At 44.1% G+C, this 71,181-nt stretch overlaps 6 protein-coding genes across 6 annotated transcripts; 4 read left to right on the top strand and 2 right to left on the bottom strand.

The window, feature by feature from the left end:
- The first annotated feature begins 18,802 nt into the window (after positions 1-18,802).
- Positions 18,803-20,241, top strand: LOC125524821 (uncharacterized). Its single transcript, XM_087531953.1, has 3 exons — positions 18,803-18,908; positions 19,008-19,302; positions 19,917-20,241. The coding sequence occupies exons 1-3, from the start codon at positions 18,803-18,805 to the stop codon at positions 20,239-20,241; spliced, it is 726 nt and encodes a 241-aa protein (XP_087388079.1).
- Positions 20,242-29,240: 8,999 nt separating this feature from the next.
- LOC125519953 (3'-N-debenzoyl-2'-deoxytaxol N-benzoyltransferase-like) lies at positions 29,241-30,972 on the top strand. The gene has a single exon (XM_048684734.2). It carries the CDS (start codon positions 29,424-29,426, stop codon positions 30,834-30,836), a length of 1,413 nt encoding a protein of 470 aa, XP_048540691.2. The 5' UTR covers positions 29,241-29,423; the 3' UTR covers positions 30,837-30,972.
- Positions 30,973-42,421: 11,449 nt separating this feature from the next.
- On the top strand, positions 42,422-45,479 carry LOC125519954 (uncharacterized). The gene is made up of 4 exons (XM_087537313.1): positions 42,422-43,276; positions 43,363-43,558; positions 43,979-44,915; positions 45,003-45,479. The coding sequence occupies exons 1-4, from the start codon at positions 42,422-42,424 to the stop codon at positions 45,241-45,243; spliced, it is 2,229 nt and encodes a 742-aa protein (XP_087393439.1). The 3' UTR covers positions 45,244-45,479.
- A 1,265-nt stretch (positions 45,480-46,744) lies between these two features.
- LOC147958096 (uncharacterized) lies at positions 46,745-48,278 on the top strand. The gene has a single exon (XM_087536572.1). The coding sequence runs from the start codon at positions 46,827-46,829 to the stop codon at positions 48,078-48,080; it is 1,254 nt and encodes a 417-aa protein (XP_087392698.1). The 5' UTR covers positions 46,745-46,826; the 3' UTR covers positions 48,081-48,278.
- A 5,669-nt stretch (positions 48,279-53,947) lies between these two features.
- LOC125520541 (uncharacterized) lies at positions 53,948-58,660 on the bottom strand. Its single transcript, XM_048685493.2, has 6 exons — positions 58,413-58,660; positions 58,133-58,325; positions 55,225-55,489; positions 54,923-55,122; positions 54,643-54,830; positions 53,948-54,534 (listed from the first exon to the last, which is right to left on the bottom strand). The coding sequence occupies exons 2-6, from the start codon at positions 58,243-58,245 to the stop codon at positions 54,242-54,244; spliced, it is 1,059 nt and encodes a 352-aa protein (XP_048541450.1). The 5' UTR covers positions 58,246-58,325; positions 58,413-58,660; the 3' UTR covers positions 53,948-54,241.
- A 1,727-nt stretch (positions 58,661-60,387) lies between these two features.
- On the bottom strand, positions 60,388-64,234 carry LOC125521367 (protein CHAPERONE-LIKE PROTEIN OF POR1, chloroplastic). Its single transcript, XM_048686428.2, has 5 exons — positions 64,057-64,234; positions 63,819-63,955; positions 61,509-61,891; positions 60,988-61,064; positions 60,388-60,893 (listed from the first exon to the last, which is right to left on the bottom strand). Exons 1-5 carry the CDS (start codon positions 64,131-64,133, stop codon positions 60,743-60,745), a joined length of 825 nt encoding a protein of 274 aa, XP_048542385.2. The 5' UTR covers positions 64,134-64,234; the 3' UTR covers positions 60,388-60,742.
- Between the last annotated feature and the right edge of the window lie 6,947 nt (positions 64,235-71,181).

The following is a 71,181-nucleotide window of genomic DNA, read 5'->3' as shown; positions in this document are numbered from 1 at the left end:
TGAACTCCATTATCGGCGCCCAATCGGATTCGATTGGCAGGGGCGCGGGAGGTTCGGAGTCCGGGGAGGAGTCCGGATCCTCGGAGTCACGGGTCGTGCAGAGTGCGGGGCTAGCGTTCGGCTCGATCGCTTTTGGGATCGCAGCCCCCGAGGTGACGTCCAACCGCTCATCCTCGATTGGCGCAATAGGCTCCGAGTTAGGGGTCGGAACCGAAGCGTGTGCGGCCTCCAGGACACTGTCCGGGGGCAGAGCTAGATCATGCCCCTCGAGATAGTGCGGCGCGCTTGGCCGTGGCTCGAATCCGTCAAAGATCAAGTCTCCGCGGATGTCAGCCGTGTAGTTTAGGCTTCCAAACCTGACCTGATGGCCAGGGGCGTAGCTTCCGATCTGCTCAAGGTGGCCAAGCGAATTGGCCCGCAGTGCGAAGCCGCCGAAGACGAAGATCTGTCCGGGGAGGAAAGTCTCACCCCGGATCGCATCATTGTTGAAGATCGAACGAGCCATCGGGCCTAAAGGCGACGACACAGAGGAACTCTCAATTAAAGCACCAATGTCGGTGTCAAAACCGGCGGATCTCGGGTAGGGGGTCCTGAACTGTGCGTCTAGGCCGGATGGTAACGGGAGACTGGGGACACTTTGTTTTACCCAGGTTCGGGCCCTCTCGATGGAGGTAAAACCCTACTCCTGCTTGATTAATATTGAAGACATGGGTAGTACAAGAGTAGATCTACCACGAGATCATGGAGGCTAAACCCTAGAAGCTAGCCTATGGTATGATTGTGTATGGAGTTGATCCTCTACGGGCTACAACCCTCCGGTTTATATAGACACCGGATAGGGTTAGGGTTACACAGAATCGGTTACAATGGTAGGAGATCTTGAATATCGCATCACCAAGCTTGCCTTCCACGCCAAGCAAAGTCCCATCCGGACACGGGACGAAGTATTTAATCTTATATCTTCATAGTCCAGGAGTCCGGCTGAAGGTATAGTCCGGCTATCCGAACACCCCCTAATCCAGGACTCCCTCAGTGGTGGATTTGTTTTAAAGAAACTATTGATCTCCCATGCTTCACTTAAATTATTTTGAGAGTCTCTTAATAGCATGGTAATTTTCTTAATAATAATATGCTTGGTATTCAAGATTTCTGAAACTTTCTTTTGAGTGTGTTGAATACTAAGAAAAGATTGAAACATGATAATTGTTTTGAGATATGGAGGTGCTAATATTAAAGTCATGCTAGTTGAGTAGTTGTGAATTTAAAGAATACTTGTGTTAAAGTTTGTGATTCCCGTAGCATGCACATATGGTGAACCGTTATGTGATGAAGTCGGAGCATGATTTATTTACTGATTATCTTCCTTATGAGTGGCGGTCGGGGACGAGCGATGGTCTTTTCCTACCAATCTATCCCCCTAGGAGCATGTGCGTAATACTTTGCTTTGATAACTTCTAGATTTTTGCAATAAGTATATGAGTTCTTTATGACTAATGTTGAGTCCATGGATTATACGCACTCTCACCCTTCCACCTCTGCTAGCCTCTCTAATACCATGCAATTTTCGCCGGTATCATACACCTACCATATACCTTCCTCAAAACAGCCACCATACCTACCTATTATGGCATTTCCATAGCCATTCTGAGATATATTGCCATGCAACTTTCCATCGTTTCGTTTATTATGACACACTCCATCATTGTCATATTGCATATCCCGGTACACCGCCGGAGGCATTTATATAGAGTCATATTTTGTTCTAAGTATCGAGTTGTAATTGTTGAGTTGTAAGAAAAATAAAAGTGTGATGATCATCATTATTAGAGCATTGTCCCAGTGAGGAAAGGATGATGGAGACTATGATTCCCCACAAGTCGGGATGAGACTCCGGACGAAAAATAAAAGAGGCCAAAGAAGCCCAAAAAAAGAGAGAGAAAAAGAGGCCATAAAAAAGAGAAAAGGCCCAAATAAAAAAATGAGAGAAAAATAGAGAAGGGACAATGTTACTATCCTTTTACCACACTTGTGCTTCAAAGTAGCACCATGATCTTCATAGTAGAGAGTCTCTCATGTTATCACTTTTACCAGACCTGATGTGTGCCTTGCTATAAGTTTATCAGGGAGGTACCAAAGTAATCCAGGAGTGAATCACTTGACAGCGGTCAAGAACGTCCTAAAATACCTGAAAAGGACTAAGGATATGTTTCTCGTTTATGGAGGTGACAAAGAGGTCATCGTAAATGGTTACGTTGATGCAAGCTTTGACACTGATCCGGATGATTCTAAATTGCAAACCGGATACATGTTTACATTGAACGGTGGAGCTGTCAGTTGGTGCAGTTCTAAACAAAGCGTCGTGGCAGGATCTACGTGTGAAGCGGAGTACATAGCTGCTTCGGAAGCAGCAAATGAAGGAGTTCATATCCGATCTAGGTGTCATACCTAGAGCATCGGGTCCAATGAAAATCTTATGTGACAATACTGGTGCAATTTCCTAGGCGAAGGAATCCAGATTTCACAAGAGAACCAAGCACATCAAGAGACGCTTCAATTCCATCCGGGATCTAGTCCAGGTAGGAGACATAGAAATTTGCAAGATAATACTAGTGGGAATTTTACATTATAGAACTTGGCTTGTATATTCCAATGATGGGCTTCCTCAAAATGCCCTGGGTCTTCGTGAGCAAGCAAGTTGGATGCACACCCACTTAGTTTCTTTTGATGAGCTTTCATATACTTATAGCTCTAGTGCATCCGTTGCATACTCACATTGATATCTATTGATGGCCATCTCCATAGCCCGTTGATACGCCTAGTTGATGTGAGACTATCTTCTCCTTTTTGTCTTCTCCACAACCACCATTCTATTCCACCTATAGTGCTATATCCATGGCTCACGCTCATGTATTGCGTGAAGATTGATTTTTTTTGAAAAAGTTAGAGTATGAAACAATTGCTTGGCTTGTCATCGGGGTTGTGCATGATTTAAATACTTTGTGTGGTGAAGATAGAGCATAGCCAGACTATATGATTTTGTAGGGATAACTTTCTTTGGCCATGTTATTTTGAGAAGACATAATTGCTTTGTTAGTATGCTTGAAGTATTATTATTTTTTATGTCAATATAAACTTTTGTCTTGAATCTTTCGAATCTGAATATTCATATCACAATTAAGAAGATTTACATTGAAATTATGCCAAGTAGCACTCCGCATCAAAAATTCTCTTTTTATCATTTACCTACTCAAGGACAAGCAGGAATTAAGCTTGGGGATGCCTGATACGTCTCCAACGTATCTATAATTTTTGATTGCTCCATGCTATATTATCTACTGTTTTGGACTATATTGGGCTTTATTTTCCACTTTTATATTATTTTTTGGGACTAACCTATTAACCGGAGGCCCAGCCCAGAATTGCTGTTTTTTTGCCTATTTTAGTGTTTCGGAGAAACATAATATCAAACGGAGTCCAAACGGAATAAAACCTTCGGGAACGTGATTTTCTCACCGAACGTGATCCAGGAGACTTGGACCCTACTCCAAGGAGTCAAAGAGGCGGTCACGAGGGTGGGACCCCCCTAGGGCGCGCCCCCTGCCTCGTGGCCCCTCGGTGCTCCACCGACGTACTCCTTCCTCCTATATATACCTACGTACCCCCAAACAAACAGGACGGAGCCAAAAACCTAATTCCACCGCCGCAACTTTCTGTATCCACGTGATCCCATCTTGGGGCCTGTTCCGGAGCTCCGCCGGAGAGGGTCGTCATCACGGAGCGCTTCTACATCATCATAGCCTCTCCGATGAAGTGTGAGTAGTTTACCTCAGACCTTCGGGTCCATAGTTAGTAGCTAGATGGCTTCTTCTCTCTTTTCGGATCTCGATACAAAGTTCTCCCCCTCTCTTGTGGAGATCTATTCGATGTAATCTTCTTCTTTTTGCGGTGTGTTTGTTTAGACCGATGAATTGTGGGTTTATGATCAAGTCTATCTATGAATAATATTTGAATCTTCTCTGAATTCTTTTATGTATGATTGGTTATCTTTGCAAGTCTCTTCGAATTATCCGTTTGGTTTGGCCAACTAGATTGGTAGTTCTTGCCATGGGAGAAGTGCTTAGCTTTGGGTTCGATCTTGCGGTGTCCTTTCCCAGTGACAGAAGGGGCAGCAAGGCACGTATTGTATCGTTGCCATCGAGGATAACAAGATGGGGTTTATTTCATATTGCATGAATTTATCTCTACATCATGTCATCTTGCTTAAGGCGTTACTCTATTTTTAACTTAATACTCTAGATGCATGCTGGATAGCGGTCGATGAGTGGAGTAATAGTAGTAGATGCAGAATCGTTTCGGTCTACTTGTCACGGACGTGATGCCTATATACATGATCATGCCTAGATATTCTCATAACTATGCTCAATTCTGTCAATTGCTCAATAGTAATTTGTTCACCCACCGTAGAATACTTATGCTCTTGAGAGAAGCCACTAGTGAAACCTATGGCCCCCAGGTCTATTCTCATCATATTAATCTCCATCACTTTAATCTTGTTTTGCTTTTTACTTTGCCTTTTACTTTTCACTTTGCATCTCTATACCAAAAATACCAAAAATATTATATCTATCAGATCTCACTCTCGTAAGTGACCGTGAAGGGATTGACAACCCCTAATCGCGTTGGTTGCGAGTAGCTATCGTTTTGTGCAGGTACGAGGGACTTGAGCGTGGCCTCCTACTGGATTGATACCTTGGTTCTAAAAAACTGAGGGAAATACTTACGCTACTCTGCTGCATCATCCCTTCCTCTTCGGGGAAATCCAACGCAAGCTCAAGAGGTAGCAAGCAGCTCCAAGAAGGCTCAAGCATTCATTGGCAAGGAAATGGATTCTGAGGCTGAATTTGAGGAAAATGAGGAAGAGGAGGAATCTGAGGAGTCAGACTCGGGTGTGGCGAGCCTAGTCCTCGCTACCACGTTCGTAAGCAAGTCCATCTTCAACTTTGAAGAAAAGGACCTCCCCAACACTATTAATGACGGCGATGAGGACTATGCTCCCACCTATTGCTTCATGGCAAAAGGCTCAAAGGTACTCAAATATCCCTCATCTGAATCTAGTGAGAATAAATCTGATGAAAACCTCAAACCCAGCTATTCTCAACTTGCTAAGATTGCTGTGAAACTGCAAAAGGCTCTTGAAAAGGTTCAAAATATGCTAGATAAAAGCGATGATATGTTAGGCGAGGAAATGGATCACACTAAAATCTTGACTAAAAATCTTCAGAGACTTCAGTCCAAGTTTGACAATCTTCAAGTTCATCATAACACTCTCCTATCTGATCATGAGAAGCTTTCTTATGAATTTCTTCAAAGAAAGCAAGATCTTGAGAAGCTAAGAGTGAGTTATGAAGATCTTCAGAAGGAGCGTGATTCATTACTTGCTCAACAGATCAGCGCTACTCAGGATGAATTTGCTCCTCCATGTTTGAAGTGCATTGAACGTGAAACTGCTAATTCTTCACCTGAATGCTCAAATACTTCCATTGCTGCAAATTCTTCAACTGCCTCTGCTATCACTAATTCCTCATCTGAGGACATTGCTAGTATCACTTATGATGCAGGGCTGAAGGAATTGTACATGACAGGCATGTACAAAAGCCTCAAAGGTCATCAGGCTCTTTGTGACATGCTTAAAAGGCAGATCCTCAACAGGAACCCTAGGAAAGAGGGTATTGCCTTTGAGAGGAAAATCAATGCTGATGGGACCTACTGGAAACCTGAGCAGTATCCCAAAACCTCATGGGTTGCTGCAAAGGGACCTTCAGTGGATCCATCTACTTGATCTGGCTTTACATGTGAATCTTCATATTCTTCTGATGAGTCCATTGACTCTAACTATAAGTTGTTCAAAAATCAGAATGGTGAAGTATTTGCTAGATATGTTGGCACTAACTACAGGAACGGTCCTCCTATGAAGAAAATCTGGGTTCCCAAAAGGTGCCTTGAAAATCTTCAGGTGAATGTCATCATGACACCACCTGTGAAGAATAGGAACCCCAGATCAAATTCTTCATGTGAACCAAATTCTTCATATGGATCCAAGTCCTCATACGGACCAAACTCCTCTCATGGATCAAATTCCTCAAAAGGATCAAAGTCCTCATATGAACATCATCGTGCTAACCCGTCAGTTTCACAGGGAAGATCTAAGGATAATGGATATGTGCATTATTCATCAAATCATTATGTCCATAAGTCCTCGAAGAATTTCTCTGCCTACTCTTATGCTTATCCTAACCCCTCTTATGTGAAACGAAGTGGATTGGGGTCTATGCCACCTTTCTATTATGGAGCTCGCAGAATGATGAACTCTTTGCCACCCCTTCAGATGTGGGTGGTGAAGAAAAAGAACTAACCTCTTATGCAGGGTCAGGTCTCTAGACGAACTTAATCTTCTGAAAGATTTGCTGGAGACCTGAATGTGCTTGAAAGGACGCAAGCTAATCATGAAGAAATGAATTTTCATTTCTCACGTCCTCATACTGCTTTACCTGTTTTATTGCTTGATGAACTTGATCTGATGAAATTCATACCATATTCTTCACTGATGAAGTATATGAGTTCGTAAGCTGCACTAATTCATCTGCAGGATGATCAACCCAAAGCCACTGAGTGGGTCCTCGATAGTGGATGTACAAATCACATGACTGGTGACAGGAGCTTATTGATGGACTATGCTTTATCTCCATCACATCTGAAGCATATCACCTACGCTAACAAAGGCAAAAGCAAGGTATTGGGTCTAGGTAAGGTTGTAATCTCAAAGGATCGACACATGGACAAAGTCATGTTTGTCGAGTCCTTAGGGTTCAACCTCATGTCTATCTCAATGCTTTGTGATCTTGATATGGTGGTTGTCTTTGGCAAGTATCGTTGTGTTGTGATCATGGAAACTGACAATTCCAAAGTCTTCAAAGGCTTTAGGAGAGGAGATTTGTATATTGTTGATTTCTCTATAGGACCACAACCTGCTACATGTCTTCTTGCAAAAGCTTCAGAAGACTGGCCATGGCATCGACGACTTGGTCATCCTGGCATGAGGAATCTGCACACGCTCGCGAAGAAGAAGCATATCATTGGCATTGAAAATGTCAAATTCCTCAAGGATCACTTATGCGGAGCCTATGAAGCTGGAAAGATGACCAAGGCCAAGCATCCAGCAAAGACTATCATGACTACTACTCGACCATCTGAATTGCTTCACATGGATCTCTTTGGCCCTACTCACTATGCCACATTTACCAATGCTGCATCTTTATATGGCTTTGTCATTGTTGATGATTACTCTCGATATACATGGGTCCATATTATCACTTACAAAACTGAAGTGCAGGAAGTCTTCAAACGATTTTCCTCGAGGGCTTCAACTAACTTTGGTGTGAAGATCAAGCACATCAGGAGTGATAATGGAACTGAGTTCAAGAACACTGGCCTTGATGACTATCTTGATGAACTTGATATTACTCATGAGTTATCTGCTCCTTATACTCCTGAGAAAAATGGCGTCGTGGAGATGGCCCGCACTATGCTTGATGAATACAAGATGCCTCCTTGCTTCTGGCCTGAGGCAATTGATACTGCGTGCCACATCATCAACAGGGTATATCTTCACAAATTCTTGAAGAAGACAGCATATGAACTTCTCACTGACAAGAAACCCAATGTGAGTTATTTCAAAGTCTTCGGTGCTAAATGTTGCATTAGAGATCCTCATCACAGTTCTAAATTTGCACCGAAAGCACATGAAGGTTCTATGCTCGGTTATGGTAAGGACTCGCACACCTATAGAGTCTTCAACACCTGTCATCACAAGGTTGTTGAAACTGTAGATGTGCAGTTCGATGAGACTAATGGCTCGCAAAGAGAGCACCTACCTCGTGTGACAGATGAAATACCTCCTGAGGAATCTATTAAGCTCAAGGCTACAGAGGATGTCATTCCTACTGAAGAATCAGCTGAAGAAGTTATTCCAGAGCATGAAGAATGTCATGCTAATGCACCTGAGGAAACGGTGCTGAAGAAAATGTTGATCAAATTCCTCAACGTCAACCCGCTCATCCTCGCATCGCAAATGAAGTGCAAATTGAGAAAATCATCAGCGACATCAACATTCCAGGTCCTCTCACACGCTTAAGAGCTTCACATTTATCTAACTTTTGTGGGCACTTTGCTTTCGTCTCTATCACAGAGCCCACTAAGGTAGATGAAGCATTTCTGGAGCCTGAGTGGATTCAAGCTATGCAAGAGGAATTACATCAATTCGAGCTCAACAACGTCTGGGAATTGGTCAAACGTCTAGATCCTCGCAAGCACAATATCATCAGCACAAAGTGGATCTACCGCAACAAGCAAGATGAAAATGGCCTTGTGGTGAGGAATAAGGCACGGCTTGTAGCTCAAGGCTACACACAGGTTGAAGGAATTGATTTCAATGAAACTTTTGCACCTGTTGCTAGACTTGAAGCTATTCGCATATTACTTGCTTATGCTAACCATCATGATATCACTTTATATCAAATGGACGTGAAAAGTGCATTCCTTAATGGTAAGCTTGAGGAAGAAGTGTATGTTGCTCAACCCCTAGGTTTTGAAGATCCAAAGCATCCTGACAAAGTCTTCAGACTCAATAAGGCCCTCTATGGCCTCAAGCAGGCCCCACGGGCGTGGTATGATACTTTGAAGGAATTCCTCATGAAGAAAGGCTTCAAAACCGGTTCACTTGATCCAACTCTTTTCACTAAATCTTATGATGGTGAATTGTTTGTGTGCCAAATATATGTTGATGATATTATCTTTGGCTATACTGACCAATGTTATACTGATGAATTTGCCTATATGATGAGTGAAGAATATCAAATGTCTATGATGGGAGAATTGAAATTCTTCTTAGGTCTTCAAATTCGTCAACAACGCAATGGCATATTCATATCTCAGGAGAAATATCTCAAGGATGTATTGAGGAAATTTGGCATGCAAGATTGCAAAGGAGTCAAAATCCCTATGCCCACAAATGGCCATCTATGCACTGATGAAAATGGTATTGACTTCGATCAAAAGGTATACCGCTCCATGATTGGTTCTTTATTGTACCTATGTGCATCTAGGCCAGATATTATGCTTAGTGTTTGCATGTGTGCCCGATTTCAACCTACACCGAAGGAATCACACCATAAAGCTGTGAAGCATATTCTTCGATATCTAGCTCACACACCAACACTAGGCTTATGGTACACCAAGGGCTCGGCTTTTGATCTCATTGGATTTTTAGACTCTGACTATGCTGGTGGTCGTGTGGATCGCAAGTCAACATCTGGCACATGCCATTTCCTCAGACGATCTTTGGTCTGTTGGTCCTCAAAGAAACAGAACTGCGTATCACTGTCTACTGCTGAAGTTGAGTACATTGCTGTTGGTTCTTGCTGTGCTCAACTGCTATGGATGAAGCAAACTCTCAAGGACTACGGTGTCAACGTGAAGAATGTGCCACTCTACTATGATAATGAGAGTGCCATCAAGATTGCTCATAACCCAGTTCAGCACTCGAAGGCAAAGCACATTCAGATTCATCATCATTTTCTTCGTGATCATGTGTTGAAGGGCGACATCTCTATTGAGCATGTGAAGACTGAAGAACAGCTAGCCGATATCTTCACTAAGCCCTTGGATGAGAAGAGATTTAGCAAGTTGCGGTGTGAGCTAAATATCCTAGAATCTTCGAATGTTCTTTGAAAAGGACACCCATCCTAAAACTTATGCAAAATTGATGACTTAGATGTGCAACACATGAAGAAACATTTTTCTTCAATCAATGAAGACTAACACTCTAAGTGTAAAGAAATTAACGAAGAATTTGATTCTCAGAACCCTACGACAATTGTACGTGGTGTCTGAAATCATCATTCTTATACGGTGGGTCATGCCACCACAAAATGTTGAAAATCTTCAATTGAGCTTTTCCTCGGTTCTTTGAAATTCCTCAGTTGTTTTTCAATTTGCATTGTCTTCTCCAGTTCCGTCGTTTTTCTTCATTGGCTATATATATATATATATATATATATATATATATATATATATATATGTATATATATATATGTCCTCTACAGCACTCACTTATTGCTATTTCTTCAAGTTGCTTGTTCCGCTAAGTGAATGTGATCGGACCCTTCCCCCTCTATGCTAAACTCAATCCAGTCTATTCACAAATTCTTCATGTGTGTTCTATTTGAAACTCGTTCAAAATCTTCACTGTGTCCTTGTCAGCTGAAGAAATTGCGAACGGAACTTTAAAACCTATCTTATCTAAATTTTCGGCTTTGCCGCTCAAACCGTTCCACATCCCACGACAACACTTATCCATTCACCCGCGATCTCACACAATCTCCACTTCTCAGTACATGGGTGACACATGTCAAGCGAATGAGAAGGGTCAGGGGCACGTTCGTCCAATTTCTTCGGGCGAACAGTTTTTTCACCGTGGCTATAAATACCCCTTCCCTTCCTCACTTCACTTTTACTCAACTCGTTCTCACTCCAGCTCGAGCTTCTCAAACCCTAGCGCCGCCACTACTTCATGGTCGTTGGTGAGGAAGAGCTTCACTGCCTCAACCTCGTCGTCGTACTCGCGCCGGCTGTGGATTTCTTCACTCCGCCGCCGCTGTAGCTGTGTTCCTCTGCCAAGTTAGGGCGTGGAAGATCTGAACTGGCGAACTTCACATCTACACCTCTCAGTTCGTCGTGTTCTTCGTCCAGGGTAATTAAAAGTTACTTTTACTGCCCTCTTTGATTCAAATGATAACTACAAAATCTTCAAAGGTGTTTATACTTCAAATTCATCACACACTGAGCACCTCACATGTCATCTGTTCTTGATTCATTTCTCTAAAGCTATATTTTTCTTCAAGATTCCTCAAATGTGTGGATTTTTGATCTATACATCTCTGGAACCTAAGACAAAGAACGCTTAGTGAAATTCTTCAAGACTCATCCGGTCAAATTCCTCAAACTTGCTCCTTTTTGAAAAACCTCTGATAACACATATGACCTCTCCATATTCCTCGCAACTATACTCTGTTCACAGGTACTCATGTCAGTTGCTGAATCACTAGGTTCTCATCAACTTAACTCATTTGCAGCGTTCCTCGAAGAAAAGTTGCATACATGAGAATTCCATTGTTCAAATTCCTCATCTGAAGAAAATGGCTGATGGAAAGAAGCCACAGAAGGGAGGAAAGAAGCCTGAGGTCAATACTGCTTTTGAGATCCCTAATGACATATACAAGGACTATTGCACTCCTGATGAGGCCACGCATGGAAAGGAAACCAAGAATGGGCGCAAAGTGCGTATTCAAAGAATAGAGAGGAGATGGGCAAGAGAGTGGAGGGAGTACAGGTATGTTACTCCCAAGTACATGAAGAAATTCGCTCTCAATCCTGCATGCCCAAGACCTCTGTTGGCACCTGGCCAAGAAGAAAATCCCACCAGCCTCAAGCGCGTTGAGGATTATCCTAATGAACGGGCCAAGCGCCAGGCCGAGTTGGCCAGACAAGCGAGAGAAGCAGTGAGGAAATTCAATGAAGACTCTGTTGCTGCTGTTGCTGCCACTGCTGAGGCCTCTGCAAGCAAGCCAAAGAAGGCCATGCCAAAGAAGCCTGCTCATAAGCCAAGTGCTTCAGCAGCAATGCCCTCATGGCCAGATTCTTCAAAGCCCTCATGGCCAACTCCTCAAGCTGCTCCCACTTCAAAATCCTCAGCTCCTCCGCCAAAGTCCTCAGTTGCTCCGACCAAATCCTCAGCACCTGCGCATCTCGCCACGTGCCAAAGGACGACGGGCATCTCTACTGCCTCAGGAGCATCTGCTAGTTCCTCAGCACCACTGCATTCTTCAACTGGTCCCACTCTGTTGAAGACCAAGGCAACTGCTGGATGAGGCTCTCGACCAAGTCCTCAAAAGAAGCAGGTTCCTTTTCAAGTGCCGTCAGATGAAGACGAAGCTGATGATGATGAACTTGCAGAAATCATCAGAGACAGACAGGTCAAGGCCGCTATAGCCAAGGGCACAAGTGTGCCTCTGCTTTTGGATCCAAAGTTGATCCTTGAGTACATTGACCTATGGCACAAGGACCCAAATACTCCTATGCCTGATTTCAAGCTGACTCCTGGCCAAAGTCATATGTTGACTCACTTCATACAAGAAGAAAAATGGAAGTTTGAGAAGGCCAGGCAGATCAAGAAAGCGCGGTACAAAAAGGAGCGCTACCTGAAGAAAAACATAGTCTCTATGACAACTGATTGACAAGATGAATTTGACGCATACCATGCTGATTGGCTGGGAGCCAAGATTCGTTTTGTGAGACTCGCTGACAAGTTCACTTCAAATGTTGCAGCCCCAATGCAACAGGAAATTCCTCAGGCTGAAGCATCTGCTCAGCCTACCAAAGAAAATGCCAGCACTACTGATGACAATCAGGCTGATGAAGAAAATGCTAATTCCAGTGCTGATGACTGCATTCCAGCCACTGAAGAAACTGCCAGGGCAACCACTAGAGTTGTGCCTGAAGAAAGTGAAGACGTCAGGGCAACTGCATCAGTTGCGCCTGAAGAAATTCAACCAAATTCCTCTGCTCCTCCTGCGCCTACACCAACTTCAATCCTTCCATCTGCATCAGATGTGAAGAAGACCAAGGCTGCAGAGCGTGCAGCAGTGAAGAAAAGGAAGGCATCAACTTCATCATATTCTTCAGCCCCGAAGAAGATGAAGTCATTGACCAGCTCATTTGCCAACCCAATTGATGCTGTTCCTATCTCAACCATGCCATCAAAGGACCTTGTTCCTTTTGATGAAGAATATGTGATTCCAGGTGAATCCGATGAAGAGAATCCCTCTGCTGCTTCATCTGAGCAGTTGGATGAAGAAATTGAAGTGGATGAAATCCCTTCAACCCCAATTATCTCATCGCCCATGCCTCAGTTCACTGTTGAAGAGGCCGGCATTGAAGAAATGGATGAGGAAGTCGATGTGGACATTTGATGCATCATGCCAGTGCTGAATGATGACTTTTGGGAAAGTCAGCACCCCAACTCTCCTCTGTTCACACCTCTTCAACAAATTCCTCAGTCCCCAGTAACTACTGAAGTCCAAATGAGATCTGAAGAACCTCGTGCAACTCCGTCCATCCATGAAGAAATTCCAGCCACTAGTGTTGATGAACATGTAAATGAAGAATTGAAGTCCCAGGCTGCCACTGAAGAAGTACCTGAAATTCCTCAGCCTGTGGAACCAGAGATTGAGATCCTTGAGGTTGTGATGCAATTGACTAACACTCCTCACCCCAAGCCAAAGGATCCCTTCTCAAAGACACAAAAATTCAAAGCTGATGACTTCTTTGGCGAGCATGTATTCTTCATTGACTACAATCCTTATGACTCTGCTCGTCTTAGGAGGAAGCGCTTCTGGACTGCCAGCCAGGCCAATTTCTATTCTTCGCTGCTTTTCAACAAGGACAAAATCTTCTACCATGAGCATATTTCTCATGTGGACATGGAATCATTGCCTTGTTTCACTCATGTACTCAGTGTGCTTCATGACGCGGGCCTCCTCAACTTTTGCTCTAACATTGTTGATTGGAATGAAGAGCTTATTCTTCAGTTCTACGCTACACTGCATATCACAGGTGATCCTGAAGATATCAACTCCTGGGTCTTGGACTGGATGACCGATAATACTCATTATAAGGCACCGGACTCTGAATTGCTTCATGCCCTGCCCATCAGTCCACCCAGTGAAGGAGCTCGCTGCCTGTACCAAGAACCTGAACTCACCGCTCATTACATGGAAGTGTTAATGAAGTCTCTGAAGCCCGGTCAAGCCCCAGGACCAAATTCCTCGTAAAGGACTTACTCTATGTGCCCAGAACAGTCTATCACATTCTGACGAGGACAATGAGTCCCATCAAAGGCCATGACTCATCTAATGAGGAAATAGTTGGCATCATGAAGAATCTACTATTCAACATCATTCATAGCATTCCAACCAATTATTATGATTTCTTCATGAGGACTCTCGCAAATGTTGCACTCTCTCCGTTTGAGTTGAAGCCTTATGCTCCTTGGATTATGAGATTCCTCAGAACAAGGTCTTCACTCAACTACAAGGCTGATTTTAAGAATCACCTCAGCTACTTGCCCCCGATTGAAGTCTTCAAGCAGACTTTTACTTCAACTGATGAAAAGGCCAAGACACCTCTTGTCATTGATGAAGGCATTCGTCCGTTGAATGGTCAGTTTCGCAAAGCTGCATCTTACTCCACCAATGATGACTCTGTCACTCATGATTCTGCTGCCAATGCACCCAAGTCTACTCCTCAAGCCACAGCTCCACGTGTGATGACTGATCGTGAGCTGCTTCTTAGTCTTCACCAGAAGGTGGATCGAAATCATAAATGGGTTAGCGTCAGTTTGGTTCTATTCTTCACAACATGACTACTACACATAATGCAGTGAAGAAAAACCATTACTATCTCCATGAAGTTTTCAGTCGCACCTGGACTGTCTTATCTCATCTGTATGGTGAAGAAGATCTGAAGAAAATGGGTCTCATGGAAGATTTTGACTGGTCTGCACCTCCTCCGAAGAAATTCAAGAAGGTCAAAGTTCCTACCTTGGTGGCCAGTTCATATTCTTCATCCCACGACACCGACGAGTATGAAGACTTGGACGACACTGCGGCAGGCCCTACAACGACAAACGACCCCAACAACGCTGGTGCTCCTCCATCAACTTGATATTCTTCAGGGGCGTTATTCCTCATTTTCAACCCTTTTGGTCATTCGATGACAAAGGGGGAGAAATTTTAGTTAGTCTTCAAGCGGCTCTACTTTTATGGGCGTTTTTTTCTAAGTTACAACTCTCGTTCTTTTGAAGACTTTGTTGGATCGAGTTGTAATCTTAATCTCTATGGTGGCCTGATACTTTTGTTGTGCTTTCCTGCATGCTTATTCCTTATTAATGTTAATGCACGCATGCTGGATTACATCAGTCACCATATTTCATCATGCATTTCAAATTCTTCATATTATATGTCAATGTGTGTATGAATTACAAGATATAGGGGGAGATCTCCATGATTCTACTCTTCAAGTGTGCTTTGCTTCAAAAGCAAATTCCTCACTATGCACATCTTCAGGGGGAGTTCTTCTATATCTTGCAATCAAATTCCTCAATTCCAGTATTTACACTTCATATGTTTATCCTCGTTGAAAACTTAACCTATATTGTCATCAATCACCAAAAAGGGGGAGATTATAAGTGCATCTAGTGCCCTTTAGTGATTTTGGTGTATTGAAGACTTATAGGTTAAGGGACTAATGTGTTTATGAGTGTACACAGGTCTATAAGTCTATGAGGAGTTTGATATTTACAGAGAAAGTCGACCCCTAAAAATGAAGTTCTTCGACTGAAGACTTTGGCTTTCTGAAGACTTTGAAAGTGAAGAAATTGGTGCAATCCTGAAGACTTGGTATTCATTCGAGGAGCATGACGCATGAAGACTTTTGTTTTTGCAGTTTCATTTTCTCTTTCTTGAGTCATAGGAAACACCGCACTGTTAAAGGGGGTCGAGGAAATACTAAGGAAAAATTTCCATGTGATGCTCAACTCAAATCCTACCTACCAATCCTTTCGAGTGAAGCCATTGGAAATCTCATACAGTTCAGTCAAATTTCTTCAATGACAGAGACCAAGTTCTTCTGGTCTCTGAGGAATTTGTTCTGACTGAGGAGTTAGGAATTCGTCAGTGCGGATTGCCTACACAGTGAGGAACATGATAGCCATGAGGAATTTGTTAGTTAAATTTCCGACTGTTGTTGTGCTACGTGCCAGCTGTCCCAAAATATCCTTCCACCTAACGGTCATATCATTGAAGGGCATTTGTGTCTTATCATGTCGGTCTGTTCTCTAGGCTATAAATAGCCGCCCCCTACAACCACTAGATGGTTGGCTGCTCCAAGAGAAACTGACACTTGTCATTTGAGAGCATCCCATCCTCCGAGGACTTTGAGTAAAAATCATCAAGTGAGGAAAACCCAAACCCAAACACCTAAAAACCCAAAGTGATTGAGCATCACTGAAGAGATTGATCCTGCGTGGATCCGACGCTTGTTACCTTTGAAGACTGTGCATCTTCCAGACGGTTAGGCGTCATGGTCTAGAGCATCCAAGAGAAAATTGTGGATCGCCGAGTGACCAAGTCTGTGAAGGTTTGGAAGTCACCTGAAGACTTACCACGAGTGATTGGGAGAGGTCTGTGTGACCTTAGCTAGAGGGGAATATGGTGAGGACTGGATGTTCTGAACTGCGTGTTCAGAACTGGGTGTCTAGGACTGTGTGTCCTCATGTTTAAATACCTAGCTGCCCTAACCAGACGTACAACTGTCACAGCAGTTGGAAGTGGTCTACCAAATCATTGTATTCACCAAGTTACCTGGTTCCATTTCCTCAACCCTTTCATTTCCTCTTTTATGTGTTGAGTGCTTGTTCATATCTGTTTGAAGACTTTGATTGAAGACTTCCTCTATTTCCTCAGTTCAATTTCTTCAGTCTGTTTGTCTTATCATGTGTTATCATGTGTTTACGCTTTCTGTACTCTGTACTTATTTTCATTTCATCATGGAGACCATGCTCATGCACTGCTATGTTTACTTCTGAGTACTTATTCCGCTGCAAGTAGTTCTTCACTCATGAATTTCCTCACCCGCAAATTCCTCAGTGAAGAATTCATAAAAATCGCCTATTCACCACCCCCCCCTCTCTAGTCGATATAACGCACTTTTAGTTATACAGGGACAACTGTAAGCATCAAGGCTCCCTATCTCAGACGGTTTCTGGGTCGTGTGGGAAGGACCCCCTATCGGTCACACTCACTTGGAGACGGTTTCATATGCCGTCGCAGAAAGGGGTTAAAACCGTTTGTTTAGGACCGACGCGCACCAGTGCTTGTGTTCAGAATAGAGATTTATGTTCTCCCTGTCTTTAGCCTCCTCGTGCCTCGAACTCCATGATCCTAGGTACGTGCAGGGATGAAGAACATGAGAGAGATAAAAGACAACTATGATACAATTTTATTTCACACATACATGATGTTAGTTCAAAGTCATTCCATCGACCCCTCAAACAAATACATCGGGTTGCAAGGTTATGCCTCAAACCAAGACCTTACCGAATTACTCACACATGGCGAATAGATAGCAAGAAGAAATCAATGACTGAACACGTCAAGATGAATGCTTTATTGATAATATGTTTTACAATGGTTGTCGGGTGCAATACACAGTTACAAGTATAACTAACTTGGAGGTGGTTTGTTGCAGTGGTGAAGATGGTGGTGGCTATGGAGATGAGATGGGAAATAGAGGCAACTAGGGTTGGAGAATGGCTTTTGTTGCAGAGATGAGTTTGTAGTCGATGCTCTGTTGCGAATTTGATGAAAGCCCTTTATGACAGTTGTCAGGCTAGATCTCCTCAAGCCGCAGGTGTATGGTACGAGCGCTTATGTGCTTGTACCAGATTTCGGCTTGCGCTCTGGTCCACCTCCCACTTGATATCTCTTATCTTGAGTTTACTCCTTTCCATCTATATGCTTGATTGCGTCCATGTTTATCCTAATTTCCCATGGAAACAAAATAAGAAAGGAATTTGGAATCATTTGCATTCATTAGTCAGTATTAGCAATATCAGAGCAAATATCTTGGCTTTTATGAAATAAATCGGTTTAATCTAGGGTGTGATCAGCATAAAAATAACAATCATCATGAACATTCTTGCATCATACACCGATGCGACCGGTCGTTCGTCAACTCAATGCATATCTAAATGCTAATGCTTTTAAATCTTGAGAAGGAAAAGATTTATGCAATTTTTGCCATTTATATATTATTTAAAATATCCTTTAAAAGAGATTAAGACATTAATGTCAATGTTTGACCTTTTACACTATCACATGGCAAGTCGAATAGTGTCTGCAATATTACGACGAATAGTGAGATATGCTTCAATTAGATAGCATTTAATGAGTCATATATGTGACGTAGGTATATATATTTTTGGTGAGGTATATATTACTAATACAATCAAAATATATGTTCATTGTGCACCAAAAGTGCATAGACATATCACTTCTAATTAAATGAATCTATGAATGATAGAATTTTTGGTGCTCTAATGAAGGCAGTAGTAATCCACTATGTGAGTAGTCCACCATAAGAATAGGGGCCACGTCTGTTGATATGCATGCACTAGGTTAAATTGAACCTACATCTATCCTGCACACCATGAATGTACAAGCTAACCACTACTCTCAAGATGGAAATTGATTTACCATGTGTTAGCAACAACCCTGTCACACTATTATACCAAGACATACTAGTTAATCATTTTCCAGAACATGTTGCTCATTACACTTATTAATTGCACAAGAGTTATGTTTTGATTGTTATTACCTGATATGAAATTGTGAGTCCCGATACGTCATAAATTGGATAGATATTTCATGTAATGGATATTGTTCACTAGCATTTATAGTCTAATTAAGCATGATTTACCATTACAAGAAGATTTGCTATATGGTGATGCTATAAGTATTATGCCCCCCCTCCCCACCCTCTTCATTCAGACACTCTTTCAGTTTGATATCTCTCATAGTTTTATCCAAATCTCAACAGTTTTTCCCTCAAATAACCTCAACTTTCAACCATGAATCCAAGAGTCAACCAGGAGTGGACCCCCTCTGAGGTAGAGGGGGCTAGATCAATCAACGATGGGCTCAACAACTACTACTACAATGATGGCACCAACCATGGTAAGAACAAGAAGCATGAGATCATGGAGAAGCTCCAAACATAGTTCCCTAGGAAGAGCATGCAACAGGTAACAAACTTGTATGTTGATCTTGGTGCAGAGATGCATATGTTGCAGTGTCTAGAGAAGGAGTGCCATGTTACCAATAGTGACCATGGTCTCAATTACACCATGGATGGCCCAATGAGTAAAAACTTTGGATTGCAAGAGGAGGCCGCAATGGAAGGAACCGGCTTTTTGTTTGGTTGTCCATTAGATATTAGGCAAACCATGGATAGTCAAGAGGAGGTGCCGACGGTGGAGCAGAACAAGGTGGTGTTGGAGAATAAGACGTGCATCCACCAACCAGTGCTTGCACCACGTGCCAAGGGGTTTTGGACCCCTGATGAACACAGGTTATTCATGTTTCACCCTAATTTTCCATGAGACTTTTAATATTTTCATTTATTTTGATTATTCATTTGGAGATGTCGGGTGTGTTTTAAAAGAAAGCATATTAACTAAGCATTATGTGGATTTTCATTCTCATGAGACGGGAGGTTTGTTTTTTATTTACACTGTACTCATAGTGCCTGTTTGACATTTACCAGAAGCAATAATACCAGGATGTATATATTTTGTTTGGGAACATCCAAGTTTATTTCATTGTAGTGCTTCCATTAATAAGTGAATACCACTGACGCCTATCCTTACAACCAAAAGTGATGAAGTTATGATTGCGAGTATTATCATGGGCTATTTATATCTATTATCAATATGACCATGGTAATTTTGAAATTCCTTATTCGTCTTTAATCATCTGATGTCACATCTTATACAATAGCACCATAAAAGATAAAAACAAACATCATTGAAATGATTAGCATGAGGGCTAATGTTTGGTTAAAGTTTTAATTCTCCAACTATTGCATTTTTAAATTTTTTTACCGATATATTAAATAATCAATGTGTCCTTGGTCAAGAATATAACCTAACTATTCATCTTAAACATGTTTCCTGTTTATTCTAGGCTCTTTCTCCATGGCTTGAGCGTATATGGCCGTGGCAAATGGAAGGACATATCAAAGCACTTTGTCACTAGTAGGACTCCGACCCAGATTTCAAGCCATGCACAGAAGTACTTCATGAGGCTAAAGAGCAAAGGGTCGGGAAGCCAACGCTACAGCATCAACGACGTGGAGCTCGATGATGCTAACCCATGGAAAATGGAGAATAGCTTTAACTTCTGGCAAGCACTTGCCTTGCAATCTACAGTCGGTGCTGATAACCAAAATTCAAGCTTCGATTTGCAAACTCCTTCGAGTCCATTTGTCACCATAAACAATATACCCTAGTTTGGAGATGTCGTTGTTGAAGAAATGGAGATTGTATTCAGTCTGGCGTGAGAATCATATGATGTTGTCATCACAGTAGGGGCAAGTGAACTTTGTTCCTACTAGTATACAAATATTACTTTAAGTTCCTTCAAAGCATTTGTATGGATACCATTTGTAAGATGTCATGATTTAAGTTATATTTGCATATGTTTTTGGAGAGTGATAAATTTTGTATTACTATTTAGAGAAAAATCTATTTTTCGACCCTCAACTGTTAAAGAAGTCTAGATTTGGTGCCTGGAATATAAAGCCGTAGCTTGAACTCTTCAAACCAAACTAGTTTGGCCCCTCAGCGGGAGTAAAGCAGTTTCTTAGATGATGTGGCATGGTTTTGACTGGGCCGTGTCCATGTGGACATATATCTGTTTTTTCCACGGCGTGGTCATTTTGTCAAACACTTGCGCGTGTTGTTTGTTGTTGCCTGCGGCACATCACCTCCGTCTTGATACAATGTTGCAGGTCATCGGCGTCGACTCACGCGAATGAAGATGTGGCAACCGCGTGAGATGGTGTTCACACACACACACCGAGGAAAAATCCTGTAAGACCCGGGTCGTACGAAAGCAATTGTGAGACCCTCTAGTGCAAGTGACGTGTGCTGATACGAATCTCAAAGCAGCAGCCCCCTCTCGTTCCCCCACTTCCTGTTTGAAATCCCGATTCAATCTAGAAGACCGGGCCTCTTTTGGTTCATAGGATAGGATTATCATAGGAATAGGAATCTTGTAGGAAATGAGATGACATGTATCTCAAATCCTATGAGTAGGAATAGGAAACAAGATGTCATTTGGTTGACATCAAAGGAATTTTTCCATTGAGTCTAGGTTCATTTTTATTTTCCTATGAAATGTGAAGGATAGGAACCAATCTTATGTAGGAATAGGAATCCATTCCTATAAACCAAAGGGCTCTAAAGGAAAAAATTCTATAAGAATCCTATTCTCTAGAATTCCTATGAAATTCCTCTAAACCAAAGGAGGCCCAAAATTCTAGCTGCCGGCGCGTGATGCGCCCCTGCATGCTGCTCGCCATATCGCCGCTGGCGTGCTCCTCTCGCCGGGTATACGGGAGCGCTGCGATCCTGCTCATCATGCCAGTCGGTTCCATGAGGCATGTGGCGGCCTGGGGTGCCGGCTCCGCCAAACCCAGAGATCTCATGCACCCCGTGGTGCACCCAAGCCTTCACGTCGTTACAGCCACCTTGTCGACATCAGCGTCCCCGTCGACCAATGTGTGCCCTATTATCCAACCTCGAGGTACCGTGCAATGTGTGTGAGCTCGGTAGCGACATGGGCGGGATGACCTCCAAGTAACTCGTCTTCAAGGGCCGCCTCACAGACGTGGCCCTCCACTACTTCCACCATTGTCGTTGCTAATGCACGTGGTTGTGTCTGACGGCGTAGTAGGCGAGCAGGCGTGCTAGATTGCGGTGGCTGAGGCTGCTGAGCAGCTTCGGCTTGCACAGAACTCGCGGGCCTGCCGTCCTGAAGAATCGCTTGGTACAAGAACCCAAAGCGCTCAAAGCACCTTTTTCTTTAATTCAATCTTGTCGCCGATGATGTTGTCCAGGGAGCAAAAACATGTTGTTGAGCTGAGGCTTTAGGACACCACTTTATCTAATCACTCATTTCTGTGTCACGATTTATTTATTTTTTAAAGGGAAGGCCTTACGGGCTTTATTAAACTTTAAGTAACGGTGGGGGGGGGGGGGGGGAGTCCAGCCACAAGGACGGTGGACACCCCTTATCTAACCACTCATTTCTATGTCATGATTTGTACACCAACATACTCCCTTCATTACATATAAAATCGGGGGGGGGGGGGGGGGGGGGGGGAGTCCAGCCACAAGGACGGTGGACACCCCTTATCTAACCACTCATTTCTATGTCATGATTTGTACACCAACATACTCCCTTCATTACATAATGTAGTGCTTCCTCTATCCCCGTGCTTCAACTTTGACCGTAAATTTAACTACCAAAACCGATTGCGGCGGGAGTAAAAATTATATGGACGAATTCGTATTCAAAAGAAGTTTTCAATTATATATTTTTTTCTCCCGCCGCAGCTGGTCTCGTTGGTTAAATTTATGGTCAAAGTTGGACCTCGGAAAGCGCGGGCGCACTATATTTTGGAATGAAGGGAGTATGAACTTCAAACTTTGCAGCACAACAAAACATTCTAACTAGAATGCGAAAAAAAAATTGAGTTTTTTTTGTTCATCATAAATAATAAAAATAACAATTTTTAATAAAAAAATCTCATTTTGTATATTTATGTCGAACCAAAAAATATAAAAGTTTTTTCTATATTGTAGTAAGAATGTTTTGTTATCTTGCAAAGCTTGAAGTTCATATGTTGTTTTTATTTGGATGAAACAAAAAAGAGAATAAGTTAGTTGTCTAGCACGATCTCAAAGCTATATTGGAGGGTAAGGCTAAGAGGAAGCCCAAGCTCAAAAATCCACATCCGTCCAGGGAGGACGGAGACCTCCAACGATATCTAACACTCAGTACACGTTGTCCAAGGCTATCGGGTTGGGTAGCCACTGAAGTGGTAGGAAGATGATCTTCGTGGCTCACAACATAGTGCACACCTCCGCTATCATCCAACGCACAAACAACGCCGCCACGAGGAACCCGCCGACGCCAGCATTGCTTCATATGGGTCAAGCACTTTCAACCGACATACTCCATGGTTTGGCAACGTTTCCTTTTGGTGAATACTCTGAGCAGCGTATCATTTCACTGATAGTTAGAAAAGGAGAGTACAAAGTGTCACCTTGCAGACGTACACGATCCAGTGTCTGCGAGGTTGCAAGAATGACCAGAAGGGGAGGATGCTCAGCCTCAGCACACAGAGTTCATATTACAGGTAAAACGGCGGCTAATCCCTTGGCGCCCGCCTTGGCCCAGAGGCGAGCACCATCCTTGATCGATAGTACAAGGTCACTGATGGAGGGGCGTAGGCCATCGAAGACGACAGCGTTGCGGTGCTTCCAGATAGCCTAGGCGGTCAGTGCGGCGATGGAGCTTAGGACCTTACGCAAGCAGCTTGGAGAGGTTTTGGCAGCCAGAGACACCAGGCAAAGAAGCTCGTTGTGCCGTCCATCGGGGGTGCGGTGAGACGGCACCATGATAGTATTTCATGTCAAGTGATCCTAGAGAACACACACTCAAATAGTAGGTGGTCGATGGACTCGGTCTCCTGAGAGCATAGAATGCAGGTCGGGTCTTAAGTAAGGCCATGGCGCACGTGGCGCTACGCCATCCATCACTTGTCGAGGGACGCAAGCCAAAGAAAGATCTTGTTGTTGAGTGGGGCCCAACTCTTCAAGAGAAGACGCCAACATGGCAGCAAGGTCGAGCCATGGAAGAGAGCCTGGTAGCACGAGTTGGCCGAGTATACATCGTTCACAGTCCGCCTCCAGGTGATGCGATCGGGCTCGGAGGTAAGACCGATTCCCTGAAGTTTGCGCCAGAGGTGGACGTACTCGATCACCTCCAGCGGCACGAAACTGCCATGTATGTCCCTGGTCCAGGCACACGCTGCGTGAGGCCCTCGCAGACTAGCGTGTGATGGCGTCGGCGACGCGGTATGAGTGAGAGTAGGGATGGGGAAAGCTCGGAGATGGATTGCCCAACAAGCCAATGGTCGGTCCAGAAACAGCAAGTTCTTCCATCTCCAAGCCGCCAGGATGTGGAGGCGTGGACAACTGGCTGGTAACATCATCTGAGGGGAGCTGCAGGTGGTGCCAAGGGCGGGAAGAGTTCGTGGTCTTGGGCCAAAGCCAGCGGCACCAAAGTGAGATGTCGGTGAGATGCAGGCCGCACACGCCGAGACCGCCAAACTCCATGGGGCGGCAGACACACAGCCAACTAACAAGGCAACTGTCCGTCTTGGCATCTTATCGGCTGTGCCAATGGAAGTCACGGATGATTCGTGTAATCTTCATAAGGATCGTTGGGGTGACGACAATGGCCACAAGGATGTGCATGGGCAAGGCTGAGAGCACATGGCGATTGGCGAACAAGTGCCACCCGCTCACTGCGAGATAGGAGCGCCACCTTTTTTTTTGAGAGAGAGAGAAAGCACCCTTCCCAGTTGAGTTTCCTCACAAGCTTGTCCACCAGCGATAGAAAGGCCGAGGAGTCTTGCGGATAGATAGAGGAAGGCCCAAGTAAACAATGGGAATGTGGTGACCCGGTTTGTCCAACGCAGTGGCGGTGCCAGGATTCAAACCTTGTGATGTCAAGCTTTACTCATAATTTTTTTACAAACAATTTAAAATGAACCAGAAAGATCATACTTTATTACAAAAGTACAAAACATATTTATGGCAGCAGCTCTCCGCAATCATGCATGCATAATAGCATCAGTACTAATAGACTGGAATACATCCGTTTCAACATAAGTAATGAGACAATGATACAAGAAATCATCGCCTATTCTATTATGCAAATCAGAATTGATATATTTCATTGCAGAAAATGCTCTCTCAACTGTTGCCGTTGCAACTGGCAAAATCAATGCTAGCTTCACCAAAAGAAACACTAGAGGAAAACTAGTATACTTCTTTGTTTCAACTAGTTTTCTACAAAGATCACTAACCCCTTTTAAATTGGAGAGTCTTGTATCATCACGAACGTTTTCAAGGAAGTTGTCAAGTTGGACACTAAGATCTTCAATCTTGCTTTCACTTTCAAAATCATCAGGATACAAACGAGCCATTGCTAATACTTTGTCCTTATCAGAGTTAGAGAACGATTCAGAAGGATCCAAACAAGCCATGCCAAGAAGCAATGTTGTGCTGCTCTCACTAAAGCGGTCATCAAGCTCTACACGTAATAGATCGATAACAGCATACATTACACTTTGGTAGTAATCCTTATTCGATATGCCATCAATCTGAGCTTTACGCTTTGATTTTGATCCTCGAGGAATATGCATATCATTCATATCTGGAAGTTCAATATCATGTTCGAGGCAAAAATGAGTAATCTTTGTAAACATACCTTCCCAACCTTGGTTTCTCATTTCTTGTAGCCTTCTTTTTGTTGTACAAAGATATGACACAACATTCACAATATCTTGATCCTTCCTTTGCAAAGCCAGATTCAAATCATTAGTAATCCCGAGTATAACCTTCATCAAGTGCATCATGAAAACAAAGTCAAATGTTTGAATAGCATCATGAACTCCTTTTGCTTTAAGCCTATCTAGAGCTTTGCTGGCATTTTGTGCATTATCATCAACAACTTCAATTACGGAGGGGAACATAACAATCATATTCAGTAGAGAATTGAAATGAGAACCCCAACGAGTATCATCGGCTCTTTTAAGTCCAAGTTCTTGATTCAAACCTCTCCCAGTTTCAAGTTCACCATTTTGTAGTGCATTATGAACTCTTTTTGCTTGCTTTTCTCTAAGCATATCCCTGTTCTTAAAAGAATTTCCCACCGTGGACAGAACAACACTCATCCACTCAAAAAGCCATACCACATCTTCATGTTTTTTGCAACTGCAACTAGTGTCAACTGAAGTTGATGAGCAAAATAGTGGATGATGTGAGCTGACCTGGAATCTTCCATTACTAATGTTTTCAAACCATTCAAGTGTCCTTGCATATTACTAGCTCCATCATATCCTTGGCCACGAATCCGAGAAGGGCTAAGGTTATGATGTTTAAGCACTGCATAAATAGCTTCCTGGAGAGCAAGAGAAGTTGTTTGAGTAACATGAGAAAGTCCAATAACACGCTCCACTGAAAACCCCCTTTTATCAACATATCTTATAGCAAGAGCCATTTGTTCCTTGTGCGATACATCACGAGATTCATCAACTAGTATAGCAAAGTATTCATCTCCAAGATCATCTATGATTGCCTTTACTGTTTCTATAGCACAAGCTTCCACAATATCTTTCTGGATAGTAGAAGAAACCAACTTTAAATTCTTAGGAGCATTCTTCAAAGCAACAGCAGCCACATCTGGACAACGTGCAACATACCACTCATAAAAAGTTAGGAAATTACCCTTCCTCAAAGAAGTCTCACTTTCATCGTGACCTCGAAATGGCAAGCCCAGAATAAGAAGCAACCTTGCAATATCTATTGATGCAATTAACCGAGTTTTGTACTCTATCTTGGATTTTTTTTTTTGTTTGCTTGCGTACATTAGCTGCAATTGATTGATTCTGGTTCATAAGGTCATCACGTCGCTTCATATTCTGATTATGAGTACTCGAAGGACCGCCAACGTGGACATCCAATCTCTTTAGGTTATTCCAATTTCTCCAGCCCTTAGATGAAAATACATCTCCACCACCTCGTCCTATACTTTCATTTTGAAACAAGTAGCAGACAAGACAAAATGCACCATCTTCCTTTATACTATATTCCAACCAAGGCTTGTATGTCTTGAACCATTCTTTGTTAAAACGACGTTGAATTCCACTGAAATCAGTTTGACGGAAAACATGTCCACCAGGTTGGCATGGGCCTCTTAGGAGGTAAGCTCTTCGCACATCATCACGAACTTTGGCAGTTTTGTATTGGGAAATTGGCTTACGGTCTGCAGGATCCGGCGGAAGATTGGATATATCAACATGTTCTTCTTCTTCTTCAGTTGAGCGTGGTCTTGCATTGCTGTTAATTAGTACCTGTTCCAAAGCAGCTCTAGCATCAATAGGTGTTTGTTCTTTTTCATTTTCCAGTGGTTGCCTTGAAGAATTTGCTACATCTGATTCAGACCGCCACTTTTTTACGAATTTATCCATTTACTGACCTGACGACCTGACAAAAAAATGATAGTGCTATGAAAAATGAGATCCAATTTTTTTTTCTGGAAGTTTTGCTTTCATCTGTTCTGGATTTAACAAGATCCATTTTTCTTAATGAAGATTGAAGAGCAATCTAGAATATCATAATTCCTACACAGCTCGTAAAAGATAATAATTACAAGAGAAAAAAAACTTACAAACTGGAGAGGTTCTTTGGATGTGATGCCAATCACAATCAGTACAGGTATAGCGTACAGCAATAACGGATGCCGACGGACGCCGGCGTCGACGGGAACGGTGTGTCACTCGCTCCTCACGGCTAAGATCGCTGAAGCCTGATGGAGAGCATGACGATTGCCGAAGCTGCGGCGGCCGGCGGGCGGCGGCTGTGCATGGACAAAGGTCATGGAGGGTGTGGAGGACCGAAGGAGGAGATGGAATCAAAGTCGAACCGTCAAAGAGAAGATCACGGGATCCAGCCCAGGCTTACACGTTCGCAACCACAGGCAGGCACTAATACAATCGGGCCGTCCAAAGCTCCCATTGATTTTTTTAGCCCAGTCAAATGTCACACAAAGCTAATACGGCTGGGCCTTTATGTAGTCATATATTACCTGGGGGTAGTTAACTTACCGATTTCCTGTGTACTCGCTTGACTACATGGCCACAACGTGGCTTCGCCTCTGGTCCAACGCTCACTAGTACAAAAAACCGGGCGTTAGAAGTGACCCTTGTGTGTGTGGCTCCCCAGCGTGAGAGTTTCTAGCAAGCGTGTAAGCCTTCCCTTCGTGAGAAATCAAAGGCACAAGGTACCAGCACAGATGTATGTCCTGTGATACAAATAAAATCTTTCTTGTGTCCCCAACAATGCTAACAAAGGTGTCAATCTATGCTGGTGTTGCTAGTTGAACAAACCGATTATTAGAAGATAATGTGTGATAAATATTTTGGTATTTTTGAAATAAAGCAAAACTGAAAATAGAACATCGTATAAAAGTTGGAAGGTGAATCTTATGGTGGAAACTGGACCGGGTTTCATAGGTTTACCAAGTGCAACTCTCCAATACATAAAATGTACAAGAAAGTATACTTTTGGTCCCTTAACTCTTAGCGGAGCCTAGATTTAGTCCATCGATTTTGAAACCGGACAACTTACACCCTCAACTATTGAAATCAGACAAGATTCATCCCTGGACTTACACGGATGATCCTAGTAGTTTTGATTCATCCTATAGTATACTTTAACCTTAAGTGGCAAGAATTTGAAATTTATTGTGCATCAAAACTACCGGCTCAAGGTCTCTCGGAGATGCTTATAGAGATAGGGTGTGTGTGCATATGCTCAAAAGGATGAGTATATATGTGTATGTGTCTGTATGTGTTTGAGAAAGAAAAACTCTATGTATGTGTCTGTATGTGTTTGAGAAAGAAAAACTCTATTCACGCAGGTCACTCCTAACCAAACGTGGCTGTGCTTCATAGCATTGGGTATTCTTTAACAAAGGGCAGTGGAATACAAAGTTTGGTCATTTATTTTGCAACGGAGAAAGTATGAATATTCTTTAAAGAAGGTTTATCCTCTTTCCGGAGAAATAAAAGAACACATTTAGGGCTTGTTTGGTTTCAATAAGTCACCTAACTTATAAGTCAGGTGACTTAAAACCAGTGACTTATAAGTCACACCTATTTGGTTGCCACCTGACTTATAAGTCACCTGAGCACATCTTCCCACCTTGTTTTTTTATGTAAAGGTGATGGGACCCATGCAAAAGGGGGTGACTTATAAGTTTTAAGTTGGGATGCAGCAGCTTATGACTTATAAGTTGGGGTGACTTATAAGTTGGGTCCGTTTGGCAAAATAAGTCATTTTTTATACTTTTCGACTTATAAGTTGGTGACTTATTTGGAACCAAACAAGACCTAACTGTGTGAGATTTGCCGACTCGTATATATAGATGTAAACGTGCGACTGTTTGGATTTATATACCAGTGTCTTTTTAAATCCTGTAGAGATACAGCTATTTCCCGGGAAGTTTCTGAAAACCATGTACTAAAACAGTGTTGCAAGCAGAAACCGCCGGACCGCGAAGTTGAAGTGGTGTCGGCGCCGCCGCACTACTGGCGCCCGGCGCTCCCACGTCGCCATTCGTCGTCCTGGAAACACCTCGCACAAGTTTGTTCCACCAACCGCGTCGCCATCGGTCTCTGCCGTGACGGGCCAGTTCTGTCTGCCGTCCCGCCACGGCCACCTACTCCGATCCACCCAATTAAACTTCCCCGGGTTTTAATAAGCGCGAGCGAGCTCCTCTGTCCGCCCGCCCCACCGCCGGCCGCCGCGACAGCACCGGTTCCCCTACCGCATGGAGCCGCCGGCGCCGCCGCCCCTACCGCCGCCGCAGCTGCACCTGCGGGTCCTGGACAGCGTCAGGCTCTTCCCGGCGCCGCAGCCTCCGGCGTCGTCGCTGCCGCTCTCCGGCCTCGACGCCGACCGCAACGCGCTCGACGTCTCCTTCCGCACCGTCCGCTTCTTCCCCGCCCACCCGGTCTCCCTCGACCCGCTCGACGTCCTCCAGGCCGCCTTCGCCGACGCGCTCGGCCTCTTCCCGCAGCTCGCCGGCTCCCTCCTCCGCGACGACGGCCGCGTCGTGCTCACCGGGGCCGGCGAGGTCGACGCTGTGACCCTCGTCCTCGCGGCGACGGACCTGTCGGTGGCCGACGTCGACGCGGACAGGCCGGACTCGCCGCTGCTCGACCGCCTCGCGCCGGGCGACGGCGACGGCGGGCCGGCAGCGCTTGCGCTCCAGGTCACGCGGTTCACGTGCGGCGGCGTCGCGCTGGGGATGCGGGTGGCGCACGCGCTCTGCGACGGCGCGGGGTCCACCAAGTTCCTCGTCGCCGCCGCGCGGTTCGCGCGGGGGCTGGAGCCGGAGGCCGCGGCGGCGCCGGTGTGGAACCGCCGGGAGCTTCTGGGCCCCAGGGACCCGCCGCGGGTGGTGACGCCGTTCGACGCCGTCCTCTCGACCGACGACGACGCCGCGCGGCTCGGCCCGTACGGCGCGGCGAGCGACGGACAGGGACACGAGCGGCTCTCGAGGGAGTGCTTCCACGTCAGCGACGCGCGTGTGGAGGCGCTCAGGGCGCGGCTCGCCGCGGACGCCGGCGTCAAGTTCACGACCTTCGAGATTCTCGCCGCCTTCATCTGGCGCGCCAAGGTGAAGGCCAACCAAACCGCCCCCGACGAGACCGTGAAGATGGTGTACTCCATGAACATCAGCGCGCTCCTCGACCCGCCGCTGCCAGAGGGGTACTGGGGCAACGTGTGCGTGCCGGTGTACGTGGCGCTCGCGGCCGGCGACCTCGTCGGCCGGCCGCTGGCGGAGACGGCATCCCTGGTCAGGAAGAGCAAGCGGGGGGTGGACGAGGAGTACGTGCGGTCCTACGTCGACCTCCAGGAGCTGCGGCGCGGGGAGGGCGGCGTCACGGCGGGGCGGCGCGGCGTGAGCGCGTTCACGGACTGGCGGCGGCTGGGGCACTCGGAGGTGGACTTCGGGTGGGGCGGGCCCGACGCCGTGCTGCCGCTCTCGTGGCGGCTGCTCGGGAGCACGCAGCCGTGCTTCCTGCTGCCCTACGGCGCCGGGGACGAGAGGCGGCGGCGAGGGTTCAAGGTGTTCGTCGCGGTGCCGGAGGAGGCGGTGCCCCGGTTCAGAGAGGAGATGGAGGAGATACTGTGGCAGCATGAGGACAGTGACTGCACTTCAGTGGGGAAACTGTAAATTTGGGGATCGCTAGAAATTCGTCGGGGAATGTTTATCTTCGCGAATCTTCTGGCCCACATTTGCACCGCGAGGTCCACGAGAAATTCGGTAAATTCCATCATGTCGTATATATTGAAATTGAACTTTAGAGATACTGCCTCTGCCCTATGATATAAGACATTTTCGTGGTTTAATTTAAACTGCAAACACGTTTTATATTAGGCATGTAGAACTCAATCGAACGAAGTCTGGGTAAAGTGACTTCAGCATAGTTGTTTTGCTGCCGCGGCTAAGATGCTACAACCAGCGATGAAATATGTCGTGACAGTTTTGCAAGCAACGACAACTGATGTTGCAACCGCTATGACTAAAAATGCCATAACCGTCAATGACGGATGTTGCGACAGATGAGACGACATGCTACAACCAACAATACAGATGTTGCAATTGCTAGGGGGAAATGTTGCAAACGTTGGGACAAAATTCTGCAAGGTCGACTGGGACCTGGTTAAATCTCAATCGACTGAGTTTTAACAAGCCCGTTTATAACCTAGCAATTATTATATAGTATGGGACGGAGAAAGTAGATCGCAACCTAGTCTAGTCGAGTATGCGATGAAAATTAGAACATAAAACATTTCGAGAACAAAGGTCGTATGCTTATGTCCAGATAATCTAAGTAGGTTAATGATTTTTAAATTGGGACCCTATGACTGTTGCCTAAATTTAGAATTTGGGTTAGTCGATTTCTCATCTATAGCAAAAATTTGATCAAACGGACACAAAACGTATACTCAGTTGATTTCCCTCACAAGGCCCAACATATGCATTGGTCACAAAACGACCAGAACCAATTGGGCTCAAGCAGCCTACAGCCAGCTAACCCGATAACAAAATTAAAAAAAGGCACCTTTTGTCTGACGCAGCAATGCGGCTCCAGAACTCATCTGCTTCCTTTGTGTGAACAGTGAACTCAAAGATACTATAATCATGAAACTTCAGATCAAGATACTACTGAACCTCGTAGATCAACCAGAGTAAGATCCGCGCCAGAGTGGTACGGTAATCCTGTTCTGGAAATCATGCTACTAGATCATGATGAACCTATGAACTATGAAGAAGCGATGGTGAGCCCAGATTCCGCAAAGTGGCTTGAAGCCATGAAATCTGAGATGGGATCCATGTATGAGAACAAAGTATGGACTTTGGTTGACTTGCCTGATGATCGGCAAGCAATTGAGAATAAATGGATTTTTAAGAAAAAGACTGACGCTGATGGTAATGTTACTGTCTACAAAGCTCGACTTGTCGCGAAAGGTTTTCGGCAAGTTCAAGGGATTGACTACGATGAGACCTTCTCACCCGTAGCGATGCTTAAGTCCGTCCGAATCATGTTAGCAATTGCCGCATTTTATGATTATGAAATTTGACAAATGGATGTCAAAACTGCATTCCTGAATGGATTTCTGGAAGAAGAGTTATATATGATGCAACCAGAAGGTTTTATCGATCCAAAAGGAGCTAACAAAGTGTGCAAGCTCCAGCGATCCATTTATGGACTGGTGCAAGCCTCTCGGAGTTGGAATAAACGCTTTGATAGTGTGATCAAAGCATTTGGTTTTATACAGACTTTCGGAGAAGTCTGTATTTACAAGAAAGTGAGTGGGAGCTCTGTAGCATTTCTGATATTATATGTTGATGACATATTACTAATTGGAAATGATATAGAATTTCTGGATAGCATAAAGGGATACTTGAGTAAGAGTTTTTCAATGAAAGACCTCGGAGAAGCTGCTTACATATTAGGCATAAAGATCTATAGAGATAGATCAAGACGCTTAATTGGACTTTCACAAAGCACATACCTTGACAAGATTTTGAAGAAGTTCAAAATGGATCAAGCAAAGAAAGGATTCTTGCCTGTGTTACAAGGTGTGAAGTTGAGTAAGACTCAATGCCCGACCACTGCAGAAGATAGAGAGAATATGAAAGATGTTCCCTATGCATCAGCCATAGGATCTATCATGTATGCAATGCTGTGTACCAGACCCGATGTGTGCCTTGCTATAAGTCTAGCAGGGAGGTACCAAAGTAATCCAGGAGTGGATCACTGGACAGCGGTCAAGAACATCCTGAAATACCTGAAAAGGACTAAGGATATGTTTCTCGTATATGGAGGTGACAAAGAGCTCATCGTAAAAGGTTACGTTGATGCAAGCTTTGACACTGATCCGGACGATTCTAAATCGCAAACCGGATACGTGTTTACATTAAACGGTGGAGCTGTCAGTTGGTGCAGTTCTAAAGAAAGCGTCGTAGCGGGATCTACATCTGAAGCGGAGTACATAGCTGCTTCGGAAGCAGCGAACGAAGGATTCTGGATGAAGGAGTTCATATCCGATCTAGGTGTCATACCTAGTGCATCGGATCCAATGAAAATCTTTTGTGACAATACTGGTGCAATTGCCTTGGCAAAGGAATCTAGATTTCACAAGAGAACCAAGCACATCAAGAGACGCTTCAATTCCATCCGGGATCTAGTCCAGGTGGGAGACATAGAGATTTGCAAGATACATACGGATCTGAGTGTTGCAGACCCGTTGACTAAGCCTCTTCCACGAGCAAAACATGATCAGCACCAAGGCTCCATGGGTGTTAGAATCATTACGGTGTAATCTAGATTATTGACTCTAGTGCAAGTGGGAGACTGAAGGAAATATGCCCTAGAGGCAATAATAAAGTTATTATTTATTTCCTTATAATCATGATAAATGTTTATTATTCATGCTAGAATTGTATTAACCGGAAACATAATACATGTGTGAATACATAGACAAACAAAGTGTCACTAGTATGCCTCTACTTGACTAGCTCGTTAATCAAAGATGGTTATGTTTTCTGACCATGAACAATGAGTTGTTATTTGGTTAACGGGATCACATCATTAAGAGAATGATCTGATTGACATGACCCATTCCATTAGCTTAGCACCCGATCGTTTAGTATGTTGTTATTGCTTTCTTCATGACTTATACATGTTCCTATAACTATGAGATTAGGCAACTCCCGTTTACCAGAGGAACACTTTGGGTACTACCAAATGTCACAACGTAACTGGGTGATTATAAAGGAGTACTACAGGTGTCTCCAAAGGTACATGTTGGGTTGGCGTATTTCGAGATTAGGTTTTGTCACTCCGATTGTCGGAGAGGTATCTCTGGGCCCTCTCGGTAATGCACATCACATAAGCCTTGCAAGCATTGCAACTAATGAGTTAGTTGCGGGATGATGTATTACAGAACGAGTAAAGAGACTTGCCGGTAACGAGATTGAACTAGGTATTGGATACCGACGATCGAATCTCGGGCAAGTAACATACCGATGACAAAGGGAACAACGTATGTTGTTATGTGGTCTGACCGATAAAAGATCTTCGTAGAATATGTAGGAGCCAATATGGGCATCCAGGTCCCGCTATTGGTTATTGACCGGAGACGTGTCTCGGTCATGTCTACATTGTTCTCGAACCCGTAGGGTCCGCACGCTTAAGGTTACGATGACAATTATATTATGAGTTTATGCATTTTGATGTACCGAAGGTTGTTCGGAGTCCCGGATGTGATCACGGACATGACGAGGAGTCTCGAAATGGTCGAGATGTAAAGATTGATATATTGGAAGCCCATGTTTGGATATCGGAAGTGTTCCGGGTGAAATCGGGATTTTACCGGAGTACCGGGAAGGTTACCGGAACCCCCGGGAACCATATGGGCCTTGATGGACCTTAGTGGAAAGGAGAAAAGGGCAGCCCAAGGTGGCCGTGCGCCTCCCCCCTTCCCCTAGTCCTATTAGGACTAGGAGAGGTGGCCGGCCCCCCTCTCTCTCTTTCCCCCCTCAAGGAATCCTATTCCAACTAGGATTGGGGGGGGGGGGGAATCCTACTCCCAAAGGGAGTAGGACTCTCCTGGCGCGTCTCCTATGGCCGGCCAGCCTCCCCCCTCTAGTCCTTTATATACTGAGGCAGAGGCACCCCAGAAACACACAAGTTGATCCACGTGATCTATTCCTTAGCCGTGTGCGGTGCCCCCAGCCACCATATTCCTCGATAATACTGTAGCGGAGTTTAGGCGAAGCCCTGCTGCTGTAGTGCATCAAGATCGTCACCACGCCGTCGTGCTGACGGAACTCTTCCCCGACACTTTGCTGGATCGGAGTCCGGGGATCGTCATCGAGCTGAACGTGTGCTCGAACTCGGAGGTGCCGTAGTTTCGGTACTTGATCGGTTGGATCGTGAAGACGTACGACTACTTCCTCTACGTTGCGTCAACGCTTCCGCAGTCGGTCTGCGTGGGTACGTAGACAACACTCTCCCCTCTCGTTGCTATGCATCACATGATCTTGCGTGTGCGTGGGAAATTTTTTGAAATTACTACGAAACCCAACAGTGGCATCCGAGCCTAGGTTATTTATGTTGATGTTATATGCACGAGTAGAACACAAGTGAGTTGTGGGCGATATAAGTCATACTGCCTACCAGCATGTCATACTTTGGTTCGGCGGCATTGTTGGACGAGACGACCCGGACCAACATTACGCGTACGCTTACGCGAGACCGGTTCCCCCGACGTGCTTTGCACATAGGTGGCTTGCGGGCGACTGTCTCTCCAACTTTAGTTGAACCAAGTATGGCTACGCCCGGTCCTTGCGAAGGTTAAAACGGAGTCTATTTGACAAACTATCGTTGTGGTTTTGATGCGTAGGTGAGATTGGTTCTTGCTTAAGCCCGTAGCAGCCACGTAAAACTTGCAACAACAAAGTAGAGGACGTCTAACTTGTTTTTGCAGGGCATATTGTGATGTGATATGGTCAAGGCATGATGCTAAATTTTATTGTATGAGATGATCATGTTTTGTAACCGAGTTATCGGCAACTGGCAGGAGCCATATGGTTGTCGCTTTATTGTATGCAATGCAATCGCGATGTAATGCTTTACTTTATTACTAAACGGTAGTGATAGTCGTGGAAGCATAAGATTGGCGAGACGACAACGATGCTACGATGGAGATCAAGGTGTCGCGCCGGTGACGATGGTGATCACGACGGTGCTTCGGACATGGAGATCACAAGCACAAAATGATGATGGCCATATCATATCACTTATATTGATTGCATGTGATGTTTATCCTTTTATGCATCTTATCTTGCTTTGATTGACGGTAGCATTATAAGATGATCTCTCACTAAATTATCAAGAAGTGTTCTCCCTGAGTATGCACCGTTGCCAAAGTTCGTCGTGCCCAGACACCACGTGATGATCGGGTGTGATAAGCTCTACGTCCATCTACAACGGGTGCAAGACAGTTTTGCACACGCAGAATACTCAGGTTAAACTTGACGAGCCTAGCATATGCAGATATGGCCTCGGAACACGGAGACCGAAAGGTCGAGCGTGAATCATATAGTAGATATGATCAACATAACGATGTTCACCATTGAAAACTACTCCATCTCACGTGATGATTGGTTATGGTTTAGTTGATTTGGATCACGTAATCACTTAGAGGATTAGAGGGATGTCTATCTAAGTGGGAGTTCTTTAATTAATTTGATTAACTGAACTTAAATTTATCATGAAACTTAGTACCTGATTAGTATCTTGCTTGTTTATGTTTGATTGTAAATAGATGGCTCGTGCTGTTGTTTCGTTGAATTTTAATGCATTCCTTGAGAAAGCAAAATTGAAAGATGATGGTAGCAATTACACGGACTGGGTCCGTAACTTGAGGATTATCCTCATTGCTGCATAGAAGAATTACGTCCTGGAAGCACCGCTGGGTGCCAGGCCTGCTGCAGGAGCAACGCCGGATGTTATGAACGTCTGGCAGAGCAAAGCTGATGACTACTCGATAGTTCAGTGTGCCATGCTTTACGACTTAGAATCGGGACTTCAACGACGTTTTGAACGTCATGGAGCATATGAGATGTTTCAGGAGTTGAAGTTAATATTTCAAGCAAATGCCCGGATTGAGAGATATGAAGTCTCCAATAAGTTCTATAGCTGCAAGATGGAGGAGAACAGTTCTGTCAGTGAGCATATACTCAAAATGTCTGGGTATAATAATCACTTGATTCAATTGGGAGTTAATCTTCCAGATGATTGCGTCATTGACAGAATTCTCCAATCACTGCCACCAAGCTACAAGAGCTTCGTGATGAACTATAATATGCAAGGGATGAACAAGACTATTACCGAGCTCTTCGCAATGCTGAAAGCTGCGGAGGTAGAAATCAAGAAGGAGCATTAAGTGTTGATGGTCAACAAGACCACTAGTTTTAAGAAAAAGGGCAAAGGGAAGAAGAAGGGGAACTTCAAGAAGAACAGCAAAACAAGTTGCTGCTCAGGAGAAGAAACCCAAGTCTGGACCTAAGCCTGAAACTGAGTGCTTCTACTGCAAGCAGACTGGTCACTGGAAGCGGAACTGCCCCAAGTATTTGGCGGATAAGAAGGATGGCAAGGTGAACAAAGGTATATGTGATATACATGTTATTGATGTGTACCTTACTAGAGCTCACAGTAGCACCTGGGTATTTGATACTGGTTCTGTTGCTAATATTTGCAACTCGAAACAGGGACTACGGAATAAGCGGGCACTGGCAAAGGACGAGGTGACGATGCGCGTGGGAAACGGTTCCAAAGTCGATGTGATCGCGGTCGGCACGCTACCTCTACATCTACCTTCGGGATTAATATTAGACCTAAATAATTGTTATTTGGTGCCAGCGTTGAGCATGAACATTATATCTGGATCTTGTTTGATGCGAGACGGTTATTCATTTAAATCAGAGAATAATGGTTGTTCTATTTATATGAGTAATATCTTTTATGGTCATGCACCTTTGAAGAGTGGTCTGTTTTTGATGAATCTCGATAGTAGTGATACACATATTCATAATGTTGAAGCCAAAAGATGCAGAGTTGATAATGAAAGTGCAACTTATTTGTGGCACTGTCGTTTAGGTCATATCGGTGTAAAGCGCATGAAGAAACTCCATACTGATGGACTTTTGGAACCACTTGATTATGAATCACTTGGTACTTGCGAACCGTGCCTCATGGGCAAGATGACTAAAACACCGTTTTCCGGTACTATGGAGAGAGCAACAGATTTGTTGGAAATCATACATACCGATGTATGTGGTCCGATGAATATTGAGGCTCGTGGCGGATATCGTTATTTTCTCACCTTCACAGATGACTTAAGCAGATATGGGTATAGCTACTTAATGAAACACAAGTCTGAAACATTTGAAAAGTTCAAAGAATTTCAGAGTGAAGTTGAAAATCATCGTAACAAGAAAACAAAGTTTCTACGATCTGATCGTGGAGGAGAATATTTGAGTTACGAGTTTGGTGTACATTTAAAAAATTGTGGAATAGTTTCGCAACTCACGCCACCCGGAACACCACAGCGTAATGGTGTGTCCGAACGTCGTAATCGTACTTTACTAGATATGGTGCGATCTATGATGTCTCTTACTGATTTACCGCTATCGTTTTGGGGTTATACTTTAGAGACGGCCGCATTCACGTTAAATAGGGCACCATCAAAATCCGTTGAGACGACGCCTTATGAACTGTGGTTTGGCAAGAAACCAAAGTTGTCGTTTCTTAAAGTTTGGGGCTGCGATGCTTATGTGAAAAAGCTTCAACCTGATAAGCTCGAACCCAAATCAGAGAAATGTGTCTTCATAGGATACCCAAAGGAAACTGTTGGGTACACCTTCTATCACAGATCCGAAGGCAAGACATTCGTTGCTAAGAATGGATCCTTTCTAGAGAAGGAGTTTCTCTCGAAAGAAGTGAGTGGGAGGAAAGTAGAACTTGACGAGGTAACTGTACCTACTCCTTTATTGGAAAGTAGTACATCACAGAAAACTGTTTCTGCGACACCTACACCAATAAGTGAGGAAGCTAATGATGATAATCATGAAACTTCAGATCAAGATACTACTGAACCTCGTAGATCAACCAGAGTAAAATCCGTGCCAGAGTGGTACGGTAATCCTGTTCTGAAAATCATGTTACTAGATCATGATGAACCTACGAACTATGAAGAAGCGATGGTGAGCCCAGATTCCGCAAAGTGGCTTGAAGCCATGAAATCTGAGATGGGATCCATGTATGAGAACAAAGTATGGACTTTGGTTGACTTTCCCGATGATCGGCAAGCAATTGAGAATAAATGGATTTTTAAGAAGAAGACTGACGCTGATGGTAATGTTACTGTCTACAAAGCTCGACTTGTCGCGAAAGGTTTTCGGCAAGTTCAAGGAATTGACTACGATGAGACCTTCTCACCCGTAGCGATGCTTAAGTCCGTCCGAATCATGTTAGCAATTGCCGCATTTTATGATTATGAAATTTGGCAAATGGATGTCAAAAATGCATTCCTGAATGGATTTCTGGAAGAACAGTTGTATATGATGCAACCAGAAGGTTTTATCGATCCAAAAGGAGCTAACAAAGTGTGCAAGCTCCAGCGATCCATTTATGGACTGGTGCAAGCCTCTCGGAGTTGGAATAAACGCTTTGATAGTGTGATCAAAGCATTTGGTTTTATACAGACTTTCGGAGAAGTCTGTATTTACAAGAAAGTGAGTGGGAGCTCTGTAGCATTTCTGATATTATATGTTGATGACATATTACTAATTGGAAATGATATAGAATTTCTGGATAGCATAAAGGGATACTTGAATAAGAGTTTTTCAAGAAAGACCTCGGAGAAGCTGCTTACATATTAGGCATAAAGATCTATAGAGATAGATCAAGACGCTTAATTGGACTTTCACAAAGCACATACCTTGACAAGATTTTGAAGAAGTTCAAAATGGATCAAGCAAAGAAAGGATTCTTGCCTGTGTTACAAGGTGTGAAGTTGAGTAAGACTCAATGCCCGACCACTGCAGAAGATAGAGAGAATATGAAAGATGTTCCCTATGCATCAGCCATAGGATCTATCATGTATGCAATGCTGTGTACGAGACCCGATGTGTGCCTTGCTATAAGTCTAGCAGGGAGGTACCAAAGTAATCCAGGAGTGGATCACTGGACAGCGGTCAAGAACATCCTGAAATACCTGAAAAGGACTAAGGATATGTTTCTCGTATATGGAGGTGACAAAGAGCTCATCGTAAAAGGTTACGTTGATGCAAGCTTTGACACTGATCCGGACGATTCTAAATCGCAAACCGGATACGTGTTTACATTAAACGGTGGAGCTGTCAGTTGGTGCAGTTCTAAAGAAAGCGTCGTAGCGGGATCTACATCTGAAGCGGAGTACATAGCTGCTTCGGAAGCAGCGAACGAAGGAGTCTGGATGAAGGAGTTCATATCCGATCTAGGTGTCATACCTAGTGCATCGGGTCCAATGAAAATCTTTTGTGACAATACTGGTGCAATTGCCATGGCAAAGGAATCCAGATTTCACAAGAGAACCAAGCACATCAAGAGACGCTTCAATTCCATCCGGGATCTAGTCCAGGTGGGAGACATAGAGATTTGCAAGATACATACGGATCTGAGTGTTGCAGACCCGTTGGCTAAGCCTCTTCCACGAGCAAAACATGATCAGCACCAAGGCTCCATGGGTGTTAGAATCATTACGGTGTAATCTAGATTATTGACTCTAGCGCAAGTGGGAGACTGAAGGAAATATGCCCTAGAGGCAATAATAAAGTTATTATTTATTTACTTATAATCATGATAAATGTTTATTATTCATGCTAGAATTGTATTAACCGGAAACATAATACATGTGTGAATACATAGACAAACAAAGTGTCACTAGTATGCCTCTACTTGACTAGCTCGTTAATCAAAGATGGTTATGTTTCCTGACCATGAACAATGAGTTGTTATTTGATTAACGGGATCACATCATTAAGAGAATGATCTGATTGATATGACCCATTCCATTAGCTTAGCACCCGATCGTTTAGTATGTTGCTATTGCTTTCTTCATGACTTATACATGTTCCTATAACTATGAGATTAGGCAACTCCCGTTTACCAGAGGAACACTTTGGGTACTACCAAATGTCACAACGTAACTGGGTGATTATAAAGGAGTACTACAGGTGTCTCCAAAGGTACATGTTGGGTTGGCGTATTTCGAGATTAGGTTTTGTCACTCCGATTGTCGGAGAGGTATCTCTGGGCCCTCTCGGTAATGCACATCACATAAGCCTTGCAAGCATTGCAACTAATGAGTTAGTTGCGGGATGATGTATTACAGAACGAGTAAAGAGACTTGCCGGTAACGAGATTGAACTAGGTATTGGATACCGACGATCGAATCTCGGGCAAGTAACATACCGATGACAAAGGGAACAACGTATGTTGTTATGTGGTCTGACCGATAAAAGATCTTCGTAGAATATGTAGGAGCCAATATGGGCATCCAGGTCCCGCTATTGGTTATTGACCGGAGACGTGTCTCGGTCATGTCTACATTGTTCTCGAACCCGTAGGGTCCGCACGCTTAAGGTTACGATGACAATTATATTATGAGTTTATGCATTTTGATGTACCGAAGGTTGTTCGGAGTCCCGGATGTGATCACGGACATGACGAGGAGTCTCGAAATGGTCGAGACATAAAGATTGATATATTGGAAGCCCATGTTTGGATATCGGAAGTGTTCCGGGTGAAATCGGGATTTTACCGGAGTACCGGGAAGGTTACCGGAACCCCCCGGGAACCATATGGGCCTTGATGGACCTTAGTGGAAAGGAGAAAAGGGCAGCCCAAGGTGGACGCGCCTCCCCCCTTCCCCTAGTCCTATTAGGACTAGGAGAGGTGGCCGGCCCCCCTCTCTCTCTTTCCCCCCTCAAGGAATCCTATTCCAACTAGGATTGGGGGGGGGGGGAATCCTACTCCCAAAGGGAGTAGGACTCTCCTGGCGCGCCTCCTATGGCCGGCCAGCCTCCCCCCTCTAGTCCTTTATATACTGAGGCAGAGGCACCCCAGAAACACACAAGTTGATCCACGTGATCTATTCCTTAGCCGTGTGCGGTGCCCCCAGCCACCATATTCCTCGATAATACTGTAGCGGAGTTTAGGCGAAGTCCTGCTGCTGTAGTGCATCAAGATCGTCACCACGCCGTCGTGCTGACGGAACTCTTCCCCGACACTTTGCTGGATTGGAGTCCGGGGATCGTCATCGAGCTGAACGTGTGCTCGAACTCGGAGGTGTCGTAGTTTCGGTACTTGATCGGTTGGATCGTGAAGACGTACGACTACTTCCTCTACGTTGCGTCAACGCTTCCGCAGTCGGTCTGCGTGGGTACGTAGACAACACTCTCCCCTCTCGTTGCTATGCATCACATGATCTTGCGTGTGCGTAGGAAATTTTTTGAAATTACTACGAAACCCAATAGATGGATCCCAAATGCAACATATTTGCAGCACCTCTCTTCTAGATTTGTCGAAATGCAACAGATTACTTAGGAGTTTCATTTAGAGATGATAATTTGCTGCAAAATCTGAACTTAGAGATGGATCCCAAATGCAACTCATGATTAAGTTTATTTGTTTTTACAGGATGGATCAAAATTCAACTTATGTGCTGAAAATCAATCTGCTTGGCAACCCAAAAAAGGCTAGAAAGGATATCAAATGCTTCTGTTTTGATAAGGTTATTGATTCCGACTTAACAAATTATAAGGACTTGGTTGAATCAATCGTAGAGCAGTACTCGCCTCGTTATTTGGAAGTTGCACATGTTCAGTATTATGATGATGTTCTTAAAATCTACCCTGAAGTAACATCTGACCAAGAATTGGTGTCGATGTTTGAGAAACACTCTAAGACAAAGGTTGTGCACATGTTTGTTGCATATTGTGATCCATCGGAACCATATGAGCCTATAACGGAGTGGCATAGTGATGCGCATAGCCAACCTAACAACATAGAACAAGATGATGATGATGATTATCTTCGCAACCCAGTACCTGAGAATGAGCATGTTGGTGTTGATGAGGAAAATATTTATTTAGAGGATGAACATGTACCTCTTATCATGGTTCCTTGTTCCAACAAAGAAAAGGACAAAGACTATGTTCCTGATCATGAGAGCGAGGCTGAGAGCGAGGTTGAGAGCGAGGATGAGAGCATGTCAGAGGTTGAAGTAGAGGAAGATGAGGAATATCACGAGGCAGATCATGCACCACACATTGAATATAATAAATTAGATCCTCCAATGAACGAAGGAAGAAAATATCCCAATATGGCAGAGTTTAAATTGGCGCTTTCTCAGCATGCAATCAAACATGAATTTGAGTTTGACACCGAAAAGAGTGCACCACATAGGTTCAGAGCTTATTGTTCAAGAAGGGATGAAGATAATTGTCCATGGAGGATATATGCTTCTATAATGGAAGATGAGTGCACAGTAATGGTAATTTTCTAACTTTACTCATGTGTGCTTAGTTTGTGGTCATGGTCTTTACTCTAGTACTAATTTTCTATGTTCATCTTTTGTAGGTGAGAAAGAACCCTTGTGGTCATGATTGCTCTAGTACAAAAAGAAAAAAGAAGTTGAAGAATGCAAACAAGTGGTGGATATGTGAGCATGTGAAGGATTGGCTAATTGAGGATGCAACTCTAGGACCAAAGGCATTGCGAAAGAAGCTTAAAGAGCATCATGGAATCGACATCAACTCTAAGAGAGTCTATATGGGTAAGATGCTAGCCTTGAAGGAACTATATGGTGATTGGGATACAAGCTTTGATAATCTTTATAGTTTCAAGTCGTAAATTGAAAGTTGCTGCCCCGGTAGCATAGTGATCATTGATCATCACATAATAAAAGATAAAATCAGATTTAAAAGAATTTTTGTTGCTTTCAAGCCTTGCATCAATGGGTTTCTTAATGGCTGCAGGCCATACTTGGCAGTAGATAGCACCTTCTTGACAGGCAGGTTCAAGGGGCAGCTGGCTAGTGCTACCGCCGTTGATGGCCATAGTTGGATGTATCCAGTTTGTATGGGTGTTTTTGATTCTGAAACTAATGAGAATTGGACCTGGTTCATGCAAATGGTTAGACAAGCTATAGGATCCCCAAGGGGTTTAACCATATGCACCGATGCTGGGCAACCAGTGATGACAGGTGTAAAAGAAGTGTTCCCAGAGGCTGAACATAGGGAATGTATGTTTCACTTGGTGTCCAACTTCAAGAAGAAGTTTCATGGAAAGGTGTTTGATGACCACCTTTGGGCTGCTGCTTACTCATGGAACCCATATATATTTGAAAAAAATTGGGCTGCAATGGACATAGCAAAGCCAGCGACAACTACATATCTTAGGAGGTGGCACACTAGGTTGTGGTCTAGGAGTCAATTCTCAACAATTTCCAAGGTGGATTATGTTACAAACAACTTGGCTGAGTGCTTCAATAATTGGATTAAGCATCACAAGTCCTTGAACTTGGATGACTTCTTTGATAAGGTTAGGCAGATGATTATGATCATGTGGAACCGAAGGAGGAAAGTAGCAAGGAAGTTGGTTGGGTTGATTCTTCCCCACATAATTAAGAAGTTGAATGCAAAGACTAGAGAATTAAACTTGGAGGTGGTAGAAAGCTCAGAAGAAGTCGCTGAAGTGACAGCATTGGGAGGCAGCGGCTTTAGGTTTGTGGTCAACTTGCTTGACAGGACATGTTCTTGTAGACAATGGCAAGTTTCTGGCCTTCCTTGCAAGCATGGTCTAGCATTTATCACATCTCTTATCAATGCACACATACAGAATTATGTGGACTTGTATTACTCCATTCACAAATTTAGGGCAGCCTATGACCAACTAATTCCTGCCATGGTTGACAAGAACCAATGGCCTAAATCTGACCATGGATTCTTCATGTTTCCACCACTACTAAAATCCACGGCGGGTAGGCATAAAACTGAGAGGTATAAAGGCTGCAGTGAGAAGAAAAGAAAAGGCGGCCAACACTTATGCCCTATTTGTAAGGACTATGGGCATCATTGGCATAAATGCAAGAAGGGTAACCCAGATGACATTGGTGCTATTTTAGCTGCGAGGTAATAAATATAATTGTGTAACTTGCTTCACTTGCATTTTTTTGTAAGCAGCCATACATGTTAACTACTTTTTTGTTGCTCATGTAGAGGACCACCAAAGAAGAGGGCAAAGACCACCAAAGCATCAATGTCAAAGAAGAGGACCAACAAGAAAGCATCTGTTGCTTTGAAATTACATGCCAAAAGAAAAGGCAAAGAGGTTGCTGATAAGTTGCCACACCTTCCTATGGTGCCACATGATAGCCCTGCAATGGGCACACGTAGCAAAAAAATGAATCCTGCCAGCCCTGCAATGAGCACACGAAGCAAAAGGAGGCTTAGCTTGTGATTCTCATTGGATCCCTTTCCATATCATGGTTCATTTGGGAAACTTTTGAGCTGTTTATGTAATATATATGTGAACCTGGGCTTTTGTAAGTGCTATATGTGACCTTCATGTGTTGTATTTGACATGATGTGAACCTGGACTATTATATGTGAACTCTATGTGAACCTGAATGTGTGTAGAGGACTAAATATGTGGACTATTTCCGTATATGTGAACCTGGACCAAGTTTCTATGAACTTTTAGTTTGCATACATGTGAATCTGCTCCAAGTATATTATAATTTGTGCAAATATGAACTGTACAGGGGATATATCATCAATATACAAGGGAGGTTTTGTCCAATTATCCAATTAAAATTAAAGCTGTGCTAAATAGCAGATTTGGTTTCATTTGGTAATGTATTCAAGACAAACGGATCACATCACCATTGCTTTTGACTTCTAGTTCACAATTTTGGTCACAAACTACACCAAGGGTAAAAAGGACTTTTCATGTCGGATTTAACGGTGTTAGTTGCCAAAACTGACGAAAATGTCATATAGGGAACAAACTGAAGTTTGAGTGCCAGAACATGAAGAATTTTTTTACTAGGGCCAAAAAGGGAACCAAAATTTAAGAAAAGGCCAAATAAGGAATTCTCTCATAACACTTAGGTGCTTGATACATGCCACATCATATTGTGAGACTCACTAATGCTTTGACGATTTTTATTTTACTTTCTTACTGAAACTACATTGCATCACTGAAGGGATGACAAGACTTGAGTTCAACGTGTTGGGTGATAATGCTTACAAATGAAAGTTAGTACATGCCGTATGTGGGTTTTCTTAATAAGATACTACGAGAATAGATAAAAAAATGCTCATGGTTCAGTTGATTTGTACTCCCTCCGTTCCTAAATACTTATCTTTCTAGTCATTTCAATAAGTGACTACATACGGAGCAAAATAAGTGAATCTACACTCTAAAATATGTCTACATACATCCGAATGTAGTAGTCATTTAAAATGTCTAGAAAGACAAATATTTAAGAACGGAGGGAGTATATTTTTTCATGTAATATGAGTGCTGACACTGAAAAATATGGATTGACTCATTAGGATGAGTCGAGTTGTTGAACTGTCATTCTAGGCTTGGGTTTGACAATGATGCTTCGATAAGTCTATTCTTAATGGTCTCGTATGTGATTTCATTGATTTATGTTGGTAGATACACGCATTGCGCATGCACAATTACTAGTAAGAACTAGAGATAGAGATGAAATGTTTTTTCAAAAGAAAAAAAACGAAGATGAACAGTACCGGTTTCTCGGAGGCCGGCGCTCTTCGGTGGTGTTTTTTTTTTGAGCAACCTCTACAGTGGGCCCAGCCCTCGAAAAGAACTACTCCTTAGACGGGCCTTCTATGTAGAGCCGTCTGCGAAGTCCGAACTGGCCCAGTGGCTGCGCTCCAAACCCTGGCTCCCAACCTCTCTCTTCGCCGTTTCCCTTGTCTCGCTCCGGCCAACGCCACCAGCCCCGTCGTCTCCTCCACCATCTGCCGGCGCCAACGCACACCCCAACATTCCTCTCATCTCTCTCCTCCATGGAGCTGATCAAACCCACGGCCACTCCATCAAGCAAGACCCTTTTCCAACACGAACCCGCCGACGGCGGAGATGCCGCGAGCGGAACCATCGGCGGCCTCCCTTTCCACCTCACGGAGAGGATCCTCCGCCGCATCAGCCCGCTCGAGTCGGCGCCCTTCGCCGCCGTCTGCAAGTCCTGGGCGGCGACCATCTCCGAGCGGCTAGCGAGACCCACCCCGCACCTGTTCGCGCTCGAAGTCCTCGACGAGGACGAGTACTTCCTCGATCTCCTGTTCGTGCCCGACTTGGAGCGCCGCCGTGGCGCCATCTTCTCCGTGCCGACCGACGACGAGGAGTCGCCGGCGCCGGTGATCCCCGCCCGTCTGCCGGCCACGGTCAGCCACGCGAAAGATGACAGCATAAAGTTGTCTGGCGCCTTGCCCTGCGGCGGCCTCTCCTTCGCGGAAGACAACCGCGTCGTCCTCGTCAACCCCGTCACCGGCGCGTTCCAGAGCATCGAGATGTACCCGCCCTGGCACAGGCTTCTGATTCAACCGACGGTCAGGGCCGTGGCCGGCGCCGACGCGTTCTTCGTTAGCCAGTATTTCGAGCGAACCGTCACTCTCCGGTGGCGCGAGGAGGAGGAGTGGTCCGAGCAGAATCTGCTCCTGCCGGAAGAGTTCACAAGGAGCGATGCCATCGACCTGGTGGCCTACAGCGGCGGCATCTTCTACGCCATGGAGTTCTTCGGCTTCACCCACACCGTGGACACGCGTGCGCCGCCGCCGTGGCGCCTGGCGAGGCTCCGTGCGCCGAGCATTCTCGAGCAGTACTCCCCGATCTGCCGGTACCGCTACCTCCGGAACTCTCACCTGCTCGCACCAGATGAACCCCTTTGCCCCAAGACCATCAGAGGCTTCGAGGTGTACAAGCTTGATCTCGAGCGGTCACGATGGGTGAAAGTGGAGAGGCTCGCCGATGACCGGGCGCTGTTCGTGAGCCAGCAGTCGTCGTTCTCAGTGCGTGCATCGGAGACGCCGGGGTGCAGGGGCAACTGCATCTACTTTGTGAGCGAATTCGACGAAACCTACATACAGGACACTTGGGGCGTGTATTCCATGGAGGAGCAGAAGGTGCTGTTTCAACGCCCCGTCGGTGGTTCGCCGGGAAAGTACAAAGCTGCACGGTGGTTCTTCCCTAGGGTCGGTGCATCACCAGTGCGCACAAACTGTGCAAACTCTGGAAAGAAGAGAAATTTCCAAATGCTCTAGGTATGTACAATCAGATTATGAGTGTAAGTTGCAGTTCGACGTGTCTTCCGTTTCTCTATGCACTGAATTTGAAGAGTTGTGTTGCTTGTCAAAGGTTTATGAGTGAAATCCTGTGCCTGGGCATTGCATTGCTCAATCGGTCCTTTGTATCGGAAGGGTGGTTTATTGGAACAAATTTGCATGACGAACATGGTCTGGCAAGTTGAAACAGCTTCAGATGCTCGTGTCCCATTACCAGCTTGATGTGTACTAGCCATTCATGGCCAGAATTCCATCGGCCAAACCTCTCTCAAAGCATGAAAAAAGCTTCATCCTTAACACCATACAATGGGCATAGTGCTAGCACCTCAAGATTTCTTTCTTCTTTAGATTTGTTGCAAGTTTACTTGAGATTATAGTTACTGTTCATTTTCCAGCCTACTAGCACTTGATATATAGGTCCTAAATACATTTTTTGAGGTTGCCTTTGACCATTGGTAAGATTAATAATATATGAGATGTATTCAAGTTATTACAAAGTTGAGTCACTTATTCTGGGACGCAAGGAGTATAAAAATTATATCATTAGAAACTTCTTTCACATATGAATTATATCATTAGAAACTTCTTTCACATGCTTTATGTAACATGCATGTCATATATTATTACTCTAAATCATGGTCGAAGGTTACCTCGAAAAACGTATTAGGCCTTATATGTTTTGATGGAGAGAGTAGTTTGTTCTGTCATGGTCGCGATAATAATATTTTACATAGTGCTAGAAGTTCAAATTTTGTTATGAACAGAGATGGAACTTGAATTTTGTCCCAACAGAACCATTTATGTCCAGCAGACCGAGGCAACAACATATTACACACCCGCACACAATGCACAGTAGAGATCCTAGTCCTAACCAAAAACCACTCTTATTAGGTAAGTGTGCAATCGCGCAAACCAAATACATTCTACATTGGTCACTTTTTGTTCCGGTAAAACAGCAATGTAAGAGATAAACCACATAAGAGTGTAAAAGAAAAGAGAAACTTCACAGGATGTATCATACAATGACCAGTAACTGCTTTGCGGTGGGTTTCAAGCAGTGACCGCAGGAACCGCTGCTTCCCTTGGTTCTTTTCCATGTCCTTCGGCTTTGACTTGGGAGGGCCTAGGGCCGGCCGCCCTTGGTTTCTGCTCTGTTCTTGCTACCAGGTTCTTCTTGTCAGGAGATGGGGATGACTTTTTCTTGGGAACTTTCTGGTCATTGGTGTTGTTGCTTAGACTGATTGCACCTTGCAACTTCAGAGCTGACTGGTTTATGCTGGTGTTGTGTTTCTTTGATTGGCCCTTATTGTGGTTTTGAGGGGTGAGCATAGATCGGGGCTCCCATGGTCGTGCAACGATCCAGCGGTCCATCCAGCTCCAGCCCCAGCCACTGTTCCCGACCCCATAGTTGAAGTTTCCTTGGCTTGTGGCAGACTTTGCCCTCCACTGCAAAAGGGTGCAACATATGGAGTGCGGCGTCGCAGAGGCCGAGCGTCAGGTAGCTCGTTATCTACCTCGTGGGAATATGCTTCGTGATTCACTTCTGGCAGCCTTTTTCTAAGTATACCTCGCAATATACAGGTACAGGAATAGTGTAAATGTATGTCCTTTGCCCATTGTCAGCTCGAGTGAATGCAATGATGCTGTTTGACGCGCGTGGTGGAGCGGTGACTTGACTACTCTGAGTCAATATGACATGAATTTAACACGGACCTATTGCAGGCAGTGAATAGTATCAATTTTATATTAGACTAGGCGTCTCGCCCGTTGCTGCCTGTTGGAGCAAAGGCTATCCTGGCAATTTCCAGACATGTGCAGTCAGCGTATTTCTTTTTTCAATGACAAGTCCTCTAATTAGTGTATTGTTACGTGTTAGATTTTGAGCAAACTAACTAATGTAAGTAAAAGTATTGCTCATTAGGCATCACGCACGAAGCTCTAGATCCTCTCTTTCCCACTTGATAATGATACAATTAGCGGCAGGGCCCCTCTCTTTTGTTTTTTGTAACTGTGCAGCCTACGATACATCAAACTCGTTGAATTAGTGAGTAAAAATATATTGCATTTCCATTTTGAAAAAGAAATACTGCACTTTCAGTTCAAAATTAACACGGACAACTATTCTCAAGAAATATTAAACATGCTTTCCTTGTAAGCGTTTCTCTATTTTCACATTGCTAATCTCCAAACAAATGGTTCATACACTAAACTATTTGTGAACAAACTATTGTCTGTAGATCCGTAATTAGAGTACTAATAACCTAGGATCTTTAAGTAATCTCCGTAATTAGAGTTAACCATGCTATCCTGGGCGACCTTTCAAACCTATGCAGTCAGCACTTTTTTTAATGACTATATCCTCTAATTAATGCACTGTTACGTTTTAGATTTTGAGCAAAGTAACCAAGTTAATTAAGAGTGTTGCTCGTTAGACGTCACGTACCAAGCTCTAGATCCACTCTTTCCCAACGGATAATGATACAATTATGTGTAGGCCCTTTCTCTTTTGTTTTCTGTAACTGTGCACCTATGATTTTTTAAAAATACTATCGAACTCACGAACTAGTGAGCAAAAAATATACTGCATTTTCCAATTCGACATTAACAAGCCTGAACATTCCCAAGAAAAAAAACTGCTTTCCTTCTAAGCGTTTCTCTATTTCACATCGCTAATCTCCAAAAAAATGATATACAAACCCTAAACTATTGGTTGTAGATCCGTAATTATAGTGCCAATAACCCAGGATCTTTAAGTAATCTTCTCCCTTGATGACAGTCCAAACCTGTAGGCCTGCATGCAAAAATTGATGGCCCATCATGTCACTAGTCCAAACCGCGCAAATGCCCAGATTTGAGGGATGGAGCTGCTTCGCCCAGGTTCGGTACCTGTCAGCTACTTGTGGCCTATCCATTGAATACGGTGAAATACAGCATTGCTTACGATGGTGGCAATTAAAATACATCTGACAACACCGACCGCAACGCTGGCTCGACAGGGATGATTCCGAGCTACCTGCAGACCGGCCTCTGCAACGTTTTATCGGCAACATATGATTCATAATCATTAAGATGCATATAGGGAAGTTGTTACAGTCTTTTGGCATTCATGAATCTCAGCAGATACATAGAGAGCATAGGGGGTGATATAATCAATCTCATTCTACTTGCAATATAGATATAAATAAGTAGTTCAGTTTCAATTAAAGGGTTCCTAGAAAGAGAAATTAGAGTTCCTTACAGACTGGGCAGACATAAAACTTCAGAGCCAACAGGTAGCATAGATAGCAGTTTTTTCTCTCCCGAGGCACACATCCAACCACATACGTAGAGAACTAATTAAGATGAAACATGCATATATATATATATATATATATATATATATATATATATATACTTAACTAATTCAGGTAGGGTCATCATTATCCTTGGCCGCTTTCATTTGAGCCGGCAGGAGTCTAGCAATCAGCTCCTTAAGGGCAGATGGACAGCTGCTTTTCAGATGCTCGTAGCCATCACTTGCCATCATCGCCTCCAAATTGAATGGAGAAGCAAGGAACTTGAGGCAAGCTTCCTTGAGTCCATTGCAGTTATGCTGCTCAGCCAGAGCCAAACTGGTTGCCACCATACTGGGCCTCCTTTGGTTTGGAGAAATTTCATAAGAATTCTAGAGGATAGGATTCTTATAGAATTTTTTCCTTCAGAGCCCTTTGGTACATAGGAATGGATTCCTATTCCTACATAGGATTGGTTCCTATCCTTCACATTTCATAGGAAAATAAAAATGAGCCTAGACTCAATGAAAAAATTCCTTTGGTGTCAACCAAATGACATCTCATTTTCTATTCCTACTCATAGGATTTGAGATACATGTCATCTCATTTCCTACAAAATTCCTATTCCTACGATAATCCTATCCTATGAACCAAAAGAGGCCTTAAATATGGCATTCACCTTGACATTCTTGGCACCAGCTGAATCAAGAAGCAGGCGAACAACTATCTCATTGGCATGTTTTGGCAAATAACCGTTTGGGTAATACCTCACAGTCCAGTTGTGGCCTCCAACACTGAAAGGGGAAGAAGCCGTGCACTCACCATTGCTGAATAGCTCCTTCCCTCTTGAGTATCCATGTACCTTGAGCAAGTAGGAACCTTTCTCAGCTACATTGACGGCGGAAACCTCGCAGTGACCTGCCATTCAATCCGGAGGTAGGGTAGCGTTAGCGTAGGACGATGGATGGATAATAGCAGCCGGTTGCCTGCCGCGGCGAGGAGCACCCGGGACTGGGGTGGGCTGGTAGATTGGGGACGAAGACGAAGAGCACTGCCGCCTCCGCTCCTTGCCGTTAGTTCTCGGTCGGCACAAGAGGGAGGAGAGTGAGTGGGGAATGCGGCGGCGGCGTGAGCTAGGTGATGATCACGTCAAGAGGGTTTTTATTGGGCCTAGATGGGCTTCGGAAAGCAACATCCAACGGCCCATGTATATTTTCTCTAAGTTCATGACTCACCCTAACTTTTTTTTTTGTAGTTACTAGTAGATAGACTAAGGGTAAAATTTGAGAATAATATCAAGGATCACCTAAGCATCAGTTATTAACTGATGAAAAACAAATAGGTTTCAGTCCAATCCCTCTCGTTGTAGCCTTCTTCTTCCTCCCACTGTGCCGCCCCACCCTCCAATGCCTGCCTAACCGCCTAACACCACCACCGCCCACTACCTCGACCACCGCCATCACTGTTTTAAACAGCAAATGTGATGAGTTGGGGGACTCAGCTCTTGTCACTGTTTTCAGTTCATTCGCTAATCCTAGTTATCGTGGTTATAAAAGGAAAACAATTATGTGCTGTGGTGGTGGTTCACACAGGAAAGGAAATTGCAATTTTGTGAATGATGGAAAATGATGTGGAAATCAGAATCATAGACAGACAGTAGTATATGACTCCGTGGAAGTTTGAATAATTGGAGCTAATGTGTAGCCATTTGTTCCCTTAATAAAAATGGTGTGTGGCTCCCAAATACGATGATGCAATAGGAAGTCGTCACCTCCATGTTTGCTGTATTAATTTCCAGTTGCCTCTACCATGCTGCTGTTGTTATATGTTTGCAAGTAAGTATTTTTTTTTTCTTTTCTTTTTTCTTGACCTGCATACAAGCTGGAACCAACTGTCATGAACTGGGAGACTCAAATACTACTCCCTCCATCCGAAAATACTAGTTATCAAAATAAACAAAAGGGGATGTATCTAGGAAAGCGGATTAGGAGCACTCGGGTGCTTCACCCCCTATATTAAAAAATAATTTAGTAATTCAAAAAAAGCCAAAAAAATCTTGGATATATTTTTGAACCAAATATGACTAGGTATTGTACTCATATAAAATGTTTGGCCAAGGAATAATTCTCGTTGACTTCAGGGCAAAAAAAAAAACAAATTTATGACAACAATATAGCATGAATAGTACTTGTATCTAGCATTTTTTTGGGAAATCTTTGACCCCGGATACAATAAAAGTCATTTCCTATTTAAATCTTTTTATACAAGTGCAATACCTGGTCATGTTTGATTCCATAAAAAGTTCCGGGATTTTTTGACCTTTTTTGAATTACTAAATTATTTTTGAATATAGGTGGGCGTAGCACCCGAGAGGTCCTATACATTTTCGATGTATTTAGACGTATTTTAGTTGTAGATACATCCTTTTTTATCCATTTTGATGACAAGTATTTTCGGACGGAGAGAGTACCTTTTTGCCAGTTTGTGAGATATAAAAGTGTCATAGAAACAAGCAGTCCTATGAAGAAATCAGCACACATTCCCTACAAATATCTCATCATCTCTGACGGCTCATTCTGCAATGCTTAGCTTCATATAATCTTCTATTGAAACTCACAGGCTCAACTGTCTCAACGGGCACGGAAAAAGATAATGTCACTTTTTCTACTACACAACTATTCCTCATATAGATCAAAACAAAAGTCAGGAGGGCTAGAGCCACAGAAACAAGATGCTGAGTTTGCAGACCAAAACAGTGACACCCGAAGACGAATGATTTGTCGTCCTGATCGATCCCAGGAATACCGAGCATACCGAGCTTTTGCTTGTGTTGCCTTGAGAGAACCGAACAACATAATGACCTTTAATTCACCTGGCCTTCTTAACCAGTGTGAGTGTGGAGGTGCGGAACTCTGCGTCATCTTTAATGAAGCTCCACCAAAGATAGGTGAGGGGAACGGTGCTCGCGTGCCACAGCGAGTGCGCATCGGCATACCCCTTGTATGGAGGAAAGTCAAACACCTCAAGAAGCATAGCTAGAGCTCCTCCGAACACAACGACCCAAAGCTTCAACCGTGACGGATGATGGGTCACACCAGCCCAGATTGCCCATGCGACAATTTGAACCACTCCCATCGCCACACAAACTTTCATGTTCCATCCTGAAGAAAAGGCAGGCATATAAACACAGAAGATGCACATGAATTAATCTGTTTGTGCAACTGTATGCAAGGTAAAAAATACTCTAGGAGATGCAAAAGGAACTTTACCGTAGTCAAGCTCGTAGAAGTTAAGATACAAGATGTGTGTTGTGACGAATGCTAGAATAGGTGCAGCAAACATCACCCGGGTAGCCCCCTCCTTGACATTAAAAATTCTTAGCAGTGTAAGGATTAAAGAGTAGCCAAGTACGGCCACAGCTGAAGAGTAATCCAATTTCTCAGTCAAGTCAATATCCCTACAAAATGAAGAATGAATGATGCTGAGCAAGATATTAAATATATTATTATGACAGCAGCATGCCCAAGCTTTGATTGAGCAAATGTGCACCTGGTATGGAATACAGAGCTCCAGATCCATGCATTCATTGATAATATTGCATAGATATGCCATAAGCCAGTGTATTCGTAGTACGTCTTCTTCGTCTGAGGTCTAAGAGGTAATCTGTATTTCACTAGCAGGAAGAACGAAAGCCAGCCAGTGAAGTGCATCAATAGGTTGAGAGCAGACAGTGCAGCTGACAGGGGTTCCTGATAATAAATGCCAAACAAGTTATTAGTAGTAGTCAACTAGTCATCATGGTGAAATACTAGTCTCACTACTCATCAACATACAAGCCAAATGTTACATGCCTGGAAGACAGAAACACGTTTGAAGGGCCATTTTCCGTGATATTGAACAGGGCTCAGGCCACCTAATCGCCGTTCCTCTTCTCTTCGCATCATGCAGTAGTAGCGGCAGTCTGTCATACAGTTTAGTTGCTTCCACTGCACACGAAGAGCCTCCTGTGTGTACCAAGAACTTCCAGCAGATATGCTGTCGTTCTCCCGGGACTGACAGTGACTGATGATGTTGCCTCCAATAATCCCCGTATTCTGACACTCCCCCACACAAGTTCTGCAGGTCAATCACGACGCAAGTTACCAGAAACTTCTAAACAATGTGATATCATAATGAAGTACAGCCCCTAACACAATGCATAACTCCTAACAAATAGTTCTACGATATGTCACACAAATCAAGACCGATAAAATGAAAAAATTCCAACAATAACTGAGGCAACGATGTCACAATAGTTAGCTAAAGGTGGTCAGTAGATGCACAGCAACTGCTGCAAAAATGAGTTAGTTTGTTATCATTTTCATAATCAGACAATCGTATAAAAAGACATACTATGTCTTTTTTCGGATAAAAATTTAATGGTTTAATTTTTGTGACACATAACCCACATTTTATTAGTTCAATCATCATGGTCAAACTTGACTTCCAAAAAGAGTGTGTGCCTTCTTTTGGATTAGGAGGGAAGTGCTAACCCAGTATTTCAGTCAAGTCGGCAAGAAACAAAAACATATGTCACAAGTCACAATGAAGTAACAAGAAAGGATCAATTATATTGTAACAACCAACAACCATTATAGCAATTCTTAACATAAATAATTTCAGTCAAGTCAGCACGAGAACAAAAACATACTGTATTTCACAATGAAGTGACACAAAAGGATCAAACATATAGTAACAACCATTACCAACATATGTATGATATGTTTATACACTTTTAAATTGCTCTTAAGTAGGTGCGGTAGTATAGTAACCAGAGTTGCATCTAACCTCTAGCTAGTGCTCCTATGAATCTAATAGTAAATTGTCTGACCTGCAGTCTCTCTCTCCATCTAATAAGTATGACGGACTAATTTGCCATGGCAAGAATACCAATCATGTATCACCACTTAATCTTTGTGCATCTAATCTAATCTAAAGGTTCATCTGTCGGCCAATTTAACTGAATCCACCTTTGTACTCCCTCCGTCCGGAAATACTTATCCTAGAAATGGATAAAATGGATGTATCTATAACTAAAATAAGTCGATACAACCATTTTGAGGACAAGTATTTCCGGACGGAGGGAGTACCAATTTATTAATTACTTGCGCTAGTAAGTATTGTGTTTTTTTCGAAAAGGAGGAATACCCCCGGCCTCTGCATCTGGACGATGCATACGGCCACTTTATTGATTATAACACAAGACCTTACAAAGTCGTACAACAGTAACTGATGAAGGGGCGCTGATGGTCTGGGCCTAATACCAAACAGACCTCGCAGCCAAACCTAACATCTGAGACCTGAGGTCCCAACCAGGACTCCTTCCGGGTATGGGCACCCACCAGTCCGGCGTGCTCTTCAACCAGGCCCCCTGCCGGGTATGAGGCCGCCGCAGCCACGTACCATCAATCCATCTTCAGAGCTGTACTGTTGCATGAACCGTGCCAGGCCTCTCTGCCACCGACGCCACCACGACGCCAGACAGCGCCACCATCCTGCGCTCGTCCATCATCACACGCCCACCGGCGATACCCCTACTGCTCCATGCCGCCGAGACTCGCCGTTGTCGACGTACCAGATGCCACGCCGCTCCTCCGACGCGAACACGAAAAACAGGAAACGCCCTCAAGATACAAGGGGCACTCTGCACAACCTGAAAGCCGCCGCGAGCAGCTGCAGAAATCCAGCCGGCAGCCAAAGCCCACACCTTCATGAGCCCACACCCGAATCCTAGCTTCCCAGGCAACGCCTCCAAGGAGGGGATGACGCCCATGGCGCCACCGCTGCCCAATCCAGACCGGATTTTGGGTTTTCACCCGGGAGAGGACCGGAGGTGACAAGAATAAGGACCACGACACCGCCTTCAGGAAGGATGCGTCGCCCGAAGCCGACGCCGCTGTCAAGCCGAACCAGCCGGCCTAGGGTTTCCCAATCTGCACCACCATCCCCAGAAGCACCGGAACCAGCAGCATCCACCGGCCACAAGCGCAAAGGGGAAGGAGCAGGAAGGATGGAGTAGCAGGCCTCCAGATCTGGCGAGGATGAAGGCCCCCGAACTGCCGCCGCCAAGCGCCGACTCCCCACCACCCGAGCGGTCGAGGACGCCGGGCAGAGTCCCCGCGCACACCGTCCAGAGCGCGAACGGCGGCGCCGAACCAGCAGGGGCCGCCGCCCCGTGGATCCAGATCTCCGCGAAGGGACGATGAAGGCCTCGCCGCCACCTTCCTCGGCAGCCGTGCGACGCATCGGCGGCTCCTCTAGTGGCGACAAGGAGGAGAAGAAGGGGGAGGGGGACCGCCGGCGGCGGCTAGGGTTAGCCGCCCGTGTCGCCCCTGTTGGAGCGACGCGGGGGGCAGGGCCTCGTACATTAGGTGGCAAAGATTAATCAGTAAGTATTGTGTGGTAGCTGAAACTTGATTAATTGTCCATCTGTCGGCCAGGAATACAAATTGTGTTTCTATCCTTAAAACAATGCATCCACAATACTTTAAGGTTCAATATCATTCCATTGTCAAGGCGAAGTCAAACAATAACCATGTTAGATCCACGGTCTCCAGTTTTCCGGTTCATATATTTGGAATCAAACTGCAGGATAGTGAATTATGGATTCCAGTACCAACAAGGCTAAGATATGACGATTTCGAGATAGAAAAGGAGATTTAATATTTTTAACCAACTGCAACAGGAGATGAGTCAAGAAGTGTGTGTGTGTCACCTCACCTGTAGTGCGGATCAGCATCTCCCGGGCTGGCCTCGACGGAGATGGAGACGAATATCCCAGGGAGTGCAAGAAGGGAGGCCAATCCAACTACCCACAGGCCGCTTCCGGCCATCCCTCACGGCAAGCAGCAGCTATGGATTCGTTCGTTACTGGTCAAAGGGATCTTCACTGCACCCACACGGCAGTCCGGTCCTAAAATGCACCGACACAGATACTATGTAAATTCGCCATTTTGGAAAAGCAGAAACGCATACAAGCTAGCTAGGAACAGCGGATTACCTTCTTCTTCTTCTTCTAGTTTGCTCTCCCGAGGATGCCCGCGAGTGCGAAGTGGAGATCTTGACCGGCGAGCGAGGAAGGAGAGGACGACTTGGACCTCCAGGAAGCAGAGGAGAGAGCGACGAAACGAAGGTGCCCCGCCGCCTGGAGGTCCCCGCCGGCTATGCTATGCCCAAGCTAGATGCAGCCTGCAGCGACCGACCGACCGCCGCCGGCAGAATCGGAGGTCGAGTGGGTGGGTGGCTAGGTTAGAATTTTCTTCTTTTCTTTGTGGGCCGGGCCGGGCTATTTTCAGGCTGGAAACACACCCAAAAATGCAGTAAATCAAGGCCCGACAACCCCTCAAAAAGAAATTCAAGGCTAGGCGCCGTCCAGCTGATCTTTTGAATAGATTAACTGGCTCGCAAGCCGTTGGATCCATCATGGGATAGTCGTTCGATCTGACTCGTGTTGTGCTTGGTCCAATCCAATTGATGAGGTTTGCCACATGGGCCATGTTGTCCTCAAAGGTTTACCAAATGGATCTTGTTGTGCGCGAAGGTTTGCACGACGAGTGCTTGGCCCATGTAGCACTCGAAGATTTGGAACCGTCATTTGCAACATAAGCCATGATGCCACCGCAACATGCCCTCCTTAGCCGACGAAGATGCGAGTGAAGACACAAAGAAACCCAAACAAAATAATAAAAGAATCAAAAAATAAAAATGAGACAAAACTAGTACAATGACTGAACAAAACCACAAGTGTCGGTAGCGAAACACAGCACACGAAAAAAAACACGAACAATGGCTCGGCGTGATAGCTACATGGGGAGGGGGATTCTTCAGGCGAGAGACATGCTATACTCCCCATAAGCGAGATGTTGTCTTCGCGCAGGGCGTACACCCCCTGCTCACAAGATCTAAGTATGGTGCGGTCCAATATCTCTCCTCCCAATGGTTTTGGGCTGGGTTTTCTATGGTCTTTCTTTCATCATTTTTTCGTTTTGTTTTTTCTTTCTTTTTAAAAAATATTATGAAATTTCTTATATCTTGAACTTCTAAAAAAATTGTGAATTTTTTCCACTTTTAGTGACCATTTTCAAATATGCGAACTTTTTTCAAATTCATGAACATTTTTTAAAGACGTTAACACTTTTCAAATTCATGAATATATTTTTTATTCATTTTTTAAAATGAAGATTTATTTGGATTCATGAACATTTTTCAAATTCTTGAACTTTAAAAAAATTGTAAAAAAAATCAACTCCATGATTTTTCCAACTTTATAATTTTTTCCCCAAAATTCAATGGTCAACAGCCATCGTCAGCGGTCAATGCTTGGATGCCAAGGATGAATAGTCAATGTTCACTGGTCAAATAGTCTCGTGGGCGGCAACCCTAGTGCGGCTGTGAGGACAAGAAGCCTAGCGGGCGCTTATTTCTTTTTTGTGTCTCTTTTTTATCCTTAGCATCTAGCCAAGTTTCGATGGGCTGAAATAATGAAATTCAAGGCTACGCGCCTTTGGTTGATTGTGATTTCAAGCATAAAGTTGTTTGCGTTGTTACTTATTTGTTGTTGAAAGGCGCGCTGTCGAACTGAATCTGTCAGTATGAGTGTTTTTTTTTTGAACTTTAGAAACCATAGGGGTGCACCTCAAAGTCTTAATATGTGAGCTTATATAACCATAACTGTTTGCTAAAGCACAATATCAGGGCCGAGCTTCAGAGTGTGAATCAGCCAGTGTTTTACGCTGTTGCTTTTGGACTGCATAAGTTTGGGCAGGCTCCTTGACGTTTTGTTGTGAAACTTTTTTTCTCTACTGTGGCACAGCAAAGATATCCGACAAGCATCACATATTCATAGTACATGAGAAACCAAAACGTCGGCTCCAAACAGCAGCTGATGGAAATCACCGCGTTATCCGCGGGGATGTGATTAGTAGCAAAGTAAAAACATTTCGATGCAACTGCACTGCAACACAGGTGAACAAATCTCACAACAAACACACGGTGGATGCCCGCCCGTGAAATCACAAGCACAAACAAGCGATAAGCACATCTGCAGCTGTTTATTATAGTTACAACGGTAGCATGCCCAAGCACTCTAGAACTAGCAGCAGCTTGCAGAAACTGCCTACAAAACAATACAATACAATACAATACAATACTGATCAATATAAGCTCGCTTAGACTAGAGATAACAACAACACCTCATGGGATCTGAACAATAGTGGGCCAAGTTTCGGCTTGTCAAAAGGTCATCTTCTATACCCACGGGTCAAAAGGGAGTTGCAACGTCGGCAACAGAAAATCTCGCAGAAACAACAACGGTTTCAAGTGTCACAGATTTCACTTGACGAGAGTGCAACCCAAGAATAGAAATACATAAGCGACCAGCGAAGTAAGGAGCTCCAGACACCAAGTACGCGGGAAAATAAATGCCGGGATCACTGGGACTACCAGCGAACCTACTATCCAGCCACCCGCAAAGAGTCCAAGCCTGCAAGTACGGAGGAGGATTAAAAGCCCTATACGTGTGCGACTGATAACGACCAAGGGAGTACTCGTATGTTGCTATGCAGGTGCTAACTAACCCTGTGGCAGACGCCCTGGCAAGGTTTTTCATCTTGTCGTTGAGAAAGTATATGCATGACACGAGTGCCAGTGCAAGCTGCAAGAGAAAACCATCAATGTTAAAAAGATTGTTAGAACCAGCAAGACCTATAATTGGTATAATAGGAGGCTTAATCTATCTTATAGGTAGGTCAAGTGTTCTTAAAACAAAACTCGAAGTGCACACTTCGGAGCACGGTCTTCCATTAGGTCCTTTACGGACGACGAAAGCCCCTTGGCTATACTCTACTCTTCGCCTCCGGCTGTTCTGTGCTTTTCTTTTGGCTCGGCGGAGCTGAGCTGGGTTCCATTACACTCTGTAGGAAATGCATAGACAGTCCACGCAGCAAACCGAGGATATTTTCTGCCTAATGGTTCCAATCCCCAGCCGCAAGAGAAATAAACAACAGTCTTAGGCTGTAAGTAATCTCTAACAGGTTCAATGCTTAGGAAAAAAGGATTATTGAATCAGTTGTGAGAATCATTAAAAGCATATATATACCTGGAAGGTAGGTCCAGTCTCAGCAGAAGTTGCGATGCTCCACCCAGCAATAAATCCAAAAAGAGCAAATCTTTTTGACACAACATCCATCGATGGCACCTCAAAGTGTCCAAGCAGTGACTTAACCCATGATGGGGATTCTTCCACTTGCTTAATTAATTTCCTTTTCAGGTTGATTTTGGACTTCTTACGGTGTGAGTAGCTCTTCATCATTATCTTATCATAGGCACCTTCAATTGCCTCTTCGTTTTCTTCATACCCAGCGTATTGTTGAAGGAGGAAGTTTCTTGCACTATTGATCTCTTCTTCAGATGCATCATGGTCAACACCAAGAAGCTTGTAAGGATCCCATGTTTTTTGTCTTGGGAATACAGGGACATGCTCTACAAAGAAAAAAAATCATGAAGTGACATAAGAGCAGTGAGCAAGAAAAGTATTCAGCACCCAAGGAAATGATAAAAGGCACGAGTTCCAGGTTCATTCACGACAAGTTACGCTATACTTTGACAATTCAATCTCTACCACTAGCAATTGGGCAAAAGACAGGCTTCAATTGCAAAATTTGCAAATAATAATTCATCAAGAGTCTGCTGCAGCTAAATAAATGAAATGACCATTTAATTTCTTGTTTTAACCACTGGTTCAGCAATACATAACACATAATGATAAACAAATCTAGGGCAGCCCGGTGCACGTAGCTCCCGCTTGAGCAAGGTCCGGGGAAGGGTCTGGCCACTTTGGGTCTATAGTACGCAGCCTTTTAATGATAAACAAATCTACTCCCTCCGTCCCATAATATAAGAGCGTTTTTGACACAACGCTCTTATATTATGGGACGGAGGGAGTAGAAGACAAAAATAATTTACAAATCCACTTTACTATCTGTGGTTCTTGAAACGCAGAATGATTAAAAATTAAAGGAAATTATATTCAAAGTCACAATATTTAGAAAAAAAACAAACAAGACCAGCCAGGAGCCCTTGGCATTGGCGGCATCTTTTTTTGATAGAAGAAACAACCTGGGCGCCTTGTGGAGTCCGATACTCGATAACTCGAACATGCACCTGCACAGCTTATCAACAGAGTGACGGCTCTGTTCTCAATGTCTCACAATATGAAAAGTGGATTTCGTACCTAGAATCGACCTATGTTTATCTCGGTAGGTCAACGAAGCTAGGCAATAGCTTTTCGCAACCAGTTTCTGGATACATAGCAAGGACCGAATTAAGCAGATATGCCTGGTTTATGCCCAATACAGACAGGGAATATGTGTTGATTAATTTCACCGGACAGGACTGCTTGTTTCTATGACACTTTTAATTATCTCACAAACAAAATGGCAAAAAGGTACTATTTGATTCTCCCAAACCTTGCTTACAAATAAGAAAACTCGTCTGGTTAATGGCATTTGATTCCAGATATGCAGGTCAAGAACAGATACCGCAAACAATTAAGAGCAGCATGGCAACTTCCAAGCTGAGACTCAGCGGTACTGTAAATTAATACGGCAAACATGGAAGTGACTTCCTATTGCATCAATCACCCTTGGTACTGCCGCTTGCACGGATTGCTTCTACTACTTGTTTTAGTACTGAAATCTCCGTATTTGGGAGCCATACACCATTTGTAAGGGAAGGACCGCCCATTAGGTCCCATTATTCAAACTTGCACGCAGTCCTGTATTCCCATATACCGTCTATCCTGAAGGCCAGGATTCTGATTTCCACATCATTTTCCATCATTCAAAAAAATGCAAATTTCTTTCGCGCGTGAACTATGAAGTATGAACACACGGAATTGTTCTTTTTAACCACGGTAAGCCGATAACTAGCATTAGCGAATGAACTGAAACATTTGTACCACCAAACCATATTATTATTATCGCATTTGCTATTTAACAGCGATGGCCGGGGGGTGGCGGCTGCGCTAGGCGGTTAGGCAGGCGTCGGAGGGCAGAAGGCAGTTAGGCAGGGCGGGTGGGAGAAAGAAGAAGGCTACGAGGGGGAGGGATTCCAGTAAAACTGAATTTGTTTTCAGTTAATAACTGAAGCATATACAGGTGCTCCTTAATATTATCTCAAATTTTAGCCTTGGCCTAGTAACTGATTCCACTTATCTTGGCACTGCCAAAAAATTTATAATCTGATCTGAAAATTTTGCCCTTGCCTGAAGGGGGTAAATCTGCAAAGGTACCCTCTCCAGCCTAGCTTACAAAGCAATCGGCCAGGGGGGTTTGTTACCTTGCCACGGGTAAAGTAACACGAACATGGTAAACCAACATGAGGTGGAGCAAGGGGCCGGGGTTGTTACCACTGCCGGCGCCGGCGCCGGTACCGACGGGTAGGCTCGCGGAGCAACAGGCGCGCCGCAGCCGCAGCCGCGGGAGCGGGAGCGACACGCCTCGTCGTGCTAGCAGCAGCACGCCATCATCCGGGTCCGGCCCGCCGCTGCGGAATTCCTCCACCAACCACATGCAGATGCAGGGGTCAAAAAGGCAGAGATGGAGCCATGGAATTGAGGCGAGAGGAATCGAGTGGCGGATACGTACGCGTAGTGGTAAGGCCTTGGGAGCCGCCGGACGAGAAGGGACGCCTGGCTCTGGCTCAAGGCGACGGCGGCCTGCATCGCCGACGGATGGATAGAGCAAGGCGGCGGAGACGACGACGTAGGTGGTGGGTTGGGTTGCCCGTGTTACTTTACGGGCCAGGCCGGTCTCACCTCGTGGGCTGCCGCCGACTGGCGGGCCATCACGGCATCCCCACCAAGTTTGACTCAAAAATAATTCATCTAAAAAAAGTTGACTCAAATAATAATCCAAAATAAATATACCAACGGTCACTGAAGTCGAGTCCGAAGCACGAAACAGTACTTGTACTAAAACATACCTGTGATTGAGTTGGTGAGGTGGACAGTGGTATCCCTAACCCATCAAGGTTCAAATCCTGATGCTCGCATTATTCCTGGATTTATTTCAGGATTTCCGACGATGCGCTGTCAGTGAGAGGAGACGTTTTCATTGACGACGAGGCGCCTACAGTGACTTCGTAAATCTTAAGATAATATGATGGCTCAGTCACTCGGAGGTGCTCCTAGAAGGTAGGGTGTGCGTGTGTACGTTCATAGAAGTGAGTATATGTACATGTATATGAGCGCTTGTATCTGTACTGATGCTAAAAATAATAACATAAGACGACGTGACGTGATTGTACGATCAGTGTTGCCGAAACGACTTCCTAGCGATCGGCCGCTACAACGGGCGATCTAGTCCAGCACAACTAATCAGCCGACAAGTCTTTTCATCAAGTCCCACCGGGTGAGACTTCCAGCGCACACACATGCAAAGGCTAGGCAAGGCAAGAGGGAGGCGGCCCCACCCAAATCAACACTAATCATCGCCCCCCTGTTTTTTAGGGGGCCCGCCTCTAATTAACCACCCCTAATTAATCCACGTTTATACTTTGGTTCTTTTTGTTTTTTTTATTTTCTTCATAATCCTCGGTTTTCTTTGCTTTTCTTGTTTGTTTCTTCGTGGGTATTAACCGGTTTCCTTTTTTGCACATGTCTACCTTTTGTGAGTACACAATGTGCATTCTTAGCGTACACGCGAAACATTTTGTTTTTCTACACTTTGAACATTTTCAAGTAGATGATGTACATTTTTTAAATACATGTTTTGAACACCTTTTTGGATAGACGGTAATATTTTTCAAATACATACTGTATATTGTTTTAGTGTCAATAAGAATTTTTATAAACTACACAAACATTTTTTTACTGGAAATAAGCATTTTTTAAACCTACAGGAACATTCATATACATTGTATATACATTTTTTTAAATGTGACGCATGTTTTTTTGAATTGCTTGAATTTTTGCTCTAAAATGCTGCGTACATTTTTTAGTGGCACGAAACAATTTTTTTTCACATTACGAAAACATTGCTTTTACATTGTTTTTTTTTGCAAATGTCACAAACACATTTTTTAAACTCATGGGTGTATTTTTAAAAGTACTCAAACATTTTTCACATTGCGTAAACATTTTTAAACGTGCCAGACTTGTTAAATCACAAACATTTTTCGTACACATGATTAACATTTTTATATACACGTTTAACACTTGCAAATGCATGATTAACATATTTCAAAAAAATGTAAAGTGTTTTTTCGTACACATATTTACAATTTTTTGAAATATAAACAATAGGAAAAAAGCCATGCAAAAACCAAATAAAAAGTGTGAAGAAAAAACGAAAAAAACATATATGTGATGTACTCTCTCCTCCGGTCTCTTCTCCACCCCCTCGCCGCGTCGACGCCCCTACGTTTCTCTCTGTCTCCCCCATATGGAGCCGATCAAACCCGCAACAACCCTAAGCAGCAAGATCGGCGACCAGCACGTGTTAGAATATGTATAGGATGAAGGAAATATGCCTTAGAGGCAATAATAAAGTTATTATTTATTTCCATATATCATGATAAAAGTTTATTATTCATGCTAGAATTGTATTAACCGGAAACATAATACATGTGTGAATACATAGACAAAACAGAGTGTCACTAGTATGCCTCTACTTGACTAGCTCGTTAATCAAAGATGGTTATGTTTCCTAACCATGGACAAAGAGTTGTTATTTGATTAACGGGATCACATCATTAGTTGAATGATCTGATTGACATGACACATTCCATTAGCTTAGCACCCGATCGTTTAGTATGTTGCTATTGCTTTCTTCATGACTTATACATGTTCCTATGACTATGAGATTATGCAACTCCCGTTTGCCGGAGGAACACTTTGTGTGCTACCAAACGTCACAACGTAACTGGGTGATTATAAAGGAGCTCTACAGGTGTCTCCAAAGGTACATGTTGGGTTGGCGTATTTCGAGATTAGGATTTGTCACTCCGAATGTCGGAGAGGTATCTCTGGGCCCTCTCGGTAATGCACATCACTTAAGCCTTGCAAGCATTGCAACTAATGAGTTAGTTGCGGGATGATGTATTACGGAACGAGTAAAGAGACTTGCCGGTAACGAGATTGAACTAGGTATTGGATACCGACGATCGAATCTCGAGCAAGTAACATACCGATGACAAAGGGAACAACGTATGTTGTTATGCGGTCTGACCGATAAAGATCTTCGTAGAATATGTAGGAGCCAATATGGACATCCAGGTCCCGCTATTGGTTATTGACCGGAGACGTGTCTCGGTCATGTCTACATTGTTCTCGAACCCGTAGGGTCCGCACGCTTAAGGTTTCGATGACAGTTATATTATGAGTTTATATGTTTTGATGTACCGAAGGTTGTTCGGAGTCCCGGATGTGATCACGGGCATGACGAGGAGTCTCGAAATGGTCGAGACATAAAGATTGATATATTGGAAGCCTATGTTTGGATATCGGAAGTGTTCCGGGTGAAATCGGGATTTTACCGGAGTACCGGGAGGTTACCGGAACCCCCCCCCCCCGGGAGCTATATGGGCCTTAGTGGGCCTTAGTGGAAGAGAGAAGAGGTAGCCAGAGATGGGCCGCGCGCCCCTCCCCTCCCTTGGTCCGAATAGGACAAGGAGAGGGGGCCGGCCCCCCTTCCTCTTCTCCCCCCTCCGTGAATCCTATTCCAACTAGGAAAGGGGGGGAAGTCCTACTCCCAGAGGGAGTAGGACTCCTCCTGGCGCCTCTCCTGGCCGGCCGCACCCCCCCTTTGAGCCTTTATATATGGAGGCAGAGGCACCCCCTAGGGACACACGTTGATCCACGTGATCATATTCTTAGCCGTGTGCGGCGCCCCCTGCCACCATAGTCCTCGATAATATTGTAGCGGTGCTTAGGCGAAGCCCTGCGACAGTAGTACATCAAGATCGTCACCACGCCGTCGTGCTGATGGAACTCTTCCCCGACACTTTGCTGGATCGGAATCCGGGGATCGTCATCGAGCTGAACATGTGCTAGAACTCAGAGGTGTCGTAGTTTCGGTGCTTGATCGGTCGGGCCGTGGAGACGTACGACTATATCAACCAAACGCTTCCGTTGTCGATCTACAAGGGTACGTAGATCACACTCTCCCCTCTCGTTGCTATGCATCACCATGATCTTGCGTGTGCGTAGGAATTTTTTTGAAATTACTACGTTCCCAACAGTGGCATCCGAGCCTAGGTTTTATATGTTGATGTTATATGCACGAGTAGAACACAAGTGAGTTGTGGGCGATATAAGTCATACTTCTTACCAGCATGTCATACTTTGGTTCGGCGGTATTGTTGGACGAAGCGGCGCGGACCGACATTACGCGTACGCTTACGCGAGACCGGTTCTCCCGACGTGCTTTGCACATAGGTGGCTTGCGGGTGACAGTTTCTCCAACTTTAGTTGAACCGAGTGTGGCTACGCCCGGTCCTTGCGAAGGTTAAAATAGCACCAACTTGACAAACTATCGTTGTGGTTTTGATGCGTAGGTAAGATTGGTTCTTGCTTAAGCCCGTAGCAGCCACGTAAAACTTGCAACAACAAAGTAGAGGACGTCTAACTTGTTTTTACAGGGCATGTTGTGATGTGATATGGTCAAGACATGATGCTAAATTTTATTGTATGAGATGATCATGTTTTGTAACCGAGTTATCGGCAACTGGCAGGAGCCATATGGTTATCGCTTTATTATATGCAATGCAATCGCGCTGTAATGCTTTACTTTATCACTAAGCGATAGCGATAGTCGTGGAAGCATAAGATTAGCGAGACGACAACGATGCTACGATGGAGATCAAGGTGTCGCGCCGGTGACGATGGTGATCATGACGGTGCTTCGGAGATGGAGATCACAGGCACAAGATGATGATGGCCATATCATATCACTTATATTGATTGCATGTGATGTTTATCTTTTATGCATCTTATCTTGCTTTGATTGACGGTAGCATTATAAGATGATCTCTCACTAAATTATCAAGATAAAAATGTTCTCCCTGAGTATGCACCGTTGCCAAAGTTCGTCGTGCCCAGACACCACATGATGATCGGGTGTGATAAGCTCTACGTCCATCTACAACGGGTGTAAGCCAGTTTTGCACACGCAGAATACTCAGGTTAAACTTGACGAGCCTAGCATATGCAGATATGGCCTCGGAACACTGAGATCGAAAGATCGAGCGTGAATCATATAGTAGATATGATCAACATAGTGATGTTCACCATTGAAAGCTACTCCATTTCACGTGATGATCGGTTATGGTTATGGTTTAGTTGATTTGGATCACACTGATTTGGATGTCTATCTAAGTGGGAGTTCTTAAGTAATATGATTAATTGAACTTAAATTTATCATGAACTTAGTACCTAATAGTATCTTGCTTATGTATGTTTGATTGTAGATAGATGGCCCGTGCTGTTGTTCCGTTGAATTTTAATGCGTTCCTTGAGAAAGCAAAGTTGAAAGATGATGGTAGCAATTACACGGACTAGGTCCGTAACTTGAGAATTATCCTCATTGCTGCACAGAAGAATTACATCCTGGAAGCACCGCTGGGTGCCAGGCCTGCTGCTGGAGCAACACCAGATGTTATGAACGTCTGGCAGAGCAAAGCTGATGACTACTCGATAGTTCAGTGTGCCATGCTTTACGGCTTAGAATCGGGACTTCAACGACGTTTTGAACGTCATGGAGCATATGAGATGTTCCAGGAGTTGAAGTTAATATTTCAAGCAAATGCCCGGATTGAGAGATATGAAGTCTCCAATAAGTTCTATAGCTGCAAGATGGAGGAGAACAGTTCTGTCAGTGAGCATATACTCAAAATGTCTGGGTATAATAATCACTTGATTCAGATGGGAGTTAATCTTCCAGATGATTGCGTCATTGACAGAATTCTCCAATCACTGCCACCAAGCTACAAGAGCTTCGTGATGAACTATAATATGCAAGGGATGAATAAGACTATTCCCGAGATCTTCGCAATGCTGAAAGCTGCGGAGGTAGAAATCAAAAAGGAGAATCAAGTGTTGATGGTCAACAAGACCACTAGTTTCAAGAAAAAGGGTAAAGGGAAGAAGAAGGGAAGTTCAAGAAGAACAGCAAGCAAATTGCTGCTCAAGAGAAGAAACCCAAGTCTGGACCTAAGCCTGAAACTGAGTGCTTCTACTGCAAGCAGACTGGTCACTGGAAGCGGAACTATCCCAAGTATTTGGCGGATAAGAAGGATGGCAAGGTGAACAAAGGTATATGTGATATACATGTTATTGATGTGTACCTTACTAGAGCTCGCAGTAGCACCTGGGTATTTGATACTGGTTCTGTTGCTAATATTTGCAACTCAAAACAGGGACTACGGATTAAGCGAACACTGGCAAAGGACGAGGTGACGATGCGCGTAGGAAATGGTTCCAAAGTCGATGTGATCGCGGTCGGCACGCTACCTCTACATCTACCTTCGGGATTAGTATTAGACCTAAATAATTGTTATTTGGTGCCAGCGTTAAGCATGAACATTATATCTGGATCTTGTTTAATGCGAGACGGTTATTCATTTAAATCAGAGAATAATGGTTGTTCTATTTATATGAGTAATATCTTTTATGGTCATGCACCTTTGAAGAGTGGTCTATTTTTGATGAATCTCGATAGTAGTAACACACATATTCATAATGTTGAAGCCAAAAGATGCAGAGTTGATAATGATAGTGCAACTTATTTGTGGCACTGCCGTTTAGGTCATATCGGTATAAAGCGCATGAAGAAACTCCATACTAATGGACTTTTGGAACCACTTGATTATGAATCACTTGGTACTTGCGAACCGTGCCTCATGGGCAAGATGACTAAAACACCGTTCTCCGGTACTATGGAGAGAGCAACAGATTTGTTGGAAATCATACATACAGATGTATGTGGTCCGATGAATATTGAGACTCGTGGCGGATATCGTTATTTTCTCACCTTCATAGATGACTTAAGTAGATATGGGTATATCTACTTAATGAAACATAAGTCTGAAACATTTGAAAAGTTCAAAGAATTTCAGAATGAAGTCGAAAATCATCGTAACAAGAAAATAAAGTTTCTACGATCTGATCGTGGAGGAGAATATTTGAGTTACGAGTTTGGTGTACATTTGAAACAATGCGGAATAGTTTCGCAACTCACGCCACCCGGAACACCACAGCGTAATGGTGTGTCCGAACGTCGTAATCGTACTTTACTAGATATGGTGCGATCTATGATGTCTCTTACTGATTTACCGCTATCGTTTTGGGGTATGCTTTAGAGACGGCCGCATTCACGTTAAATAGGGCACCATCAAAATCCGTTGAGACGACGCCTTATGAACTATGGTTTGGCAAGAAACCAAAGTTTTCGTTTCTTAAAGTTTGGGGCTGCGATGCTTATGTGAAAAAGCTTCAACCTGATAAGCTCGAACCCAAATTGGAGAAATGTGTCTTCATAGGATACCCAAAGGAGACTGTTGGGTACACCTTCTATCACAGATCCGAAGGCAAGACATTCGTTGCTAAGAATGGATCCTTTTTAGAGAAGGAGTTTCTCTCGAAAGAAGTGAGTGGGAGGAAAGTAGAACTTGACAAGGTAACCGTACCTGCTCCCTTATTGGAAAGTAGTACATCACAGAAACCTGTTTCTGCGACACCTACACCAATTAGTGAGGAAGCTAACGATAATGAT

This window comes from Triticum urartu, chromosome 7A (assembly GCF_056163025.1).
Source record: "Triticum urartu cultivar PI428250 chromosome 7A, HENAU_Tu73, whole genome shotgun sequence".
Classification (NCBI taxonomy): domain Eukaryota; kingdom Viridiplantae; phylum Streptophyta; class Magnoliopsida; order Poales; family Poaceae; genus Triticum; species Triticum urartu.
The sequence above is the reverse complement of the archived record's forward strand: the minus strand, read 5'-3'. Positions and strand labels throughout refer to the sequence as shown.

Excerpts from the sequence above, each read along its gene's own strand:
- LOC125524821 (XM_087531953.1), top strand. The coding sequence starts at position 18,803 with ATGAATCCAAGAGTCAACCAGGAGTGGACCCCCTCTGAGGTAGAGGGG. Across the intron at positions 18,909-19,007 it reads CAATGATGGCACCAACCATG|AGATGCATATGTTGCAGTGT; the intron begins GTAAGAACAAGA and ends ATCTTGGTGCAG. Across the intron at positions 19,303-19,916 it reads TGGACCCCTGATGAACACAG|GCTCTTTCTCCATGGCTTGA; the intron begins GTTATTCATGTT and ends TGTTTATTCTAG.
- LOC125519953 (XM_048684734.2), top strand. The coding sequence starts at position 29,424 with ATGGAGCCGCCGGCGCCGCCGCCCCTACCGCCGCCGCAGCTGCACCTG.
- LOC125519954 (XM_087537313.1), top strand. The coding sequence starts at position 42,422 with ATGGATCAAAATTCAACTTATGTGCTGAAAATCAATCTGCTTGGCAAC. Across the intron at positions 43,277-43,362 it reads AAGATGAGTGCACAGTAATG|GTGAGAAAGAACCCTTGTGG; the intron begins GTAATTTTCTAA and ends CATCTTTTGTAG. Across the intron at positions 44,916-45,002 it reads GGTGCTATTTTAGCTGCGAG|AGGACCACCAAAGAAGAGGG; the intron begins GTAATAAATATA and ends TTGCTCATGTAG.
- LOC147958096 (XM_087536572.1), top strand. The coding sequence starts at position 46,827 with ATGGAGCTGATCAAACCCACGGCCACTCCATCAAGCAAGACCCTTTTC.
- LOC125520541 (XM_048685493.2), bottom strand. The coding sequence starts at position 58,245 with ATGGCCGGAAGCGGCCTGTGGGTAGTTGGATTGGCCTCCCTTCTTGCA. Across the intron at positions 55,123-55,224 it reads AACGTGTTTCTGTCTTCCAG|GAACCCCTGTCAGCTGCACT; the intron begins GCATGTAACATT and ends ATTTATTATCAG. Across the intron at positions 54,831-54,922 it reads AGCTCTGTATTCCATACCAG|GGATATTGACTTGACTGAGA; the intron begins GTGCACATTTGC and ends TTCATTTTGTAG.
- LOC125521367 (XM_048686428.2), bottom strand. The coding sequence starts at position 64,133 with ATGCAGGCCGCCGTCGCCTTGAGCCAGAGCCAGGCGTCCCTTCTCGTC. Across the intron at positions 61,065-61,508 it reads AGACTGGACCTACCTTCCAG|CTTGCACTGGCACTCGTGTC; the intron begins GTATATATATGC and ends TTTCTCTTGCAG. Across the intron at positions 60,894-60,987 it reads GCCAGGGCGTCTGCCACAGG|GCTTGGACTCTTTGCGGGTG; the intron begins GTTAGTTAGCAC and ends CCGTACTTGCAG.